General features: G+C 38.1%; 1 protein-coding gene and 1 pseudogene across 1 annotated transcript; both read left to right on the top strand.

Annotated features, from left to right (window-relative positions):
• Positions 1-3,026: 3,026 nt before the first annotated feature.
• LOC125247864 lies at positions 3,027-37,061 on the top strand (annotated as a pseudogene).
• Positions 37,062-46,894: 9,833 nt separating this feature from the next.
• Positions 46,895-54,715, top strand: trim44 (tripartite motif containing 44). The gene is made up of 6 exons (XM_048158853.1): positions 46,895-47,341; positions 49,522-50,032; positions 52,118-52,195; positions 52,535-52,846; positions 53,529-53,548; positions 54,005-54,715. Exons 2-6 carry the CDS (start codon positions 49,568-49,570, stop codon positions 54,078-54,080), a joined length of 951 nt encoding a protein of 316 aa, XP_048014810.1. The 5' UTR covers positions 46,895-47,341; positions 49,522-49,567; the 3' UTR covers positions 54,081-54,715.
• The last annotated feature ends 2,480 nt before the right edge of the window (positions 54,716-57,195 follow it).

A 57,195-nucleotide genomic window follows, 5' to 3' on the forward strand; every position in this document is an offset into this window, starting at 1 on the left:
GCAAGGCTGAATCCCAAATGGCACCTTAAACCCTAACGGTCTTCCTCTGAGTCTGCACTTTCATGACGTAATGCCGCTTTGACTGCCGGGTAAAAACCACTGTGTAGCTTGCAGACTTGCGGGCTCAGCTGAAGCATGGAGGGTGCATAGCTGCCACAAAGGGGGCGCTCGCGAGCACCCTTCTGAAACCGAAAATGATGAATGGAACACGCTACAGTCTCATGGACTTAAAGGGTTAGTTCACCCAAAAATGAAAATTCTGTCATTTATTTCTCACCCTCATGTCGTTCCACACCTGTAAGACCTTCATTAATCTTCAGAACACAAATTAAGATATTTTAGTTGAAATCCGATGGCTCCATGATGCCTGCATAGGGAGCAATGACATTTCCTCTCCCAAGATCCATAAAGGTACTAAAAACATATTTAAATCAGTTCATGTGAGTACAGTGGTTCAATATTAATATTATAAAGCCACAAGAATATTTTTGGAGCACCAAAAAAAAAACTAAATAACGACTTATATAGTGATGGCCAATTTCAAAACACTGCTTCAGGAAGCATTGGAGCACAATGAATCAGTGTATCGAATCTGCTGTTCGGAGCGCCAAAGTCACGTGATTTCAGCCGTTGGCAGTTTTACACGCGATCTGAATCATGATTCGATACACTGATTCATTTGTGCTCTGATGCTTCATGAAGCAGTGTAAGTCAGATAAGTCGTTTTTTGTTTTTTTGGCGCTCCAAAAATATTCTCGTTGCTTTATAATATTAATATTGAACCACTGTACTCACAAAGAACTGATTTAAATATATTTTTAGTACATTAATGGATCTTGAGAGAGGAAATGTCATTGCTGGCTATGCAGGCCTCACTGAGCCATCGGATTTCAACTAAAATATCTTAATTTGTGTTCTGAAGATGAACGAAGGTCTTACGGGTGTGGAACGACATGAGGGTGAGTAATTAATGACAGAATTTTCATTTTTGGGTGAACTAACCCTTTAACGGACACACGCACGCAGCAGCCATTGCAAGTCCAACAGACCGAAAGTGCATAGAAGTGTGCCATTTGGAATTCAACCCAAGTCTGAGAGTGCAAGTCTGCCAGACCCTTCTCACTGAGTCAGCTTGCTTGTAGAGCGTCTAATCCGCTGCAAGGCTCATTGACGGAGAGAAGAGGCGAGTAGAGAGGCTTCAGTCTACTTTGAAGCAGCAAGATGATCTTCACACTGAAGGAGAAAGATTCTGACAAAATCTGGCATTTCTATGTCCTATGCCAACCTCGCCCATTTTGGGGGGCTGAAATGCCATTCGTCTGTGTACATGCCAGGCAAGAAACCAATCAGGCTTCAGGATTCTGAGAAAACAGGAGTTTTCCCCATAAGCGTCAGCTGAAAACTGAAACAATGCAAGTGAACCTTATCGAAAGGGAACTTCTGGATTTCTGTATTTTTCTCACCTAAGATAAAAAAACCAAACCAAAACAAAACAAAACAAAAAAAACATTTGTTTACTTTCATTACGACTTATTTGTCAACATCTTATCAGATAAGAAATATTTTTAAAAAACATTGGCATTTATTGTCCTCGGACCCCAAGTTGAGTTATCTTTTTCAACACCCTTCGATGATTGTATATAAGCGTTCCAGAAACTTGAGAGATTTTTTGGTAGGTGCTTATTTTCAGAGTGTAGTTTCTCCTACATCTCAAACTTTATTGAGCCCTATACTATCGGTGTGGTAATTGTGCACAGTGTAATAATACATTCAAAACACCTGTTTTTAGTCACCCAAGAACAGGTCGGAAATATAAAATTAACTCTGTTATTACATATGCTTCAACCCATGTTGTGTACCTTATTCGATGTCTCTATGGTTTGTGTTATGTGGGCAAAACATCTCGACAATTGAAACAAAGGATCAGTGAACATAAGAGCTCCAGTGGTTGCACATTTTCTCTCTCTTAATCATGATGTGTCCTCCCTATGTTTCATGGGGATCGAAAAGGTGTCTGCTTCACTGCGAGTTGGTGATATTGAGACTGGTGTTATTACAACGTGAATTGTTTTGGATTGTAACCTTGCAAACCTTATCTCCATTGGGGTTAAATGATGAAGCATTGTTTAATGTAATGTTGAAGTGTGTTTTTATTGTATTTCTAAATATCTGTTTGATCATGAAGAGATGATAAAATTTATAGTTTATAATAATAAAATTCTATATCTAGCATGTACTGATAGTCTGCGGGTTTCCAGACATGAGTGATTCTGACCCCTGGAACTGGTCTATAATTTACATTATTAAACCACATGGATATTTTTACATGGATTATTAAACCACAATGTCCTGATGGCTTGTTCCCGTGTTTAATTTGCATTAATACAGTGCGTGTTCAGTTGTAATAAACAGCAAACAGCACAGCATACAGGAGTCTCTCATGAGAGTGATGATCTGCGCCACTAGAGGGCGCGTGATTGTTTTTCATATGAGTGCGTGGGGTTAAAAAAAAAAAGAAAGTAAAAGTGGAGGAAAGAGACGCCTTACTATTATATGTAAATTTGCTGAATGTTTAGACTACATCAATCTCTGAATATAATCAAATTACACCGTAACTACAAGCAGGCATTTCTGTCCACTATAAATATATTGTAAAAAACTGAGGAAGAAATAATAATAAAGAGACAAGTCTATGAGAATGCAATTTGTTTTTACCTGCTTTTTGGTCCATTGGAATTTCAAATTTAGCTAATTTGAGACATACATGGTTTTTAAGTACGTCATAATGAATTAGATATTTATTAGGCTATATAAAAATTACTTTAATGTAATATGAATTAATCAAACAAAAATCGAAAAATCAATCATAATTAGCTATAAGTATTATTGAGAACGATCACTCTCTTGTCATTTTTCGCTTTAAAGCCGCTGGCTAGGCGATAGGTACCTCTTACTTCTGGTTTTAAAAGAAAGCCTACGTCCGGTGTTGTGGGATATTCAGTTTTAGTTTCTAGCAAAACTGTCGGGTCCAGTGGCAGTTAACTTCCTGTTGCCAGCTGCAGATTTTTCGCTGAAACCCGTCTCTATTTCGAGGTTTAAACGTCTGAAGATTTAAACAGCCGCATATTGTGGTAAGTTCAGAAATTATTTTTTCAGGTAACCATGCAGTCATATAAAACTGATTTATGTTTTTGCTTCTCTGTTCATGGGATAGCTCTTTTTATTTCAACTGTTTAATGTGCTGACTATTTGATCAAAATGGCAGAAACGCTGAGTATAGCTATTAAAGTCAAAATAAATCACTATTAATACTTACGGATTTTTTTATTTATTTAATATTTGTTAAAATAAGTTAGTTTTTATAGGCTAAAATTAAATATTACAGACTGATAGTCATGCATACTTTTTGACTTTTTTGATTTTGTTTTTGCAACATTGTAGTTAAGCTATTGTCTTCCACCTGCGGTTAAAATTAAACGAAGAAACGGAAATAATGCCACCAGAAGCCTCGCAAGTTACAATCAGCCGTGCCCAGTCTTGTGTTAAAATAAGGCGGATATCCTGATGTTTTTTTTTTTATATATTACAAAATGCAGTGTATCACATTTATCACACTGATATTAAAGCTACTGCTTTTCTGCAACGTGCATTTCCACACATGTACTACAGCGTAGTGTATGAAACTGTCATACATTGAAACTTAATTTATTAATATTTATTATTAATATTTCTTAATATTTCTCTTGTGGCCATTAAAATGAGAAAAGAAGTATTTAGTGTTGAACAAGTTGTTTTTAAAATGAGAGTAAGCTAATCTAACTTTATCGTTGCAGCTCGTTGGGGTGATAAGAAACTGTGGGGCAAATAAATTGTAATATTAATTTAATAATAAAAGTAGCCTAATAATAATCATTAAGCTGAGCCCCCAGATATTATTCATTTAATCAGTTCCTTCAAAATGCTGATTCATTTAGGAACAAAGCAAAAGACTGTCCCTGCATGTGCATATTACTGTGCATTCTAAATAATATGTGAGATTAGAATAAGTGTGTCCCAAAGCAGTATGTTGAAAAGAGTATCCCAGACGTCCCCGGATGGCCTATTTCTGGTAGATTTTCGAAGTGTGGATCCATGCACACTATAACAGCTAATATTGCCCACAGCCCATTGTGCTTTGGACGGGGATTCAGTTCAGAACTACAAACATGAGTGAAAAGTGTTAAAAATCTACAAAACATGGCAGATGTGCAAGACCAACTGTTAAGTAGAGAGGTTTAGATTTAACCTTATAAGATATATTTATTTAATCTTATCTGTGTTATATTTCATCTGCAACAACAATGTAAAGTTTTATAAAGATCCATTTGGCCATTAACTTTTAAGTGCTTCATTATGCAAAAATATGAGGAGAGTTTTCGCATGAAAGACACACGACTGGCAGATCAAAGTGCTGCTTTTCTCACTAATATGGTACTGAATTAAATTAAATGGAATGTGGAGGATATTAACTGTGACAAAATGATTGACAGGCCAGTTTACAGTGACATGCTGCATGTATGCGGCAGAGAGCAACCATTTATGATGTGATAGTTTGGCCCAAAGTGCATACTATTAGGGTGTAGTATAAGTAGACAAATTGGGATGCAGCATGCCTATATTAATGGGTCATTGAATCATTCATTCAACTGATTCATTCAAAGACTCACATTCATTTAGTAACAAATCTACTGTGCTGTGCTTGGAGTTACACAGCGTTTTTGCTGTAACCTTTCATTGGCAGAACAAAAACCCATTGTATTGTTTCTAAAATGAAAGTTACTCCGCATTGCAGACATGCAGTTATGCTTCTTGAATTGTTATGCAGCACAGTATCATTGTATTATATAAAACTTCCCTTTATCTGTCTAACTTTATCCTTTTTCAAATTTGTTTCCACTAAAAAGGTCTGCAGTCACACTCTTTTTAGACACAAGAGAAGGTGGGCAGAGCCTCCAAAAGACACTATGTCTGAAACAAGTTCTTCTCCTGGATCAGACTGTACATCTATAAGTGATGGATCCATGCACAATCGGTCCACGGCAATCCATGACGCAAAAATGGCCTCTGGTAAAAAGTATGTAATTAGACACTTTTGCAACAGACTAGTGATTTTCAAACCAGTCCTGCAAGCATCCCAACACTGCACATTTTGTGTGTCTCCCACACCTGATTCAACTCATCAGCTCATTAGTAGAGGCAGCAAGACCTGAAATGGGTGTGTCAGATATAGGGGGACATACAAAATGTGCAGGACTGGGGGTGCTCGCAGGACTGATTTGAAAACCACTGGAACATTGATTTAATTATGTAAACATCTGTTATCTTGTCTCATTTAGGACAAAATGCCATTTTTTATGATGCCTTTTATATTTTTAATAAATAATTTAAACAGTTTGCAGATTCTAAAAGTATGTATGACCTCAACTGTAAATACATATTTACTGTTACAAAACACTACTCTGAGACAGAGTTAGAAGATCCAAGTGTTTATTAAACAATCCAGAATTATAATCCATAATAACAGACAACGGATCAGATGCACATGGCAGACAAATAATCCAAATATCAGGAAGAGTCCAAGAAACAGGTAAACAGGCAAGCAAGGCGATCCAGGTACAGGCTAGCAATCAAAATCAAAATATAAATGCTCAGAATTGCTGTGGATACACCAACAAGACTTGGCAAACTAAGAATGAGAACAAAGAGCTTATATAGTCAACACCAAATGAGTTAATGACACACAGGAAGAGGTAATCAGACATAAACCCCTTTTCCACCAAGGCGGTTTGAGTGCTGGTTCGGAGTCAGAGCCTAGTATCAAATCAGTTCTTTGTCTTTTGACACACAAAGCACCAGCTCCGAACCAGGAAAAGTGGTTTATAAGTAGCACCAAAACGTTGCTGGGCTAGAAGTAAGAACGGCTTGCGTCAGGGGCTGGGGGCGGGGTTACCGTGACCAACAAGACACCTGTGACCGCCATTTTTGAAATAGCAGCTAATCAAGCTAATAGCAGCTCGATCGTAATCTCCGTCTATGTACAAATTACGGCGAGCCGTGTTTGGATGCCGATGTAGGTTCGCAAAGCCATGAGCATCAACAGTAGTGAAACATCTGCGATTGTTGATAGAAGGCTTGTGCGAGATGCATCGGAGCAGCGCGGACCGATTCGGCGGGTGCCGCGGGTCCATGGGAGCGTTTGTAGAGCATACGACTCCTTGTGTTTTTGGATCGTTCTCGCGGAGCTTTGATGTCATGCGCCGATCGCTATGCAAGAAGCCGATGCATCTCAAACAAGTCTGGTGTGTTTGTGTTTGGCGCTAGCTTTGCTGTGAAATATGAGACGTATAAATGACGTAAGACCAGGCTCTGTGCTGCTCTCTAGCCTGTGGAAAGGCAAACTGGTTCTTAGAAGGCTCGTCAGTTGAACCAACTCCGAACTGGCACTAGCACTAGCTCTGAACTAGCACCTGGTTCGTGCTGGTGGAAAGGGGGTAATAATGAGTCTAGGTGTAACCCACCCGAGTGAAAACTCCAACTCCCGAGTGTGTTGGAATAAAGGTTCTTTACTGTGCTAAACACTGAAATTAGAAAACATGAACAGCAGATGAGATTGCGATGCTCACGCACGCACATGGCAAACATATTACAACAAATGCGCAGGCGCCTATCACCCAATGGGTTGACTTTAACATTTCCTACACTGCATTCATGTCTAAATGACACCACAAACTTCACAATATAGACATTTATCCTGAGTTTTCATCTTCAAGAGAGTGTATTGATATCAAAGACACACTAACGCATATAATGACAGATTGTTCTGATTAACACTATATCGAGTGATATAACATCAGCCTTAACAGCATATGTAACTTAAACTTCACCTCATACAATGGTTTGTGTATGTATTTGCAATTATCCCTTTCCTGAAATTACAAAACATAAACAGCACATGAGATTCCGATGCTCACGCACGCACATGGCAAACATATTACAACAAATGCACATGCGCCTATCACCCATGACCCTTAGCTGTTAATGTGCACATATCAGAACTTGTCTATGCATTATTATATATGCAATTAATTATTCCTTTACACCTATGACAATAACATTATATACAATAATAGACATGGGAAAACATGAAATGAAATAATAATTAACAATAAAAAAAGAAAGATTATTCTGGGTGTTGTCCACAGACTTACACAGGTGTACAGGTGTGTGTGTGGGGGGGGGTCTCATATTATGCACTATATTCTTTGCCATCAGTTTTTTTTTATGATTTGTGCATTGAATCAAAACATTCTGGGGTGGGCTGTGTATTGAGGAGTTTGATGAAGAGCTGTAGAATACACAAACAATAATAATAATAAAAAAAGAAAATCGGAGAGATATTGAGAGAGCAATAAGGATGAACCCGTCACTCAATCCTCAGCCAGATCGCCACGCGAGCCCCACGATCACATTGTAGGTACTACCCCTTTGAAATAAGCAAAGCGAACGCAAAGCATTTCAACTGTGAACATTCATAGTGCACGCACTTGCCCTGTTACAACGCAAGGGCAGCGTGCTTTTCCCCAAACAAACAAAACAATACTGTAGTGTGTCCGATTCGGATATGGAACGCGAACACGGATACACACACCGTTTGCTTTGTTCAACCATGACTTTCTCTCAAATATATAATATATAATATATGTGTGTTCACTTTTCACTTGTCAGACAGAGTTGAAAAAGGAACAAAGGGAGAGAAAGTTCTGCACACTGCCTGTCAAATCTAACTCCTAACGTAGTAATGAAGGAAGGGAAGAGTTTGAGCAGAGCTGCTTTACACACACACTTCACAGTATGGTCTCTGAAGACAAAACACCTGTTGATGCACCTGCGGCACATCTAATTATAGCTTCGCTTACGACGCATTCCAATGACATCACGCAAGGCTATAAATGTAGGTCAATTTCATTGATGTTGTTTTACACCTATATTCACAGCTGGTCACGACTAAAGACGTTCCCATAGCACTGATAAAGCACAGCTTGGAGTGTAGCCTTTGAAAGGGAACGATAACAATTCCGCATATGACTGCAACTGCAGGTTTCAAACAGAGATGGCGACAAAGAGGAAAAATGCTGGACTACAGCTTCAAGTTAAAATAAGTTAAACTTTTTTTTAAAAAAGAGAGATGTCTCTGTGTATGTGTGTACATACAAAGTTAAAGTCATAGATTTTATTAAAAAAAGGCATCATACAAATAAAAATAATGTCATTTTTGTCCTAAATGAGATAACATAACAGATTACATCACAACACACAGTATTAAAGGGCTAGTTCACCCTAAAATGAAAATCATTTACTCATTTCTTCATTTCAATCATTTAAATCATTTTCTTTTTTTTTTTCTTTTTTTTTAAGATGCAAAAGTACTACAGAATGATCCCATGCAACATGTGATGTATATTCCAAGTGTTCTGGGTGTTTATGATGAAAATAAACCTAAATTGAACATCTTAATTAATGAAAATCCTGACCTTGGCCATTGGTCTTCTGTGCTCAACTGTGTGTTTATGAGACTCTATTAGCACCACAGTTCACTCCAACTCAACCAGAAAAACACACAATTTGTGAGAAATTAAGACTAACAAAAACATGACACAAAATACAATCAGTGTGCCTTCTTCTTCTTGTTCATTGTAACAAGAAGTTATCTTGTCCACATCTGTCAACTGTCATTCTGACTGTCATCTGACAATCTGAGTTCCAGTTTGGAGATATTCAACTCATTGAAGAAAGTACACAGATATTGGGATTTCTAGGCATTGTATTTCATGTTGCATTTTTATTAACCTTGATTTCTCACAACTTGTGTGCTTTTTCTGGGCGAGTCAGAGTGAACTGCAGCGGTAGTTCACTCTCAAGAATGCAGTCAAGTGCGGAAGATTTTTTTTATCAAACCCTATTGTATACCCCCATAACACTTCTGAAAGATGTATGTAAACTAATGACCTCGACTGTGTGTATGTGTTTCACTTTCTTCTTTTCATCTCTAAAATATTCTCTATTCTTTAGGGGTGCAACGGTACATTTATTCGTCCTGAAATGTCACGGTACAGATGTCATGGTTCGGTTCATGCAGTTAGGCGACGAATACAATCAGTCACAGGCGATGTAATGCTTTTTAGCCTAACCACTTTTAACCAGCATTAACCACCAAAAATCTCAATAAGCTCAGTGTTTTGTTACTTTCGATAAGAAACAAAATGCAATCTTTCAAATTCTGTCCATTTTATCATGAAATTCAAACAATAAATACCGTTTTGACTCTTTTTGATGTGGCATGACAGATCACTGTATAAGTTCAAACGGCAGCGCAGAGCGGGAGTGAATGCGATCACCTCTTCCTCTTAATTACTACAGAATGAACATGAATGAACATGAAGGTATGTTGAAAGATACATACTGAACTTACTTTCTGAAACATATCATAGTGTTTCAACTGCGGAAAGATGTCAGTAAAACAGTTTGTAAACAAAGTATTTATTAATTATATTATACTTAACTTGTTAGTTAATGTATGGCCTAAATAAATCTGTAATGAAAACAAGTTATGACAGCCACTATGTAAATGATTATATTTCAACAACGAATTGGAGAAACATAAGTTAGTGTAAAAACTGCCTTGTGTAATTTACATGTTTACAATAAATACATTTTTTATTATTATTTGAGTGTTGATGATTATATCTAAAAAATAAATAGCAACTGCATTTAATAATTTGGGCTCTGTTGTTAATTGTAACCCTTATTATAGTAATGTGCAAGAAATTGCTCCCTACTAGTTTACAGCATTATCAGAGGTAGATTTTTTTTATCCTTAAATCTGCTGTCCGTAACTTTTTTTTTTTTTGTTCAAAATTTACAAAAATTATATAATGAGAATGTACAACATGAATCCATTTTCCAAACAGTGTTTTTGTCTTACCCTGAATCATTATGGTACACTTATAATAAGTGTTTATATTCAGACTATTTTAGACCGGAACGGTAGGACCCACCGCAAAGTATCACACTAACTGCGTGTCTCGCCATAGACATACACGGAGAAAATATACGGCTATAATGTTCTTCCGCAAGATGCGTGCAGTTCTGTTTATTAACCGCTAGAGGGCCAAAAATTGCGGACTGCAGCTTTAAGAAATTTTTAATTGAATACATTTAAAGACAGAGACTCAATTTGTTCAGTAAAACATTGTTTAACAAAAAAAGAAAAAAAAAAACTTGTTTCGCTTTCTCACCTTGCTGTACCAAACCCGTACTGAATCGTGACTTCAAAACCGAGGTACATACCGAACCGTCAATTTTGTGTACGGTTACACCCCTACTATTCTTATAACATTTCTTTAATGACTTTTCATGTCACTGATTCATTGTTGTATTCCTTATTTGTATATTAATATTAATTTAAATATACAGTGGATTCCAGCTATACTGTATGTTTGTATAAAATGTCATTGTGTTTGTCTTTTGTCATTATGACCAGGAGGAAGAGACGGAGATCAGAGTCTCCAGAACCAAGCAGTGTGTCTGTGAAGAGTAATAGATCCATGATTCGACCCCCTTCATTCAATGATTCCATATCCTCTGGCCCTTCGTTAGTATAAACATGTAGTAGCTAATTTACATAACATTTCAAAATACAGTACATTTCAAATAAATAATGATTTCAGAAACTCAATGAAACTCAATATATATAGATAACCTTGGAACTTGAAAAGTGGCATCAAAATGATGATAACCAGTTTATTTCAATATATTTCCAGTAACCATTATATTTCATATGGTCTACAATGGCCATTGTCTTTTTGACAGAACCTCTCCAACATACACAGCATCGCTGCAGACTGGAGACTTGCAGAAATCAGTGGATGATGTATTACAGAGAGTCAAAGACCAGCTCAAAACCAGCATGAAGAACAAGTTTGAGAGATTATTTGAGGGACTGAAACTCCAGGAGAATGAAACCCTCCTGAACAGGATCTACACACAGCTCTACATCATAGAAGGAGAGAGTGAAGGAGTGAATGAAGAACATGAGGTTTTACAGATGGAGAAAACAGCCAGAACACAACACTCACAAGACACTCCAATCTACTGCAATGACATCTTTAAAGCCTCACCTGAACCAGGATGTGAGGAGAAACACCAGATCAAGACTGTTCTTACTAAAGGCATCGCTGGAATCGGAAAAAACCGTCTCTGTGCAGAAGTTCATTCTGGACTGGGCCGAGGGGAAAGACAATCAGGATGTAGATTTCATGTTTGTGCTTCCATTTCGAGAGCTGAACTTGATCCGAGATCATCAGTACAGTCTTCACAGACTTCTGCTGGACTTTCATCCTGAACTTCAAGATCTGGACTCAAAGATTTATGAGGAGTGTAAAGTTGTGTTCATCTTTGATGGTCTGGATGAAAGCAGAATCACATTGATGTTTTCAGACGCTCAGAAAGTTTCTGATGTGACTGAGACTTCATCAGTGAGTGTGTTGATGTCAAATCTCATGACAGGAGAGCTGCTTCCCTCTGCTCTCATCTGGATCACCTCCAGACCAGCAGCAGCCAATCAGATCCCCTCCAAATACATCAACCGTCTGACAGAGATTCAGGGATTCAATGAGCCTCAGAAGGAGGAATATTTCAGAAAGAGAATCAGTGACGAGCATCAAGCCAGCAGAAATCATCTCACACATCAGAAGAGCAAGAAGCCTCCACATCATGTGCCACATACCCGTCTTCTGCTGGATCTCATCCACTGTGCTTCAGAAGCTCCTGAAAGAAGATCTGAGTGCAGAAATCCCTCAAACTCTGACTGAAATGTACATCCACTTCCTGCTGATTCAGATCAACAGGAGGAATCAGAAGTATGAAGAGAGAGATCCAGAGAAACTGCTGCAGTCCAACAGAGAAGTGATTGTGAAACTTGCTGAAGTGGCTTTCAAACAGCTGATGAAGGGCAATGTGATGTTCTATGAGGAGGACCTGAGAGAGAGCGGCATAGACGTCACTGACGCCTCAGTGTATTCTGGGATTTGCACTGAGATCTTTAAGGAGGAATCTGTGATTCATCAGAGGAAAGTCTACAGCTTCATTCATCTCAGCGTTCAGGAGTTTCTTGCAGCTTTCTATGTTTTTTACTACAATTTGTACACTATTATGGAGACACTAACCTTTTTTGCACTGCATAATATGTTCAAAGGAGCAGTAGATGCAGCCATTAAAAGTGAAAATGGACAGCTGGATCTGTTCTTGCGGTTCCTGCTGGGCATCTCACTGGAGTCCAGTCAGAGACTCTTACTGGATCTACTGACACACACAGTGAAAAGCTCAGAGAGCATCCAAGAAACCACTCAGTACATTAAAGAGAAGATCAAAGATGGACATGGACTCTCCGCTGAGAGGTCCATCAATCTGTTCCTCTGTCTGCTGGAAGTGAAAGATCAGACTCTATCCAGAGAGATTCAGGAGTTTGTGAAATCAAACAAACACTCAGAGAAGAAACTCTCTCCTGCTCACTGCACAACAATTGCCTACATGCTTCAGATGTCAGAGGAGGTACTGGATGAGATGGACTTCAAAAAATACAACACATCAGATGAGGGTAGAAGAAGACTGATACCAGCTCTGATCAACTGCAGAAAAGTTCTGTGAGTTTGTGCACAGTTAACAGACAAAAGTTTGTGTATATATATATATATATATATATATATATATATATATATATATATATATATATATATATATATATATATATATATATATATATTAGGGCTGTCTATAGATTACATTTTTTAATTGCAATTAATCGTACATTTATTGTGAAAATAAGCATCGACCATTTATCTTGTATAACATGTTCATTTTGTCATCATTTGCTATATCCAGCAAAGTAAATTTGCTGATTCTCACAAAACTGTATTTTCTGCAAGCTTTTTTTACTGTAAGGAAAGTTTAGGTGTCTTTCCCAAAAATACACTTGGAGACTCAAAGTAACCAAATGATATAAGGAGCTCATATAATTCACAAATTTATGTTAACGTGTTGATACCCCTAATATACAATAGTCAACATTTGAAGTGGATCAAAACCTTTAATCAAAGTTGTCCTAAAACCTTCTTCTTAGGACAACTTAGTTCTTAGAACAACTTTGATTAACTTTTTTGATCCACTTCAAATGTCGACTACTATATGTTAAGCTCATACAGTATATATATTCAGGGTTGGTGGAGTAACAGATTACATGTAACTTAGTTAAATTTTTAAAATACAAAATATGAACTGTAGTTCATTACAGTTACATTTTAAATGGGTGGTATTCAAATTACAATCCAAAAAGTATAGGTCCTGCACATTCTCAGGTTTTCTAGCATCTACTGCATATTTGAAACCTTTCCGACAATGGCTGTATGATTTTGAGATCCATTTTTTCACACTACGGGCAACTGAGTGACTCATATACAACTACTACAAAAGGTGAAAACATTTACCAATGTTCAAGAAGGAAATTATGCATTAAGAGTGGGGGGTGTAAACTTTGAACAGGATGATGATGTGTAAATTTTGTTTAATATTTTGCTTAAAGATCATATTTTTTCACTTACTACTGCCCTTCAGAAGATGTATGTATGGTCTAGAATTAGTTCTAGTTTTAGAAATACTTTAGAAAAACTGATCTATTTTGTCTAGCAAAATTATCAGTCTGGTTATTCTTATCAGCTCTTAAAAAGGAATTTTCCTCTGGCCATGAGGAAAATCTCTGATCTAAGTAGCCTACTTATAAAAGCATAAGCGAAATCAAAACGTTGAAGGGACTTGGTTTTATAAATGAGCAGCAAGAGAGACAATAAAAGTATAATTATAATGGATTTAATAGATACAAATTACGAATATATGACTAAAATATAACAAAGGAACGTACATAGAATAAAACGAAAGTAAAGTCAAGAAAACAGAGGTGATCAAAGAAATGGCATATTACAAACAGTTAAAACCTTTGAGATCCAGCAAGGAAACTCAAAACTTACACATGGAGCTTAAAACATGTCGAGAGAAATAGTTCTGTACTTGCATAAGTTTAGGTGCTGTGGTTACTTCGCCTTTCTGCAGGAGTTTCTGTGTGTGTGAGCTGGAGCGATTGATCCTTTTCCAGAGGAAGGGTTCTTCGGCGGGATTTTCAAACAAGGTTTTAACTTAAGAGTAAAATAGCCGGAAAATAAGAAAGGAAGAGTCCGTCTCGTAGGTAATGAAGAGTGAAGGCTTCGGGTGAGGGCGACGGATGAAGAAAACTCAACGGTGAGGATGGCTTGACAAAAGAATACTTGTAATCGAGAGACGTGTGTCGTTGTCTTTTAAGGACAAACAAGCCAAAACGCCTCCTTGTATGCACCAGCCAATGGCGGGGGTGCAATTTTGGTGGGCAAACTTCTTCTTTGTCTCCTTTTACGACCTAATTTGCATAGCATATGGAGTGTCATATTCTGAGTACATTTTCTTTGCAGTATTATTAAAAATAGAAAAATGCATTTTACAGTAACATAATATACATTGTTCATTAGAACATTCGGAGAGGTTTAAAACAAATCTATGATGCTATGTGGCAAAGACATTACGGGAGACATACAGTTTTATACTGGAATATAACGTTTAGAGTGAAACTAACATAACTACAGTCGTAACTAAGCATATATAATATGGATGCATGCACACTTGAATACAACAAAAAGTACACTTTGGCATAGTCATATTTTGAGGCTAAATATAAATACTGTCTCCATGCGTTTGTGTGTGTTTGTATGTGTGTGTGTGTGTCTGTGGGCCACATGGCCATTAGCCCAACATGGGGTGAACCAGGGTGACTCTTTGAAGTCCCTGGAGCGGGTGAGAATGTCTTCTGCTTAGCTTCAATGAGGTAACAAAGATGCCAATGGGGCAATCTGATCCAGACCTGCTGGGGCCTATTCATGATTTACATGCAAAGTTCAGGAAGCTAAAAGCATTCTGAAAATTCTAAAGTTGGTTGGCTAATCTGATCCTGTGCAGATGCTACACCACCCTTAATGCATTGTGTTGCATCCATATTTTTTTTAAAGGTTGTCTGCCTTCTTTTCCTTCAATACTGTAGAAAACTGATGTTGTCAAAAAATAATATGAGGAAAACCAAGTCCTATGTTTGGTGGACCCTTTGTGTTACATACCTTATTCGTATTCCAAAGTATTCCTAAGTATCTATATTAAGTTACAAAACTTGTAGTAATCTAACAAAATACTTACTTAATTACATAATTACAAATTACTTTTTAAAGCATGCATTTTGTAATCTGTAGTGAAATACTTTTTAAAAGTAACCTTCCCAACCCTGTATATATTGTAGTTCAACTGTAGAAATAACTCAGCTGGTTAGGACCTAGTGTAACAAATGTGACAGATTTATTTTACTCATTGTTTAATAAATACATTTTCAATATGGAAGACTGTTCATGAATCCATCTTATATGCTTGTATATGTACTAAGTTCAATTATTGATATTTTACAGCAGCAGTTGTTTTGGTTTAAAAAAAGACCATAATTGATTTATTAGCCTGTTGATGATGCCATGAAAATCTGTTGTGTTCTGCTCTGTTTCAGTCTTGCTGAATGTAATCTCACTCATCAGTCCTGTGAAATAATGTCATCAGCTCTACAATCCTCAAACTGTGTCCTGAGAGAGCTGGACCTGAGTAACAATGACCTGCAGGATTCAGGAGTAAAGCTGCTCTCAGATGGACTAAAGAGTCCAAATTGTCAGCTGGTGATCCTGAGGTGTGCAACATTTGATCTTCGATATCCTGGATCTTTGTAATTCAAGATTTGAATGTTTAATGTTAAAGTGATAGTTTACCAAAAAATGAAAATTTGATGTTTATCTGCTTACCCCCAGGGCATCCAATATGTAGGTGACTTTGTTTCTTCAATAGAACACAAATGATGATTTTTAACTCCAACCGTTGCAGTTGGTCAGTCGTATAATGCATGTAAATGGTAACAATCTATGAGAGTAAAAAAAAAAAAAAACATGCACAGACAAATCCAAATTAAACCCTGAAGCTTGTGACGACACATTTATTTGTTTATTTGTTTATTTGAAAAGGATCCCCATTAGCTGATGCCGAAACAACAGCTAGTCTTCCTGGGGTCCAAACAATACATACAACATCCAATAATTACAATCACAATTACTACAAATATATCATATAAAAAAATAAATAAAAAAAACACACAACATAGCACACAATCCAACCTTACTCAGCCAATCCAAACAATATTAAGATGTTGAAAACAAATACAATCTTAGTCTTTTTTTAAAACCAGTTTTTCCCCTGATTTCACGAACCTCAACTGGAAGATTATTCCACAACACAATTGACCTGTACATCACAGTTCTCTTCATAGAGTCAGATTTAGGTAAGGGTAAAAAAAATCTGTCCACTATTCACCCCTCTTGTATAATGTAAATGCATATCAGAATAATATATTATTTTGTCATAAAGAAATTTAGGAGTCCGAGTGTTAATGATTCTATGAAAGTATACTAACATATTGACAGATAGTCTATGCTTAATCATCAGCCAAGCAAGACGTTCATGCATCTCTACTACACTAGTTCTCAAAGAACACCTTAGAACAAGCCTTGCAGCCTTGTTTTGAGCCACTTGTAATTTTTTTAAATGACTACTAGATGCAGCAGACCATACAACAGAACAATAATCCAAATGACACAAAACCAATGTACAAACAACCCGACTAAACAACTGTGAATTTAAAAAATGTGCACATTTACGCGTTACTGCCACAGCTCTACCCATTTTAGCCACAACTTTATTAATGTGATCAGACCATGATAATGTAGAATCAAGCCAAAGACCAAGAAGCTTTACCTTTTTGACTTGCTGTACATTTTGACTATTTACTTGTAAATTAATTTTAGGATTATCAGATAATCTATACTTAGAACCAAATATTATACTCACAGTTTTTGAAATATTTAGAACAAGTTTATTTGTTTTGATCCAATTATACAATTTGCTAATCTCACAAGACAGAACATGATTAAGCTCTAAACATGTAGAGGCTGCATAATAAAGAGTAGAATCATCAGCAAACATAGTCAACTTAGCTTTACTGAGTATATATGGCATATCATTTATGAAAACTGAAAATAATAAAGGTCCAAGGCAACTACCTTGAGGAACACCACACTCCAGGGACTTGCTACCAGATAATGCACCATTAAAATAAACTCTTTGCGACCTCTCCGACAAATAGCTCTTAAACCACTTAATTGCCGAGGAAGCAAAGCCATAACTAATAAGTTTGGAAATCAAAATTTCATGGTCAATCACATCAAAGGCAGCACTGAAGTCTAATAATAGTGTACCACTAGCCTTGATTTATCAATCGATGCTTGCCAGCTATCCAACATTTGTGTCATAGCAGTGCAGGCTGAATGACCCTTCCTATATGCATGTTGAAACATCGTAGTCAATTCATTGTTAGAAAAGTAATCTTGCACTTGCTCAAATACAGTCTTTTCCAACAATTTACTTAGAACAGGCAAAATGCTAATAGGCCTGCTATTTAGACCACATAAAGTTGCTTTTGTGTCTTTGGGTAAAGGAATTATCTTACTCTCTTTCCAAAGTTTTGGACACTCACCACCTATCAAACATCTGTTAAAAATGTGACAGATTGGTTTAGAAATATGTCTAGCTGATAACTTCAACAGCCTACTATCTAAGTTGTCCAAACCAGCCGACCCGCCCACCGTCAAAGATCTCAGCAGCGTTTCCACCTGCACAACATTAACCCGCTGAAATTCAAATGTACACAGTTTATCTTTCATAATACACCTTTCAATTAGCTCATTCGAGTTAAAATCAACAGTATGTTTCATTGTCTCTCTAATGTTAGAAACTTTAGTAACAAAGAACATTAAAATAATTCGCAATCTGTATTGGCTTAGTCAAATAAACTCCATTCAATTCAACAAAAGAAGTACCCATAGATTTTTTCCCCATAATTTCATTGAATACATTCCACATTCTCTTACTATCTGTACCACAGTCTTCAATTCTCTTCTGAAAATATTTTTTTCTTTTTCACTCTTTTTCACTTTCACTTGTTCACCTTGGTCACCTGATTCCTTAAAATAAAATAAATTTTTCTGTCCTCAAGAGAATCTGAAAGAACCACAACCTTTTTAGCCTCATCCCTTTGAGCCATTAAGCTCCTTAACTCGTTATCCACCCAAGGAGCACCTTTGGCTTTAACTGTAAATTTCTTTAATGGGGCATGATTATTGACTACTCTCATAAAACAATCCATAAATAAATTGAGTGATGCATCCGCATCATTAATGTCACTTATCAAATTCCATTTAATATTATCCAATTCATTTAGAAAACTCTCCTCATTAAATCCCCTATAAGATCTTTTCATAATGATTTTAGGACAGGCTCTAGGTAGCTTAGTTCTCCTAGAGACAGCAATACAGTTGTGATCGCTAAAACCAATTGTTACAGAAACAGGAGTAGAGCACATATCAGGATTATTAGTGTAAATATGATCAATACATTTTGATGTTAAAAATCCTGTATTGTTACTAGAAATTCTTGTTGGTTGATCCATTAATTGAGATAAACCACAAGTGTCTGTCATAGTTTTAAGCTTATTCCTCAAAGGACAAGCATCAGACAGCCAATCAATATTTAAATCACCCATCCAGTATAGTTCTCTATTTTCCTCAGTCACCCTGTCTAACATATTACATAAACCATTTACATACTCTATCCTGGCACTAGGTGGCCTATAACAACAACCAAGAATAATCGGTTTTAAATTTGAAAGTTGTACCTGTAACCATAACACTTCAACAACATCAACCATTAAATCATGTCTCAATTTAACAGAGAAATGATCACGTATATAAATGGCAACACCACCTCCAAACCTATTTCGATCATTTCTATAAATTGAGAACCCCCCTATATCAACATCTGAGTCATCTATGAAATGATCCAGATGAGTTTCAGAAATCATAAGTATATCTATTTTGTTTGATTGCAAAAATAAAGACAAATCTTGAATTTTGTTTCTTATACTACATATTAGGGCTGCACGATTAATCGCATGCTATTCTCACGCGCATTTCGTCAGTAAAGCCGGTTCCCTGATTACCGCTAAATCGCCATCACCTGTTTTTAAACGCAGCGCCTTTTAATAGACGGAGCCGTAGTTCACGGACAAGCCACGCAATATCGCGTTCATTATCGCAGGCGATTCATCTGCGATATGAACGCGATATTGCGTGGCTTTTCAGTGACCTACGGCTCTGTCTATTAAATGCCGCTTCATTTGAAAGCAGGTGATGGCGATTTAGCGGTAATCAGGGAACCGGCTTTACTGACGAAATGCGCGTGAGAATAGCATGCGATTAATCGTGCAGCCCTACTACATATGTTAATATGTGCAAGTATTAAACCTTTAGGTAGTTTGTTTATACTGGTCATCATAATTAAAATTAATTATAATCTGGTTAAATATCTTATACACAGAGTTATTTTATCATCATCAAGTAAGCTACATACGTATAAGTCCTACACACAGCCACACATACATATAAACAAACATATATAAAATTATACTTTAAAACTCATTAGGGCAATAACTGACTTTGTCCAGCCCTTGGGGTGATAATCAGTTTATCATACTTCAAACTCGCTTTATCACCTCTTTCTCTGGCAGCTTTCACCTTCGGCCACAACTCTTTCCTCCTCAGTTGTACAGCTTCAGAAAAATCTTCATTAATGTAGATCCTGGTGCCCTTTAGTTTCTTAGCAGAAAAAAGAATCCGCTCTTTGTCTTTAATGCGAAGAAGCTTGACAACAATTTTCCTTGGCCTTCCGCTGTCCTGAAACTGACCAAGTCTCTGGGCATGCTCAATATCCATGTTTAATCCATCTAAGACCAAGTTTTTTGTAAACATTTCACGCACCTTTTTCTCTGATTCACACCAATTCTCTCCTTTCTCATCCACAATGCCATCAATTAAAATATTTGTTCTCCTATTCTGGTTTTCAATATAGTCCAGCTTGTTGAACATTTCATCCAATTCCCGCATGGAAGTAGTGATGTTGGTCTCAAATGTCCTTATCTTTGCCTCTATCTCAGTGCATCCCATCCTTTCCTCTTCAAACTTTGTTTGGGTAAATTCCAAGCTGGTCTTCAATTCCTGTACATCTCTAATAACACCATCCAATCTTTTATTAGTTCCGTCAGTAATCAGCTGAATGAAGCATTTAAAATTATCTTGCTGCTGCAATAACATATCTTTGTAGATCCCTCTCTGCTGCTCCATCAACTGGGAGAGTACACTCATTGTAACAACCGCATCCTCCTCACAAGGAGATGTTTTAGCATTTTTAGGAGGCATAATATATCTTACCAGGATGTACCCGAAGTTGATGAAAGTTGCAAATGTTGATGCTGACAGATCTGTTTTTCAAGGTCTTAGTAGGCCCAAAAGCCCCTCAACTTGGGCTACAGCACAAGCTCGACGTATAATGGAAATATTGTCCCAATACTGCAACTCAATTAAGTATAAATAGCAACTTGAGTCAAATAACAACTAAATTTGAGAATACCCAAAAGGATTCAGTAGATTTTTGTTAGATTCCAAAAGTCCAGGTTCTCAGAGAAAACTCACGGCAGCCATCTTGAAAGTGTGGTACTAAGGTAATTACACCCTGTCTGTGACGACACATTGATGTCTTAAGACACAAAACGATCGGTTTGTGCGAGAAACCGAATAGTATTTATATAATTTTTTACCTCTAATACACCACTATGTCCAACTGCATTGAGCGCACACACAACATCCGATGCATGACTTATTTTCTGAAAAACAGTAAAAAAAAAAAAAAAAAAAACTGTTTTTTGTACTGTATTCTCCAATGTGTCAAAAGCATACAGCTCAGATAATCATGTGTTATATGTCATTTGAAAGGCCTCAAAGAGTAGAATGCAAGAAGTATAATTGTTTTGGGTTTGACTAAACTTGAGTGAGTTTTTGTACGTGAAGCCCCGCAAGACCCATATGTAAATAATAAACCGATGCAGCAATTATCACGCTTCGGCTCGTAACATCAAGAAACATGCTCCGATTGTGGAAAATGATTATTTACATTAGAATCTCATGATTAAAATGAGTCCAACATCAGCATAATCCAATAAGCCGATCACAAGTTATTGCTCATGCAATTACGACACATAAAACCCCATAGGCGCACAAATGATAACTAAAACTAAAATGTAGCTATCACTTGGCATCTCTGCTTGTAACTTCATGAAACATGCATAGATTGTAGGAATGGCATAGCATTTCTTACAGTGGATTCTCCTGATTGAAATGAGTCCAAGATCAACATAATCCAATAAGTCGATCATGAGTTACTTCATGTGAAAGTACGATTTTAAAAATGCCCATCAGACAAAAAGGCTACCTTGGTTCCAAATGCTGTAACTTTTGATTTCTTAATGGGATCACCACGAAATTTGATCCAGATACAGGTTTCATATAGAGGAACATCACTAAAAATGAATTGTCCTCCTACTTTACTTCCTCTGAGTTATTGCATGTCAAATATGAAATATATGTAAAATTTCCCTTGAGCAAACTTTTATTTTTTGTCTTTATCAGCAGTTTCTCAGCATGAAAATGTCCAATTTATTTAAAAATGTAAAAAAATCTTCCAAACGATATCAACCTTTTGACTTTCCTTGCAAGAGATTTGAAGTTATGAGGCATTTTTTTTTTGTGTGCATGTCACTCAGAAAACAAAAAATAAAAATTAAAAACCACAAAATTTGATCCAGATACAGCTCACATATAGAGGAACATCACCAAAAAAAAAAAAAAAAAAAATGTAGTTGTTAATGTAATGTAATCATAACTAAAACAATTTAAATTTTCAGTTCTAATGTCAACAAAGGGACCAAAAGAAAATATAGCTGCGAGCAGCGATGGCGGGCCCAAGCCCGGTGGGCACCGCCACCCCGGTGGCTTCAGGGCATCTGTGCACAGTGGGCAATAGGCAGTTAAAACGGTTAAACATCGAAGGACTGTCAAATTCACTCTATATTTACTGCACTATAAGATGGCGCTATTGAGCCCCTCCTCCCTGCCCGTTTCTAAGGTTTTTGCCCATGTCTACTGGCTAACAATCCTGATGTATGTGTGGAGTTTCAAAAAATTTGAAGCATGCTAAGAGTCTCAAAAGCATACAAAACGAATATTTTATATAACTTATATAAAACGAATAAGTTTAAGATATCACAATTCTTTTCAAAGGTCTACATCTGCCATGTTTTGACATTATTCAAATGAAGTTTGAAGCAAATCGGGTAAAAATAAGAGGGTGATCTCAAAGCATGCTGAAAGTAACACATTTGCTGCTCCCAGTTGGTGGTGCTATAACTTTGACTCACAATAATCACATCCATGTGATCAGCCTTGTACAACGAACACACAGCCGAAGTTTCATCAAAATCAATTAATGTATGCAGAAGTTATAACACTTTGTTTCCCTTTTCTTGCTATAAATCCGTTGCCTCTCCACGGCCAAACCATTTAAGGTATCCAACATCTCTTTGCAATTAAACAACTTGTTCCCATGGCAACAATATTTAAAATATATCAAAAATCCTGTCAGAGCATGCGTTTTTCAAACAACCCGTAATAGCCGACTTCCTGTTGAGGTGGCGTTTAACTTAGAGCATGAAAGTTGTTCGGCCTGATGAGGTCTATATGTGTACGGAGTTTCATACTAATACGTGCAAGTGTGTTTAATATATGGACCAAGTTTTCTGACTTTTTTCAAGGGGGCGCTGTCAAGCCCCCCTGCCACGCCCGGGTACCAGCTTCTGCCCGGCCCTAATGGCTGCGGATTCCAATGTGTGTGCCAATTTTCAAGAGTTTTTGAGCATGTTAAGGCCCCCAAAAAGCCGGAAGATGGGAAAAAAATAAAAATAATAATAATAAATATAGCTGTGAGCAGCGATGGCGGGCCCAAGCCTGGTGGCACCGCCACCCCGGTGGCTTTAGGGCAACTGTGCACAGCGGGCAATAGGCATTTAAAACCATTAAACATTAAAGGACTGTATCAAATTCACTCCACATTTACTGCACTACAAGGTGGCGCTATAGAGCCCCTCCTCCCTGCCCGTTTTCAAAGGACTACATGTGCCATGTTGTAACATTTTTCTTATGAAATTTGAAGCAAATCAGGTAAAAATAAGAGGGTGATCTCAAAGCATGCTGAAAGTAACACATTTCCTGCTGCCAGTTGGTGGCGCTATAACTTTGAATCACAATAGTCACATCTATGTGATCAGCCTTGTACAACGAACACACAGCCGAAGATTTATCAAAATCAATTCATGTATGCAGAAGTTATAACACTTTGTTTTTCTTTTCTTGCCATAAATTTGTTGCCTTGCCACGGCAAAACCATTCGAGATATCCAAAATCCGTTTGCAATTAAACAACTTCAATGTATTAGCACCAAGTTAAAAAAGTTTGGTGTAAATTGTGTAAACCCTGTAGGAGTAGTAGTATAAAATTCATAGCCTGTTTTTTTCAAAAAATTAACATTCAAACCAAAATAGCTGACTTCCTGTTGGTCGGAGCTAATGGATGTAAATTAGAAAATTGTCCAGCTTGATGAGAACAATATGTGTACCGATTTTTGGTGGAAAACTAACCCCCCCCCCCCACACACTTTTGTCAAAAGGTGTCGCTACTGAGCTCCTCCACCATGCCCATTTCTATGGCTTTGTCCATGTCTACTGGTTGAAAATATGGATGTGTGTGTCGAGTTTCATACAATTTGAAGCATGTTAAGAGCCTCAAAAACACTCAAGAATATTATTAAAGTTTGACGTGTTGCCATGGCAACAATATTTAAAATATCAAAAATCCTGTCAGTTGTAACCCAAGATGTTCCCTTTCGAAGGGAATTCGCACTGCATCATAAGACACCTGGGGAATGAAAGGGAGAGGGGAGTGCATGCTGAAAAATGGCTTTGATTAAGCGCAATAATGGTAGTTCCAAATTAAACACCAAAACCACTTCCCCTTTTTCTGGTCACACACTAGGCTGTTAGTGACAGTATTTCCTATGGCCACTGCTCAAGCTACATGCCTAAATGAAAAAGTGCCTTCATAAAGTAACGGAAGGACTTGTCAAAGGCCGCTTAAGGGCTTGGAACCAGCATCTTCACTGGGAAGGGGTTCCTTTAAGGGAATATGCCAGGGCTGAAAGGATATTGTGTCAACCCTCAGAGCCACCAGGTAGGCTAACCCGGTCTGACTTGTAACCAACAACCTGTCTGTGTCCTTAAAAGAGTCTCTTACCATACTTGCCTCATGAGAGGCAACCAGCTGATCTACCGAGGGGGTTCACAAGAATCTCTTGCTCTGGGACTAGAATCAGGGTTACTACCGTGGAGCCTGCAACGTGAACTCAATCTGTGTACTGTGGGGAGGCAGGACACTCAAACAAGCTAGAAGGGCTAGGAATGTAGCTTAATCCAGAGGATCACCATCAAGGCTGCCCGAGGAGGGCCAGCTACTTGGAAACTAGTCTAACAGAGATAGCCACCAGGGGTGTGTAGGCTTGGAATACCCATTCACATTGCCACACAAGCGATGTACTCAGCATATCACTTTCTACCCTTTTAACAAGGGGAGTACAGAACTCATGCAACAAGACTGTAGAGGAGGACCTACTACTCGAGAATACCACAGGCATGGGCTCGGGGCTAATGCTTGAACTGTAAGGGAGTGTACTCAACACCATCCTGAATAGGAGGGAGTACTTAGTCGGTTCTACCTGAGTATCATTGGTGTTGAACACAGGAAGAGCACAGCTCTGGAAGCGAAGCACCCTTAGAGGACCCTGAATAAGGGGAGTTAATATCAGCTTGACCTGAGACAAAGGTCAAGGGTGGAAGCCTGAACAAATAATGACTCTCGCTCCAAGACAGGTTGCTGTCTGAGCTAATCTCTGGAGGAGTGGAGTGGAGGCCTCAACGGGATGAAGTTCCACAGAAGAGGCCTACGACGCTGAACTCCACAACTTGATGAATACAATCAAGGTGATTTCACAGGAGAGCCTGCTCTAAAAGGCCACAAGCTAGATAATGCTAATAACCAAAGCTCTAGAGAGCGGAGGCTCCAGCATAGTGCTTTTCACTCTCTAAATGAGAGGATGCCTAACAATGCTCATTCATTACCTTCCTGGAGTTCAGTGGAGTGGAGGTTTTGGCCTAACAACTCTCTAAGCAAGAGGAGGCTGGCTCACTCACTACAGGGGAACTGTCCACCTAGAGCTCTGTGAAGAGGTGGCTTCAGAATAATGACTCTCTAAATGAGAGGAAGCTTGGATGTCTTGCCTTTTTTTGCCCTCAACAGCCATCTCTTGCTCTTTCTGCATGATATCCAGCAAAGCACTGTCTGCTGATCCTGAAGATGCAAGAGAGAACGCATTCTCACTCAGCCAAACACTCTTGTCAGCCGCTGAAGCGTACTAAAGATTAATGTGTCTCAAACTCTTCAGCCAGCTCCCTCTGTGAGTCCTATGATCTCAGTCTCCTCTCCACCTCAGCACGAGCCTGTCCCTAATCCCTCAAGAAGAGAGACAAAATGAGAGTGGAGCTTCCTCAGTGGGAAATGCTCACAGTGCACGGCAGCAGCTCCCTCGGGAACTGTGCATACATATCTCTAACAAAGAACGCACAAGTCGTGTGTTATCGAGTGTCAAATATGACACGGATCATGCACACAGCTTGAAACTTTGTTTAAACAGACAATTTTAACATAGATTTGAAAAGTGTGCTTCAAAAATAAACAGTCCCTGAAGACGAATAAGAGGATGACATGTTCTCTAGACGCCCCTTTACTTTCTGATCGCACTAGTATGACATCATAGGCTGTCGTCGGCCAGTATAATTTCCAAGTTTTTACAGTTAATTCAGATACCAGTCATGCAGAGGCGTTCCCCCCAAGTGTCTCAGGATGCAGTGCGAGTTCCCTTCAAAAGGGAACCAGCTTTACCAGTTCCGTTTTGCCTGAGAAGAGCACAAATATGCTGGCCCACCAGCTAGACCGGGGTCCGTTCTTCGTACCTTGCTTAATACATCTGAGATGATTTGACAGATGCTAGATCTTCTAATCGTGATAACTGAACTCTAGCTAATTTGGTTCTTTAAATTAATTTGCGGATTGGATTAAAATATCTGGATTAAGTTGTCTGAGATTACTGTGCGTTCTCATGTTCCCTGAAAAGGGCAGATGTAACGATACTCGAAACCACGATGCAGCGATTGGCTGGAGTCAAGATGGCAATGTAATGACATGAAAATTACGAAAAACTTGACAAATTTCTAGACCAGGGGTATGCAAGTTCGGAGGCCAAGAGGGCCACATTTAAACCACATAAAATGCAAAGGGCCACACATTACATATTGGCTCACAAAACTTTTATTTGGGCTGAGTTAAGACAATATTTGTAGTATTTACAAGTACTTATTTGTCCTTGGTTGTCCTACTTATAGTGTCACTGAAGATGAAAAAAATGTCATTAAAAAAGGATTAGTTTGTCTTGCTGTATTCTTAACACTCTGAGGTCTGAGGTATCGCCGGCGATACACCGTGTTTTTTTTTCTTACCAGTGTGAGAGAGACTCAAAATACTCTGTCAATGTTGCACATACAATTAAGAGTTATACACCATTTTAATCTGTTGATCTTCTTTTATTTGTGTACACTCAGAGTAAAAACAAAATATTGTGCTTTTTGTAAAATAAAGAAAACTAACCTGAAGCGTGATCTCTCGTCTCCCTCTGAACGAAGTCCAATCTGATAGTTCTCAGAAAATTAACTGTAACTTAGTGAATACTAATGACACAAAAATGAGACTTATGTCTAAAAAAAACGTTGAAATATCAGGTTTAAATTGCGTAAGTCAAATCGAAAACAAATATTCTCTGTTTATGTAATCTGTATGAAAAGAGAGCCATGTCAGAAGTCCGTGATTCAGCTCATTATCCGCTAATGCGCCCACGGAGCCAGCGCTATTCAGACGCAAATTCAGTCAACACATGCATACATCGTCTCAATCGTATATTTATTGTCTTGAAAAGTGTTTTGAATAGCCATAGTTAGCGATCTCTGGCCTCTGTTAGTTCAGTTCCTGGAGAGTCACATGACCTGTTCTTCTTTAGATAAATTTGTGGACTAAAAATGTACAGAGCGCCCTCCGGCTACAAGTATGAATTGAAAGCACATTATCCAGTGCTCATAGTGATGACAATAAATATTGAATAAATATTACTCCTCTGTATAGAAAATTGACAAACATATGAGAATACATCAATATTTCTCCAAATGTTCATGCTTTTAAGCTAAAAGCCTATATGAAATGCCATAGAGGTAACATAATTGTTCAGACACTTTGCATCACAGAAATACATTATATTATAAAGAATATAATAGAATACCATTATTTTAAATTGTAATAATATTTCACAGTATTGCTGTTTTTTCTGTATATTTGATATACACCATATGATAAGCTTGAGACATGATCACAGAGGGTTTTTTCACAGCCTAACTGACTGAAAGAGCTCATTATTATGCAAGTCATTTCAGGTCATTATTATGTGATTATTTTGTCTTCTCAGGTGAGAATCACCCATTATTCATGATGATTCACGCCTCCACGCATACTGTTTTTCTTGACCAAAGATGTTTTAGAAAATTTAAATCTCTCTATTGTTTTATATGAACAAGCAGGCAGCATAATTTTTACATCATTCTGAAGCAAAAACTCTAGTCTACAATCTCTAATACCCAGAAGTCTTGTGAACACATATATAATATTATTTTTTTTGTCATTATTTCAGTGACTTAAGTTTTTTGTTTTTTCAATAACCACGCATAAACGTTATTCCTTCAAAAATACAAACATGTACATACATGTTTCTCACATATTATTGTAGCCTAGTTTGTGCTGAATACAGTATAATGACACTTTTTCCATTAATATGTTTATGAACAACTGAAAAAAGCACAAATATCAGGACATGTCAAAACTTCTCCAGGCCCCGAAAATCCTCAGACCCCAGAGGGTTAATGCAACAAAATGCAACAAAAATGCATTCATACTCTGAATATGAAAAAAAGGCCCAAATGCATAAGAAAAAACATTACTGAGCAAATAAACTTAAGAATTGATGAAAATAAGTCCTTTTTCCTAGTGAAAATATGCATTGTTATCACAAGTAATTTCAGGTCTGGCTGTTGCTAAATTTTTTGATACTTTTTATACTCCATTGCACCTTTTTAATACTTTTTATACTGCCTATTTACAATCTTTTTTGTTCAGAACAGTCTCGCGAATGAGAATAGGAGCGCTTGCTTTACATTGACGTTACGTTTTACATAACATTAGTTTTTCATGCTTATAAGAAGACCATCGGGCACTTACACACTGCAAAGATTCAGGAGTGTCAACCGCATTAAATGATGCAGAAATAAAGTTTTTTTTTTTTTTTTTTTTTATTATTATTTATACGAACACACACAGTCTCAAGCATTTGATAGCGTGCGCACAAACACAGGTGCTCAACACATGCGCACTAGAAAGATTAATTCTTGTCCAGTCTCTGTGCTTTTTCGCTCCAAAACATAAGATAAAATGTCTTTGTACTCATTAAAAATAGAGTTGCTGGTATCTTTAATTCCTTCACATGAGCACTCGTCAACACGGGTGGCTATTGTGTTTGTTGTAGTTCTGCTTTCTCAGTTTCTTTTCAGAATGTGAAACAATGGCCCGTTTCAGTGTTGACACCTTGTGGACAATTAAATTAGTGTACAAACTATTCAAAGCGCACATGCAAAATGCATTATGCGCAGTGTACGCGGAAGAACTGAAGTAATATTAACGGTCAGTTTGAATGCAAATTATAATAACAATACATTCATATTTAGCATGACGCGGGCCACAAATTGAATGCTGACGGGCCAGATGCACCCCGTGGGCCGCCTGTTGAGTACCCTTGTTCTAGACATTTATATGGAAACAGCCATGCGAATAAAATGACAGAACGACATAAATTATATAACAGAGAAATGAAATGTGATTTTTTTTTTTTCTTTACATGATTACCCAATGATTTAGGCTATATTCATGATTTCTAGTATTTTTTACAGGCACTTTTTATTTCAATGTTGTAATTAGCTACTAATTTACCTTTGAAGCAGATTTGACAGCATTAATTAAAGTTTCTTAAGGGTCAGGATCAGTGTGATAAAGTAGATATTTCCTGCTGGGCACGCGCACACACACACACACTTACACACCTAAATACATACCCCATTCACTCTCCATTTCCCGCTCCTTACCTGCTGTTTCTGCCGTCGGCAAAGCGGGTGCACACGCCGGGCCGATGGCTCATGGACATTCCTCCACATCACATTTCCCTTTAGCACAGTTACATGCCCGATCATTACACACACACACATTGTCCGTGTCTTGTGTCTCGTCTTCGTTCGATTGTCTGTTTGTCTGGATTTAGTCGGCCAAACAGAGCGCACGGAGGGCGCCTGCTTATGACGTAACGGATGGTCGCGCCGGCGCGGCACAACCGGAAGCCGGCTAAACCATTGTCTTGTGTGTGGTGGGGGAGTTTATGTGTAAAATATGTGTTGAAAGTTTACGTGTTTCTGTGTTATTGACGATGATGAAGATATATATTTGAATTACCTGGGAGAATTATTGTTTAAAGTTGATTCAATGAGTGTTGTGAAGGGTTAAAATATAAAATGTACAATACTTACCTCTTATTGGATTATGCCAAAAAGGGGCGGAGTCTGGCATATAAAAAGAGAGGCTAGACTCACATTCAGTGCTTGTTAACCAAGTCGGCGAGAGTGTTGTTGTGGAACCTCAAGCAAAACCCAAAACCATTGTATATTGTGGATACAGTTTTCGTCTTTATTTTTTTGTTTTATTGTTTTGGTACTTTTGGGTTTTTGTGTGCACCTGTACATATACTTCACTGTGGACTACTTTATTTCTGGCACTGTAAATAAAGTACACCCTGCACGGAAGTACTGTGCGAGTAAGCCATCATTTTTTTTCATTTTTCTTTTTTTTCACGGACTCCCGTTACTTTTCCCCTCCCCCAAAGCGGGTAGTGGCACTCGCTTCATTACAATCAGGTTATCTGCATCTTCTGCGCTTCATCAAGCCACTCCCATAATACAGTGGGTACGGAAAGTATTCAGACCCCCTTAAATTTTTCACTATTTGTTATATTGCAGCCATTTGCTAAAATCAAGTTCATTTTTTTCCTCATTAATGTACACACAGCACCCCATATTGACAGAAAAACACAGAATTGTTGACATTTTTGCAGATTTATTAAAAAAGAAAAACTGAAATATCACATGGTCCTAAGTATTCAGACCCTTTACTCAGTATTTAGTAGAAGCACCCTTTTGCCATGAGTCTTTTTGGGAAAGATGCAACAAGTTTTTCACACCTGGATTTGGGGATCCTCTCCCATTCCTCCTTGCAGATCCTCACCAGTTCTATCAGGTTGGATGGTAAACGTTGGTGGACAGCCATTTTTAGGTCTCTCCAGAGATGCTCAATTGGGTTTAAGTCAGGGCTCTGGCTGGGCCATTCAAAAATAGTCACGGAGTTGTTGTGAAGCCACTCCTTCGTTATTTTAGCTGTGTGCTTAGGGTCATTGTCTTGTTGGAAGGTAAACCTTTGGCCCAGTCTGAGGTCCTGAACACTCTGGAGAAGGTTTTCATCCAGGATATCCCTGTACTTGGCCGCATTCATCTTTCCCTCGATTGCAACCAGTCGTCCTGTCCCTGCAGCTGAAACACATCAACCACAGCATGATGCTGCCACCACCATGCTTCACTGTTGGGACTGTATTGGCCAGGTGATGAGCATTGCCTGGTTTTCTCCACACATACCACTTAGAATTAAGGCCAAAAAGTTTTATCTTGGTCTCATCAGACCAGAGAATCTTATTTCTCACCATCTTGGAGAACTTCAGGTGTTTTTTAGCAAACTCCATGCAGGCTTTCATGTGTCTTGCACTGAGGAGAGGCTTCTGTCGGCCCATTCTGCCATAAAGCCCTGACTGGTGGAGGGCTGCAGTGATGGTTGACTTTCTACAACTTTCTCCCATCTCCCGACTGCATCTCTGGAGCTCAGCCACAGTGATCTTTGGGTTCTTCTTTACCTCTCTCACCAAGGCTCTTCTCCCCTGATAGCTCAGTTTGGCCGGATGGCCAGCTTCAGGAAGGGTTCTGGTCGTCCCAAACGTCTTCCATTTAAGGATTATGGAGGCCACTGTGCTCTTAGGAACCTTAAGTGCAGCAGAATTTTTTTTTATAACCTTGGCCAGATCTGTGCCTTACCACAATTCTGTCTCTGAGCTCTTCAGCCAGTTCCTTTGACCTCATGATTCTCATTTGCTCTGACATGCACTGTGAGCTGTAAGGTCTTACATAGAGAGGTGTGTGGCTTTCCTAATCAAGTCCAATCAGTATAGTCAAACACAGCTGGACTCAAATGAAGGTGTAGAACCATCTCAATGATCAGAAGAAATGGACAGTACCTGAGTTAAATATATGAGTGTCACAGCAAAGGGTCTGAATACTTAGGACCATGTGATATTTGTGATATTTCAGTTTTTCTTTTTTATTAAATTTGTAAAAATGTCAACAATTCTGTGTTTTTCTGTCAATATGGGGTGCTGTGTGTACATTAATGAGGAAAAAAAATAACTTAAATGATTTTAGCAAATGGCTGCAGTATAACAAAGAGTGAAAAATTTAAGGGGGTCTGAAAACTTTCCGTACCCACTGTAGCTGTCGCGGTTCAAATTAATGCACGCACGGCATAGACTGTACATCATGTGTGTAAGACTCCAATAAAATTATTAGGTATTCCCTCACGAATGAATCTTTCAATGGGTAAAACTGGCTGTGTCTATATTATGATATACTACACGGCATTATAATATTATTTGCAAATGTATTTTATTGTCCCTAGTTTACATTAGGGTACTCTTCTGTGAAAGTAGCAGTGGCTGGGACAAACTTTGAGCATCACCTCCGCTTAAAAAGATACATTCTAATCATGTTTAGATGAAATAAGCCTGCTCCCAAGCAGGTTTAAGCTTACGGACATGTTGCTATGACAGCAAGTCCAGGATGAGCGTTGAAGAGCCGAACAATCTAAGATAATGTCAAATCATCACCAATCAGATCCAGATAACTGAGTTAGCAATGTATGAAGAACGGGCCCCAGCACTATACCAGCATAAACCAGCCTGGACCAGAATGGAATCCATGCTGGTTTATGCTGGATTTTTCAGAAGGGTATCTGACTGCTTTATGTGTCTGTAGGTTGTCTGGCTGTATGGTGACAGAGGAAGGCTGTGCTTATGTGTCTTCAGCTCTGAGTTCAAACCACTCACATCTGAGAGAGCTGGATCTGAGCTACAATCACCCAGGACAATCAGGAGTGCAGCTGCTCTTGGACAAACTGAACGATCCAAACTGCTCACTGCAGATACTCAAGTATGTGGGGCGATATCAGGGTTTTACACAAGATCATTATTACTGCTAATCTCAGTTGAGATTAAATAAGTGAAACTGAGTGAAGTAAATTACATAAAAAGTCTGTATAAATACACATACAGTAGTGTGTAAACGTTTTAGGCATTTTCTGTGAAGACGTTTTCAAAAACAAGTATTTATTTATTATTTAACATGAAAATCTAAAATAAAAGTACTGTACACCCACAAACACACACACACACACACACACACACACACACACACACACACACACACACACACACTGGTACTCCTATCCTTTGTGGACATCCCATTGGTGTAATGGTTTTTATACTGAGCTAATGACATTTTCTAACCCCTAAACATACCCATCACAGAAAACTTGCTGCATTTTTGAATTTTAATTATGATGACATCCGCATGTCCTCATAATGTAGGGGGCATGGTCTGAAACCTGAATACACACTACAATATTAGAACTTTGGGTCCTCATAATGTAGGTCAAATCAGTACACACACACACACACACACACACACACACACAAACAGGTATGTATATAAATTATGCTTTCATTATGTGCTACATGAGCACACACAAAAGGATCATAAGGTAGCAATACTACAAATAGACATATAAAGTCAAATCAACAAAAATAATTACAGGTCTCCTTCAAAACAGTTTGTAAAATAAATTGAAAAGTGTTCAAAGGGGCAATCTATACTGATTATATTTTGCATAAAAAGAAAAAGCAGATTTACCAAATTTTGAGTGTATCCTTGACACTGTGCCTACACCGGACGCAAGTGGCGCAATGCTTTGATGCTTTAATAACAAATATAAGAACATCCCAGCATAAACACTCTCAATAAAATATTTGTAATTAAAGCATCACCATTCACAAACCAGTTAGTTTTAACAGAAAAGCAAGCTGCTGGTTTGGTATGGCGTGAATGCGTGCAAAGAGCACTCCCTTCATAATGACTGAAAAGCTGACATCTCAGTTCATCGCAATCTCACAAAGCTCTGTTATAACACAATGAATATATGAACAATGAATCTTTCATAATGTCTACACTTCGTGTGTTATAATACGCAAATTTTAGCACTGCATAAAAACTCCAGTGCTTTGAGGGGTGAGAGGATTCTAAACACCTCTGATTGGCAATTGTGTCTCAGAAATCAATATGTATGTCTAATTGACTACATTGCTCAACAATGCAAACACGTTATATATACACTGAACAAAATTATAAACTCAACACTTTTGTTTTTGCCCCCATTTTTCATGAGCTGAACTCAAAGATCTAAGACTTTTTCTATGTACACAAAAGGCCTATTTCTCTCAAATATTGTTCACAAATCTGTCTAAATCTGTGTTAATGAGCACTTCTGCTTTGCTGAGAAAATCCATCCACCTCACAGGTGAAGCCCAAAGTGGGTGGAGCTGGACGATCCTGGATAAAAGAAAATGGGCAAAGAGGTGGGACATGGGTGGATCTGAAGTGCCTGGTTGCTGAAACCATGTCCGCCTAGCTCGACGTTATCAAGTTAGCTCAGGCTAAGGAGCTATCTATCTGTAATATTAATAAAGATAACAAATTATACATCATTTGAAAGTTCTAAGAGTTTACTGTCAATATACGGTGTCTGTTTTATGATATAGATGCTCCAGCAACAGTAATATTGTGAATTGTGTCGGGTGTGCAAATGACAACATGCAAAATCAAATCAGGATTTCGTACCTTTGTAATGAAATAGCAATTGCGAGATGAATCTAGTCTGTTGAACTTGGGTAAAACGTCCATGATTAGCGTCCATTGAAAAACATCTAACAGCACTTTTTGTCCACAAAAGTGTTAAATCCATGAAATATTGTTATATTTTCCATTGTTTGTGTCATTATGTACCTCCATAATTATGCACTGCCAATGGAAATTTGTGATGAAGAGTACAGAAATGCAGAAACATTTGCAAGTGAATTGGAATATGAAAAAGAAATTGCAGAAGGGGGGCAGGTGACATCATTAGATGAAGCAGATGATGTCAGGCCAGAAGCAACTCACCTGCCACTGAGAAATTATATTTTAAGACAAATACATCCACCCACAACACTGATGTATGATACATTAGGCAAACCCTCTATTACACAGTTTTTATTTTATTTTTTTATTTCATAGTTGCTATGTGAGATTGTAAAAACAGTTCAGAAAGTTCATAATTAAGAGAAATTAAGTAGATCATTAAAAGAAAGTTCATGAGATTGTTTTATTTAATACACAAAGTTCCAGTAATCAGACAGTGACACATAGATTGCTAAAATATAATGATACAGTAAAAACTTGTATGTGGTCCTGTTTATAGAGCATAAACTATGTCTAAGTTTCCTTTCACCATTTGATGTGTGGCCCGTCACATGACGGAGCGATCTTTCAGACATCATGTGGCCAGCGGTGTCTACTTCAGCAGATGGCATGAAGTGGGAGATAGATGTCATGCAAAGACAGTTGTGAGACAAATTAGCATCAAGTATAGAGACTGACTCCCTTAGTTAGTTTTTGTTATGGTTGTGAATGCACATAGAGTTTTTGTGTGCTGCGAATAAATGTAAGCAGTGAACAACATTAAACAAACCAATTAAATTAAGCAAGCCTGGAACTTCATTCATTTCAGCATGCAACACTAACAACTTGACTTCCCTATGTGTTTGAGTTTATTGCGTGGCTCAGTTCCTTGAGCTACACCGATGACGTCAGTGCGGCATGAGTTCTATACCATACTGTTTCGTCCCATTTTTGGTGTGTTTTGCTTCCCATACATTCCCCTTGAAGCATGCACAGGTCAAGAAATTAACATTCTGCAGTGAGTCTAGCTCCACCCTTGTGGTACTGGACTACTGTGCTAGGTACCCCAACGAAAGGGCCCCAAAAAAGTGGTACGGTACGGCTCGGAATTTTGGTACCATTCACAACTTTTGACAATCAAAAACGGAAATAATTGCATACCGTAGTGTACTGTACCATACCGCTAGGTAGAAACAAGCAATTGGACTGCTATTCATTAGCATTGCATAGCATATGCTATTATTCTGCATTTGGCTCCTGTTTTCCATTTCTGAATGCCTCATTTTGAGAAATACTTATTTAAGTCCTGACTAATATTTTATTGGTCTCTTTCTAGTTTGGATCATGGAGAACATTCCAGAATTCAACAAGGACTGAGAAAATGTAGGAATTTTCTCTCTTTCTCTTGTACACACACACACACACACACACACACACACACACACACACACACACACACAAAGGTACAATATATGTAAAACTCAGCAAAAAAACGCCTCTCCACAGATTCTGAAAAACAACAAAAGAAAGATGCCCAGGGTCCCTGATCACCTGTGGGAGCATAAACCTGTTTAGTTTATGATTCAGTTGTTAAATATTTTATTCTCATACAAATATTTACACATAAGAAATCTGTTGGGGGAAAAAAGCAGTTAAATTTGGCAGGACATTTTTTTTTTTTTTTTTGCTGAGTACACACACGCACACCTCTAAAACTATCAACTTCACATATACTTCTAATCTTCTTCTTGTGTTTCTTGTGTTCAGATGCCTGCGATCTCTCACTGGATCCAAACACAGCACATGTTAAACTCTCTCTGTCTGAGGAGAAGAGAAAAGTGACACACGTCAAAGACCCGGAGTCATATCCCGATCATCCAGAGAGATTTGAAAACTATGAACAGGTTCTGTGTGGAGAGAGTCTGACTGAACGCTGTTACTGGGAGGCTGAATGGAGTGGGAAGGGGGCTGGTATAGCTGTGACGTATAAAGGAATTAGCAGGAAAGGAGGGAATGACTGTTGGTTTGGATACAGTGACAAATCCTGGAGTCTGTACTGCACTGCAAATGGATTTACTGTCTGGCACAATAATATGAGCAATAACTTTTCTGCCTCTTCACCAGCATCTAACAGAGTAGGAGTGTATCTGGACTGGTCGTCTGGCACTCTGTCCTTCTACAGCATCTCTGACACACACACACTCACACATATACACACATTCAACACCTCATTCACTGAACCTCTCTATGCTGGATTTAGGGTTTATGATGCCTCAGTGTCTCTGTGTCAGATTTAACAATCTGCGGTTGATCTGTGTGCTTTCATTTGACCAGGGACAGATCCTGGCACAGAGTGGACCATCACACCATAACACGCTTGCTTATAATGCACAGAGCAACTTTTTACATCACTTACTAACATAAAAATTAGGTCAATCGATTAAAAAATTTAACCTAATTAATTACATACTCTGTGATTAATTAATCTAAATTAATCACATACATAATTTTTGCTGTGGAAGTATTAAATATTTTAATTCAAATGAATCAATGCAGGGTTTTTCCTGGGTCAAAAATGGTCTTCGGTGGTGACAGACATGGTCATCCACACAAACAGTAAAAAGTGCCTACCCACGTGATCTGTGAGCCCGATACTGACAATAAAGTACCCGTCACTCTCACTGTAATTATTTCTTGCCCTCTTTGCAAAAAAAAAAAAAAAAAAAAAAAAAAAGTGATTTTATAGTTTTGTAAGAGAAGATGCTTTTTTGCTAAACCTGAAAAGTATTAAAAAGTAGCATTTAGAAGTTACATTAACTAATAATATAATTTTCTACCATATTCAACTGAATGCACCTAGCTAACAACAACTTGCTTTGTTCTGGTTTCACCTCACTCCAGTCTAAACTAACTGATTTTATAGGTATGCCTAATTTACTACACATTGTCATTTAAATAACCTGAAAATATTGTGGATTATTAAGGCTAATTTTACTGACCACTCTTGCTAAATGGGGTAAGCACACTTATGTTCTCATTTCAGAGTTGTTCGAGTAAATGATTCATTATAGACCGTGTGGACAGATCAGTTGTTTCTCATGATTCATTTAAATGAATCTGTTCAAATGAGTCATTAGGTCGAGAATTGGACATTAGCGGACGTTGACGCGTTGCGTGCGAATCGCGACTGTTATTAGGACATCGCAAAAGATTTGTCAACACAGAAAACACTTCACCACTGGATAGGATTTTCTTTTTGTTTACTGAAAGTGTGGTTTATGTCAGCTGCACGTGCAGGGCGCCTGTCAGAGAAGATGAGGTGACGTTCTTTTGAGCACTATCACACCCAGTGGTTATTCAGGAAAAACATTCTCTGAATGCGCCTCGTGAAACATGGATTCGGTCTTATGAACTATGAGCACAATTTCAATAGCATAGACAAAACTATTTTTAATTACTTTTTTTTTTTTTTTTTTTAAATACATATTATGGGCCAAAAAAGAGGTTTAACCCACACTGAAAAGTCATGAAATGCCCATGAGAAGGATGCAATACTTGAGAAAGTATGACCATTGGACAAGAAATACTGATTGAGTCAGCAGGGTCCAGCCAATCCCTCATTAACAATTAAATATTACTTGCTTATATATTGATTATATACAAAATGAATAGTAGTTAATAAGATAGACGTGGTTTGTCATTGGTAAAATGAGACTGGAAATTTAATCAGGATATTGTCTCAAATTATGCATGTGCTGTATAATATATAGTATTATTGTAGCAAAACTGAGCACCTGTGACAGTGGAATTTGTAGAGAATATTTCAGTAAAGTCACTGAGAAAATGTATTAGGATTTTCAAACTTGTAGTTTGCTTTTCTCTCTCACAAACACAACAGTTAAATTTGTACTAATATTATTCTACGAATTCAAATTATTAAACTCATAGGCTCAAATTTTTTGCTGATCATTCAAATAAATGACCTGTAATGAAAAAATCCTATCATCCATAAAAATGACTCCTATCCCTCTCTAACATAGTCTTAAATATTAATTGTAAAATAGTAGCATTTATAATAAATAACTGGCTACTTTTCATTTCTTGCCAAAACCATAATTCTACAGTGCAAGGCAATTTCGGGGTGGTGCTGTGTTGATTACTGATTGATTAATAACGACAAGAACATGTTTATCACTGCATAGAGCACGTGTTTGAGTGGGATGTCACATACTGATATGTCATATGTGAGATCTCGCATATCAGTTCACAAATAAAATCTGTCCATGACTTCACACTTTTGATACAGGTGTACTGCAACTGTAGAATAAAGGTGTGATCACACTACGCTTTTCATTCCACTGACCTCCATTCATATGCAGACAAATGTGGGAGACCATAAACGCAAGCTCATGTAAAAGATTTGGTTTGGAACTCTGAACTGCGAATTCGCATCACACGACTATGTGTAAAGAGTACAAAATCGCTACACAAAGGTGTGACCTCTTGGCTAAATTTAAAAAAAAAAAAATGTAGTAAAGTCGAGTAGACTGTATATTTTTGTATTTTGAATATACTATTTGTTAAATGTTGAATTCATGTTTATAAAAAGACTCTGCAGACGTCATAAATGTAATCAAAGTAATGTGTCCGCAGCTTAAATGTGAGCATATGAATATCTTAATTTCTGTTTCGTAGAACAGGACTTGTGCACCACCAGAAAATAATTTGAAAAGGTTTAACTGTTGTGTTGTTTGTAAGAGAGAAAGAGAGAGAAAAGTTTGCAACTTCTAAAAAACATTGTGTGATTATTCTTTACAACTAGAAATCCAGTCTATCTCCGGAAATCTCAGTATATAGTCACAGGTGTTCAGTTTTGCTATAGTAATACCCTCTCAGAACATGGTAGTAATCAGCCATCCGTGCAAAAGCAGAGGTCGGTGTGGTGTACTGTTGGTACATCTGTCCAGGCCAAGATCTGATCAAGAGACCCTGCAATAAAAATAGTAGAGTTCAAAATCCATTGTGCATGTAATGTACCAATACATTATTAAAATCTTGTTAACATTAGGTAATGCACTGTGAACTAACATGAACAAACAATGAACAGCTGTATTTTCATTAACTAACACTAACGAAGATTAGTAAATACAGCAACAAATGTATTGATCATGGTTAGTTCATGTTAGTTAATACATTAACTAATGTTTAACTAATGAAACTTATTGTAAAGTTTTACCAAATATTTAGTAAAACATATTTAAGAATGTATCAGTAAAAAATACATACAAATAAATAACTCAAAAAAGACCTAGATAAAATATATTAATGACCATAACATCCTGTTATCATATAGTTTATCATAAATACAAACAATATAACATTATTTGTCACCTCATCTCATTTCTCTGATTATTTTACCCTTAAAGCTTTTCACAGACACTCTCACTGAAACAACCAGGGGTTAAAGGGTTAGTTCACCCAAAAATGAAAATAATGTCATTAATTACTCACCCTCATGCCGTTCCACACCCGTAAGACCTTCGTTAATCTTCAGGACACAAATTAAGATATTTTTTGATGAAATCCGATAGCCAGCAATGACATTTCCTCTCTCAAGATCCATTAATGCACCAAAAACATATTTAAATCAGTTCATGTGAGTACAGTGGTTCAATATTAATATTATAAAGAGACGAGAATATTTTTGGTGTGCCAAAAAAACAACAACAAAATAACGTGATAGCTGATTTCAAAACACTGCTTCAGGAAGCATCGGAGCATTATGAATCAGCGTATCGAATCAGCAGTTCAGAGCACCAAAGTCACTTGATTTCAGCAGTTTGGTTGTTTGACGTGTGATCCGAATCATGATTCGATATGCTCATATTCATAACGCTCTGAAGCTTCCTGAAGCAGTGTTTTGAAATCGGCCATCACTATGTAAGTCGTTATTTTGTTTTTTTGGCGCACCAAAAATATTCTCGTGGCTTTATAATATTAATATTGAACCACTGTACTCACATGAACTGATTTAGATGTGTTTTTAGTACCCTTATGGATCTTGAGAGAGGAAATGTCATTGCTGGCTATGGAGGCCTCACTGAGCCATCGGATTTCAACCAAAATATCTTAATTTGTGTTACGATGATCAACAAAGGTCTTACGGGTGTGTAACGGCATGAGGGTAAGTAAATGACAGAATTTTCATTTTTGGGTGAACTAACCCTTTAATGATTTTAAAATGTGATTTTCTTTTTCTTTTTTTTCTTTTTTTTTTCTTTTTCAAAAAACAAAAAAAAAAATCTTACAGACCCCAAACTTTTGAACAGTAGTGTATGTTTGAGGATTTGCTTACTGGTTATATGGTTTTTAGTCTGAGATTTTCTTCAACAGGAGTGCAGGTCATCAGCATGGAAGAATCTAGGAACATAACAAACAGTTTATCACAAAGCCTATATAATGTCAGGTTTATTAGAATCAAGCCAGCTACAGCAGAGGTGAAATGCAGGTAAGAGAAAGTAGAATATATAGAATAATTTGTTTTAGGCTTACTTCATTTTATATTGCTCTGTGTTACTTACGTTTGGATGTCAGAACCTTACAAACTGTAATATTAAAAAATAATTTTGCAAAAGAAAATAACATGCATGGTGATATAGGTAAAATATTTTGTGGGGTAACACTTTGGTATGGGAAACATATTTACTAATAACTTTTGCCTCAAACTTTTAATATACTGCTTATTAATAGACAGTAAGGTAGTTATAGAGTTTAAGGGTGGATATCAGGTAGGATTTAGGGATGAATAAGGCATTAATATCTGCTTTCATTTAAGTAATAATAATACTTTATTTAAGTAATAATAAACAGCCAATATGCAAGCTAATAAGCAACTAGTTTAAAGTGAGAATTGTTCCCCATACTAAAGTGTTACCCCTTTGTGGAAAAAATGCTTATGAAGTTATTTAATGAGCTTTCTCAGTTCACCTGAGTTTCCTAAAGTTACTCCTCTGTCAGCAGCTCCGGTGTTGTAGATTTATTTTTTCACTCCTGAAATCACAGAACATTTTTTCTTCAATGTGATTGGTATTAAATTATTAAACATTAAATGTAATCGAGGTAATTTGTTTACCATTAAAGATCATTTCATTTTGTTTCATTCGATGTTCGCGCTTCCTGTAAGTGATGTCAGTGCAGTTTAAATAAATTAGCTCACTTCCAATTACCCATTGACAGATTACCAACAAAACTATCAAAGCCTCTCTTCTGAACATAAAGATGTGATTAAAAATGCAGACTTTCATAAGAGCTCAGTATATTAGCCAAACAGTTCTGAAAACGGTTATGCTAATGGACTTTTTCGAAGAAAATAAACAATATTTCAATAAATTAAATATTCGACAGAAGCGTGTCAATTACAGGTAAGAAATGTATTCAGAACAGTTTTATATTATTTATGTGATTTTAGGGACTAAACTCACCCGAAAGCAGAGAAAACAACAGCGAGAGACGGTTTTGCAGATTTTGCAGCTTGTCCGTTACTGCGGTGCCGCCCGTTACCATGGTAACTTCTCCAGTGTTTGAATTTTCAAAGCACGCGCCCATTAAAACACGTCAAAGTCACGCAGCGTTTACATAAATAAACATCTACCATTACCAGTTTATGACCTGATCCTTTTATTTTGCGGAGGACGAGATATGTTCAGATAATTTGTCTACTTACAAAAACCTTTCTGAACTAAACAAGCTGGGCTGACCTAGCATTCCGCTGCTCATCTGCCCTTCGCCTCCGAGAAATTGTGATTACAAACTGCCTGTAGTAAACCGAGTGCCTTAGTAACTTTTAAGTGTCACAGAATTATAAAAAGATTTTTCTAATTTACTTAAAGTGAAAACTTACCTGAAAACGTACTCGGTTACTAACATAACCTTCGGTTCCCTGAGATACGGAACGAGTACTGCGTATGGGGGAAAAGTCTCCCTTTTTCCCCCGCTACTGAAGCCTTTTCAATAACGCAGTGTAACTGCATCGTCATTGGTTCACTCATAGACAAGTTGTTGAACCAATGACGGCGCGGCATAGCTGCACGGCCTATGGCGACAAAGCGCACTAACTTTCCCGCCGAAAGGTGCGGGGTAATGGGCTATATAAGTGAGCATTTCGCCATAGGCCATCAGGCCATATCGACTGAAGCGACGACACTGAGCCGCAGCCTTGTGGCACGGCAAGTAACACAGTACTCGTTCCGTATCTCAGGGAACCGAGGTTACGTTAGTAACCGAGTATGTTCCCTTTCGATACTTCACTCGTACTGCGTATGGGGGAACGAATTCAACCGCGCTGTGCTACGGCTGGGGAACGACAGGACTTGACCGGACGCCATAAGGGGGACCAAAGGACAAGTAAGAAGGCCGAAGCCGCCGTTATCCTTGTTACACTACGAGAGGAGAGAACTCCTGGGTTGTGCAAAAAGCGTAACTCCATGGAGGCCGTGAATTCACACTGAAAGGACCCGAGCTTGTAAGGTTGGAACGTCCAACTGATAGAACCTGACAAAAGTGGACGGCGAAGACCAGCCGGCCGCCTCACAGATATCTTTAATTGAGACTCCACTGGACCAGGCCCAAGACGAAGCCATGCCTCTAGTGGAATGGGCTCTAACTCCGATGGGGCAAGTCATGCCCAAAGAGGAGTAGCAGAGAGCTATAGCTTCGACAATCCAACGTGAGAGACGCTGCTTTGAGACCAAAGACCCTTTGGTGCGACCACCAAAACAGACAAAGAGCTGATCAGACTGCCGGAAAGGCTGTGATCGCTCGACATAGACGCGTAATGCCCTGACGGGGCATAATAACTCCAGCTCTTGCTCGTCCGTCGAAGGGGGGAGCGCAGAGAGCGAAATGACCTGTGCTCTGAACGGAGTTGAGAGCACTTTGGGAACGTAGCCAAGTCTAGGTTTCAGAACGACCATAGAGTCGCCTGGCCTGAATTCAAGGCATGCAGGGCTCACGGAGAGGGCCTGCAAGTCGCCAACATGCTTAACCGATGCCAACGCAAGTAGCAAAGCAGTTTTAAGCATCAAGGGCCTGAGGTCTGCTAGACGCAGTGGCTCAAAAGGAGGACCCTTAAGAGCTCTGAGGACCAAGGAAAGGTCCCAGGGGGGAACGGTGAGGGGCTGAGGAGGATGCAATCGCTTGGAACCCCTCAAAAACTTTATAACAAGATCGTTCCGTCCCACTGACTGACCAGCGATGAGTGAGTGAAACGCTGCAATGGCTGCTACGTAAACCTTGAGCGTGGAGGGGCTTGCCCCGAATCCAAACGCTCTTGGAGGAAGGACAGTATAGAAGATACGTCACACTCCTCTGGGTCTATGTTACGTGTAGAACACCAGCTAACAAAGACCGACCACTTCTGGGCGTAGAGGCGTCTCGTGGACGGGGCTCTCTCCTGGGAAATGGTATCTAGCATATTCCTTGGGAGGTCAGATGGCTCCCGTCGTGGGGCCACAGATGTAGAGCCCAAAGCTCCGGCTGTGGGTGCCAGATCCGTTCTGTTCTGTTCGCCTGAGAGAGAAGGTCTCGTTTCGTGGAAAGCCTGAACAACTCCGAGGTCCAAATCTGGCTCCTTCAGAGTGGGGCCACTAACCCGAGTTGGATGCGTCTGTCGAAAGCACCATTCTTCTTGACACCGCCTGTAGGGGTACTCCAAGAGTGAACCAAGTGGGGTTCATCCAGGGTTTCAGGGCTGCTAAACAGGTGGGAGGTTTTTTAAATTTGAATGAAATGAAAACTAAAAGACTTTCATATCACGAGCCAATATTTTATTCACAATAGAACATAGATAACATAAATGTTTAAACTGAGAAATTTTACACTTTTATCCACTAAATGAGCTAATTTCAAATTTGATGCCTGCTACAGGACATTTGTTGCCCCTGGGCACATCTAGCAAGTTAATTAATATCAGGTCTGTAACATGATTAGCTATAAAAGTGATGTCTTAGAGAGGCAGAGTCTCTCAGAAGTAAAGATGGGCAGAGCTGTGAAAGAGTGCATAAAAAGATTGTGGAATACTTTAAATACAATGTTAAATTGCGAAGACTTTGCAAATCTCATCATCTTAAGTGCATAACATCATCAAAAGATTCAGAGAAACTGAAGAAATCTCTGTACATAAGGTATGAGACTGAAGACCTTTATTGGATGCCCATAGTCTTCGGGCCCTCAGACGACACTGCATCACTCATCGGCATGATTGTGTCAATGACATTACTAAATGGGCCAAGGAATACTTCCAGAAACCACTGTCGGTAAACACAATCCGCCGTGCCATCTGCAACTAAATCTCTATCATGCAAAAAGGAAACCATGTGTGAACATGGTCCAGAAGCACCGTCATGTCCTGTGGGCCAAGGCTCATTTAAAATAGACTGTTTCAAAGTGGAAAAGTGTTCTATGGTCAGACGAGTCCAAATTTGACATTCTTGTTGGAAATCACAGACGCCGTGTCCTCCGGGCTAAAGAGGAGGGAGACCTTCCAGCATGTTATCAGCGTTCAGCTCAAAAGCCAGCATCTATGATTGTATGGGGGTGCATAAGTACATACGGTATGGGCAGCTTGCATGTTTTGGAAAGGCACTATGAATGCTGAAAGGTGTATATAAAGGTTTTAGAGCAACATACTCCCATCTAGACGACGTCTATTTCAGGAAAGGCCTTGTGTATTTCAGCATGACAATGCAAAACCACATACTGCAGCTATTATCATTCCTCCTTTAGCAATATTTTAAAAATGCATACACACAAGTGTTGCAAAGAAACGGAAATACTTTATCTAATGCACTTACAAAATTGTCATCAGAAACTAACAAATGTATAAAATAATAAATAATAATCTGGGCGTGGTCTGTGAGACACGACATGAAAACTTCCCTCTGATACATTAGAACAGTGACAGGGGAAACAACAAAGTCCAATAATGATACAAACATTCACAAATAATGTGGAGAGCCTTTAAATCTGCTCCATGGAAAATTTTCTGTGACAAATCTGGCACCGTCCAACATCTGCTGGAAAGTCAGGTAAAACTATCTGCGTGTATGCGCATGTCCCCAGTTAACATGATGTCCGTAACACAAGGCAATCTAAAAATGGGAACAGTATTTAAAATACATTCTGTGAAGTAAAGACCTTCCTAGCACAGCAAACCACATATCAACTTTGCATTTCTCCTTAAGGTGAAATGGGTGCTTCTTAAACGACGTTTAAATAAGTCAAGAGCAGCACAGTCCTGAATGAAATGCTCCCATCTGACTAACAGAGAACCGTATGGGAACATTCTGTTAACGTCCCAAATGTCCTCTTGGTAAAGTTCTTATGGGACCATAGAATTAGCAAAATGGAACGTCCCCCTAGGGCAATGATTTCCACGATGCGGAAAATACAACAAAATCATGTAATCTCATCAATAAATGGAATTTTCAGTATAACAAGAATCACTTCACCAGCAAGTGAAGTCACTTCACTGTTTCATTTGAGAAACACTGTGTGTGTGTGTTCAAGGTGTGTGTGTGCACCTGGATGGGTGAAATGCAGAGCACAAATTCTGAGTATGGGACATCATACTTGGCCACATGTCAAGTCACTTATAGTGTCCTAAAAAACACTTAAGTGTCCTCAAAACTATCATCAGAAACACAGAAATGTTATTTGATTAAAGTTTTTAATAACTTTTGATATATATATATATATATATATATATATATATATATATATATAGCGTGTCATCAGCATTCAGTTCAAAAGCCTGCTGCACTCATGGTACGGCAGCAAAGTTCCTTGATTATTATGCCAGAATGAGAGTATAGTTCCTAGCCATATTGCCCTAGAAAATCGCAACTTTTCATTTTCTGTCTGTCTTAGTATGTGATTTAACTACAGAAGAGTCCAGTTTTAAATAGGAAAAATATCGAAACTCTTTGGTCATTTTTGTGCAAGATGCTATTGGTCTCATCAAATTCAATGAACTACGCTAAGCTATGCTAAAAGTGGTACCGCCAGACCCGGAGATCAGCTGAATGGATTTGAAAACGGTAAAACTCAACTGTTTAACTCTAGGGGAGTTGGAAAATGAGCCTATTTTAAAAAAAAAATGGAGTGTTCCTTTAAGCACAAGTTGAAGCCACTGGCGGCTCACGCTCACAATGCTCCGCCTACCTTCAGCAGTCACACAGGGAGAGAGAGAGCGAGAGAGAGAGAGAGAGAGAGAGAGAGAGAACCAACCAACCATTTTGGAATTAAAACAACATTAATCCAACATTAAATCAACTAAACAATTAGAAGCATTTAGAGAGCCGAGTATCCTTCCATGGTTTCTGTCTATCCTACTGTCTGCTGTAGCTGGTTTCTGTCTTTCAGCTTGTTTTGGAGGAACAGGAAGTAGTGAAAAAAAAAAAAAAAACTCCCAGAGCAAAACAAGGAAGTGCAGGCAGTGTGAGCAGCAGCAGAAGTCTGAGATCATCATGTTTTGTGCTACAGCTCTGTGACAACAGGCCAGTCAGAAAGAACAGAAGTAAAATTAACAAAAGCAAAGGGTGGAAGAAACTAAAGCAGGAACAACAACAACAACAGCACACAGTGAGACATACGTCTGCAGCAGAGACAAAGGAAACAGAGTGACCACTTCAGAAAGAGGAGGTAAGACTGAGGAGAGAGAGAGAGAGAGAGACAGAGAGAGAGAGAGAGAGAGAGAGAGGAAGATAAATGAAGAAAACAAATGCTTTGAGTGTGAAACGTTAGCTTTCTTTCTCATGCGGTGAGCTGGAGAGGAAAACCGCTGAAGCGAAACTTCAGGAGGTGGAACCCTTTGTGTAATTATCTGAGTATCCGGAAGGTGGTTGAATGGTTGTGAACTTCCTCATTGTGTGTTTCAGCTAAACATATACTTTCCTCAGGTTGATATAGGGGTATGAGAAGTTGCTTTGGATATTAGCATTTGCTAAATGACCACTTAGCCTACTAGGACTGGGAGGTGATCCAGGGTCTACATTACCTTGTTTACAAAGTTCTAAGAGTGAGTTTGCTGAATAAAAGTATTAGTTTCTTCATTAAAAAGTCTTACTGACCTCAAGCGTTTGAGCAGTAGCATATGCTACATGGCTAACCTGCGTTGTAGGTTTTTTCTGAAGCCTGTCTGACAAAGAGTTGCAGAGTTGGTTTCGAGTTGACAAAACCAAACAGATCCAAGCAACTAGCCATACAACATTCTCACAACACTTGCAGTGAACAATCTGTGTCAATTTAGGGTTTGATCCTGAGTGTATGATTACCTCAGAAACTGTGACGTTTACAGCCAAACGTGTGAATATGAGATGGACTGCATGAAACACTTCTCTGCAGGAGTTTATGCAAGTGAATTTAAATAGTTTTATAGGTCCACAACAAGCCTAAAGAAAACATACATTTTGTAATTTTAAAGGCTTTTATTATAATATTTATTTGTAAGCTTATATATATTTTTATACAGTATATTATTAATAATAATATAATTAATAATATACCAACATAATTAATTAATTAAAAATATAAATATTAATTCATATTTTGATATTAATGAAAAATTAATAAAGATTAGGGTAAGGGTAGACTTAAATCTTCATTTGCATAAAAACTTTTTGGTCACAGCACACTGACACGTTTTCAGCATTACCAACTACTTACAAAGAAACACAATTTTAGCAATAACACAATTTTAACATGTGCCTTAAAATACAGACAAATTATATAATGTAAAAATATGTAATTAGCTAAAAAATAGAATATATATTAGGGCTTGGACAATACATCGACGCATCACAAATCGAGAAATGATTCTGGATTGATTCTGATATCTTCCGTATGTATTGCGATTCTCTCTCGAATCGGTTCTGAGCTTAGTTTTCAACAGCAGATGGCACTGTGTGCTTTAGAAACAGCCGTACTCTGCTTCCTTCCAATTCCTTACACAAACCACTTGAACCTTCTATAAAATAATCCCTCAGAAAGTTTGAAAAGGTTGAATTGAATTACAAGGGTGTTTGCAGTGGGCTGTTTACATTAATCTCACGTCATAAAAGCATTCTGAGGCGTAAATACATTGTCAGACTCACCCGAGCGCACGAGTGCTCTTCTTCATGAGCATTTGAGCATGCGGTTAAAAATAGCCTAGACCGCCATCTGCTGTTAAAATCTAAGCTCAGAATCGATTTGTACGGAGCCTCGGACAATCAATATAATTAGCCTTAATCAATATAAAAAAATATAAAATTAAAGAAAGGCAATTTGATCTCAAATGCATTTTCCTGTGAAGCATGCATCTTTGAAGCTTTCTATCTGCTGATGTGTATCTGATAAAGGCGTAAATATGCATTTCCTTCAGCCTGAGACTTATTCATTCCACTTTTGGTGTGAAAGGGCTGTTACATTTGCCAAAAATAGATTTTTTTGTTGTTATTAAAAACAAACAAGCAAGCCCAGCCCAGGTGAGACAAAAGTAACGCAAAAGTAATGTAACGCATTGCTTTGCATGCAAAGTAACTATGTAACACAATTAGTTACTTTTTTAGGGAGTAATGCAATATTGTAATGCATTACTTTTCAAAAGTAACTTTCCTCAACACTGCTCTTTACTGTACATAACTTTGGGAGCTCATGGAAACCCGCTAAAACCCACTACAAATGGGAAAACTCCATATCAAACAGCTGCCAGAAGAAAACCGATGGGGAAATATCCCAAAATTTATGTTAGCCATTTTGGTTGCTTGACTGGCCATTGGCTACACAGTCGACTGAACCATACACACATTTACTGCCAATTATTTAGTTGGATTGTCTTTTAGGTTCCACCCAGATACTCACTGTCATCCCGTGACGTTCTTCCCCACCATGGATGCATCAGGAGGATGCTGGGACAGCTGCCTGAACGAGGAGGACTTGCCGCAGATGGACGGCACATGCGATGCGTGTGAACCGGACGAGCCTCAGCCGGCTGCGTGGGTCTGCGCACGCTGTCGCTTCGCCTTCTGCAGCAGCCACGCAGACAAACATTCACAAAGCACCGGTCACCAACTCCAGCCGTACCACACGCCCGAGCCTCACCCGGAGAACGAGCACCTGCCGTCCGAAAACGCAGCAGAGGGAGCCACCGGACAGGATGAGCATCAAGTCCAGACGGGAGCAGGGAAAAGAGAGACTGTGACAGTGGAGAGGCTGAAGTGTAAGGAGCACGATCAGGAGGGATCGCTCTACTGTAAACACGACCAGCGGATCATCTGTGTGGTGTGTGCTGTGCAGGGAGAGCACCGAGAACACGAGATCATCACTCTCAGAGAGGCCTACCTGTGGCAGAAGGTCAGTGAAAACGCACACACAAAGACCAGCACTGGTTGATAGGCTTTCATTTAGGCCACATTTAGGGATAGTTCACCTAAAAATGCAAAAAAAAAAAAAAAAGTGTTTTTTTCTTTCTTTTTTTTTAAGTCTATCCTAAATATACTGCGAGTGATGCAGGTATTGGTCAGTGAAGTGTCTTTTGGCATATACCTCATGTATGCTGTAGTTTAAAAATGAATAATTTACATCTTGGAAAATTAATTTATTTATTTATTTACATTTCTCTGTAAACATTTTTCATAATATTGCAGCTTTGGTCCTCTGAAATTAATGAACACACCAAACAACCAGAGCAGAAGGGTGCAGGGAATGAGGCAGTGCTGAGAGCAGACCAGCAGAGGGAGACCGATGCCATCGGGGGGAAAGTGGGAAGGGAATTCCGAGAAAGAAGTGCAGGGGAGTGAGCAGCTTAGCAAACACAGCAGCAGCCAGACCAGGGACAAATGGGACCAGATCCAAGACTGGTTAGTTGGAAGTAGGTTTCAAAATGGACTGGATCAGGAACTACCCTAGACAGAATGATTGGGACCGGAGCATAAAAACATGCAACTGACCATGAAAGCTTGCACCTCAGAGCACAAATTATTATTATTATTATTATTATTATTATTATTATTATTATTTTTTTTGTTTTTTTTTTTTAAATAATGTAAGACATTGGACATTCAGATGTAGAATTTGCACTTTGCTGCTTCTTCATAGAGAGCTTTTCTGCCCAACCAGGGTTGTGCACAAACATTTGAGGGCCAGTGACTTGAACTGATGGAAATATCTACTGTATGTATGCATGTATATTTCTGCTATTAGCTACTAGCAATTTGTTGTAAAAGCCTCACTGCTTCAAAAGCCTCGTTCGGCACTTACTAGCCTTTACCAATCATTTTTTACTATTACAGCTCTCAAGGTTAACTAAAAGTCGTGGCATGAAAGGTTGCAGTGATGAGCATGTAGTTGATCATGTTGTTGAGCTCATGAAAGTAGTCAATTTCTGCACACTAACGAATGCTTTCATTATAACTAACAGTGCAAACACACTGTAAATAAGAGATTGATTTTTACAGGAGTTTTGGCATGAGTCCAGAACTCAGTCACTGAAAAACTTCGCGCTGTTTGATTGACAGCTCCTGCGATTGTAAAGGGAGCGTTCTTTGAAACTGTTCTTTGATCACAGTTTAAATAACAGATTATTTTCATCCTACTAAGAGAAACAAGGTGAATTTGAGCGTTTAGTCACTGGTTTGATTTACTGACACACAGACAAAGATCATCTGACTGTACATGAATCATTAATATCAGATCAGGCATTAGAATGAACACATTTACTGACATGTTGTTGCATTACTGTCGAGTTCATATCGTAAAAGTCTGTTTGCAAAGCCTTCACCGAAATTGCAACTGAGTTATCAAAGAATCCACAGTATAATGTGCCAAATACAAATAAATAATGCTCAACTGAGACATTCACATTGTTAAAAATAAATAAAATAACCACATACCTTGCATTAGGATCCTATGGAAGGTGTTATTTTTAGTCAGTGGGCGGGGCCAAAGTTGCAATGGTGAAGCATTTGTTGATTTTCTTCTGCAGAGGCCGTCTTTTAATAGTCACATTCCAGGACGAGTCGTTCGCTGGGCTTGGTAACATTAAAAGCTGTTTTTGGACTAACAAGGAAGTTTTCAATTCTGAAACTTGCAGGATATTCTTATAGTATGATGACCTCTTATATGTCAAAAACTCAAGGAAATTAGATTTCCCGGTTCATCACCCCTTTAAAAGGAGCAAGACTACTGTTTGTAACATCTGAGACGTCACCCTAAAAAAAAAAAAAAAATCAATCCAAAAGAGTGCCAAGGTTCCTGCTCTGCTCCAGAGGTCTCCTGAGTTTTATAATAATATTTCCATTTTCTAACTCTAACATTCTAGACCATTTTTTGCATATAGAGTACTATTAAATCAACATTAAATAAGTGTGAAAATGTTATGTTTTCTAACACTTTAACAATATTTCAGACTCACTCTTTCTGAATGTGTTTGTGTTTCAGAGCAAAGAAGGCATCGATCTGCTGGAGCGCACACATGAAATATCAGAAAAGATCAAGGCCAAATGGATCAGCCCAGATGTGAGTCACACTTATCACATTATTGCCTAAACACGGTTTATAATCACCATTCTGCACTTAAACTTCCACATATGTTGTTATCGGAATAAGGGAATATTAGGCAAATATAGATGTGTTATGAAATGCAACTTTTTGTGCTTTAAATCAAATTTCACATCAAATTGTTATAAATGGAGCAAAACCTTAAAGATTTCATAATTCTCCATATCACTACATAATGAATTACTGACTCTGTCTCACAACTTCTATAAATATAGCTTTATCTGCATACGTAAAGTATACTCGCTCACATAAATCAAGATATATACTATAAAGCAAAGCTCCACTGGTTGTTGATAGATGAGTGTGGATGAGCTGGAGGAGTATGTGAACCAGCAGTTCGACGAGCTGCACCGGCTGGTTCGTCTGGAGGAGTGGCGCGTCCTGCACCTGGTGGATCTGAAGGAGGCCTTCCTCACTGCCCAGGCCGCCGAGAAGATTTCTGAGATTAGTGTCCACACGGAAAAACTTCAGGAGGAAATGGATTCCATCACACAGCAGCTGAGCGACCTGGATCAGATGGAGCAGGATGGAGTCGCCCCCATGTCCCTCGCCCCGCTGTTGGCCCTCAGACCAGCACCCCTACCTGAACAAGTGGAGCCCATCCCAATGGTTAGTCAAGTCAGTGTTACTGTCATTTTTGTATAATTGGAGCAACGCTGTAAAGATGAGTGGGTCAAAATACGTCCAGAATCACGTGAGAGACTGATGAAGAACATCATACAGGAAATGATTACTACAGGTTTTTGCTGCTAAAAGTGAATCATTGGTTGTCCTTAGTTTTTCACCCATGGCTTTACCATTTAGGCCTGGTTTTTGTTAAATAAATAATGGCACTGTGTGATATGTCATGTTTTGTTGTTCATCTGAGGTTTTATTTTCAAAATCCCAAAGGCCAGAAGATTTTTATTATTTCCTGATACGGAAAACCATGGAATTCAATAGGGTGTCCTAACATTTTCACATGACTATATATATATATATATATATATATATATATATATATATATATATATATATATATACATATATATACAAAATGCAGCTGGTTAGCTAAGCTAGGTACATTTATGATTACATAGTCTGGAAACTGTCAACGTGTCATCATGATTGCAGAACCGACATATATATTTTGAATATTGAAGTCAGGGAAAGGCAGCTCTACAAGTCTGTAAATATGAGTTTGAAATGCCATTGTCAGTCATGTCATGCAGGTCCTTATATGCAGTGCATTATATAGCAGTAGAACAGTGATTTCAAATGAATAACTTCTTTTCCTTGCTCTTTTTTTCAGATTCCTGATTTGAGACTAAGGTAAGGGATCTGAAATGATCTGTTTCAGTAACTTCCAGGTACTCTTAAAGATTACTATTTTAAATATAGACAGACAGCCTTTATAATTCACTCTTCCACTTCTTTTGAATCAGTTTCTGCTTGAAAAACATATGGCTGAATTAAACCAGTATTTCCAGCATTTACTACAGTAAAGTTTAGCTAGTGGATCTCTGAGTGCGACTGAGTGGAGACAGGGCTAATTTGCATATTCATTAATCTGGACATACTAAATTAAGCAATGGTTTAGAGTTGCATTCAATATATTTTAAGGCATGAAAAAAATTCACAGAAAAAAAAAAAACATTTAAATGTGTCATTTTGGTGATCAAAGATGAGTTTTAAGGGATTATTTATGACTACAGGCGGACTGGTTTCTGTACTTTGTTAATGTTTGAATATAAATGTATAATATGTGAGTCTTCCTTCTGTCTACAGAGCCAATCAAAGGAGGGAGGAAGATCCTTCAGAAGATGAAGAGAGAGGAGACGCATATATTGGACATACACCCTGAAACTAATGGCCATTCTGACGCATCTGTCTTTCTCCTTGCTTATCTCACTTATTGGGATTAAAAACTATGACTATAGCTGAATGTTACTGTTCTGATCGTATTGCTTAATTTTAACCAGTTATTTAAACATTGCAGATAATTGTTTTATCACAAACCAATTAATTTGGTAATGCCCGGAAGGCAGGAAGAACACTGAAACACTAAACTTTAAAAGACTTTGTCTTTTGTCATTTGTATTGTTTTAAAAAAAAAAAAAAAAAAAAATCATGTTTTTATGGTTTTAAACCATGTCTTTTTTTTGTAACTGGTTTAATTGTTTGATTCATGAAATATGGTCTCATATCCTGCAAACATCATCATGCTATACTTTGATTCCATTCAGCTTAAACATTATTATGGATTATATATTTGGCATAGCTGTTCATTGTTTGATGCATTGTTTATATTCCATTTGTTTGCTTCTTTTTCTTTATCAGAAAGAACTGTACTGATGCCAGTATACCAAATATATTTCAACCTTGATTGTAACCTGATGCTAAACCATTTCTTGCGTTTGAATATCAGCATGCTGGGCCTGGAATCGGCTTGTGTACATTTTCCTCACCATTTTTAAATATATATTTTTGTTTCTTACAGTTCTCTCAGCATTCTCTCTTTGATAACTAAACAATGCTTTGCTTTGGGAAAACATGGCATTATATATTTGATATGGTCAGTGTTTGGGAAGGCTACTTTAAAAAGTAATGAATTACAATACTGCGTTACTCCCTAAAAGTAACTAATTGTGTTATAGTTACCTTTTATGGAAAGCAATGTGTTATGTTACTTTTGCATTACTATTTCTCACCTGGGCTGGGCTTGCATGTTTATTTAATAACAAAAAAATATATATTTTTCAATTTGACAAAGTCTCTGCACTTATGATTTCTCTCAACATAAGAACATGAGAGAACTGTCAGTCAATACATGGGAAAACGAAGTAACTTGCATTACTTATTTGATTAAAAAGTAACTGTAAAGTAATGCATTACCCCCAACATTAGATATGATCTTTGATAGTAGGAGTGCACTGACCTCTGCACAGTAAAATGAAAATACCAAACTTCTGCTTTTGTTCTGATTTTTTTTTTCTGTAAACAAATAATTAAAGAAGTTTATTTTGAAGTTTGAAGGCTAACGAGTGATTTTACCAATTTTTACCACTTTTACACATGATTTACCACTCATGGAGTCCATAAATTTGAGTTGGATTGAAATATTAAGTCTGCTAGTGTGCAAACACTCAAAGCACCTGCTTTAAAAAAATTAAGTAAATAAAAAAATCAGAGCCTGTGCACGGGGTTTAGAAAATGAAAAGGGGAAGCAGGGCCATACAAAAACATTTTGAAGAACAGTGGCTCAAACTGAGAAAAAGGACATTAACCGCAGGTCAAGCACCATAGGTTTGCACAAAAACTAATTTTTGTCAGGCATTGATTCTAGGAATGCTCCAAACAATCAGATACTGATCAGATCCAGTGACTGGATCCCGGCACATTCCATGTTTTTAAATTGGTGGAGAAAAAAAAAAAAAAAAATGTTCATAATGCTCTCAAATGCCTCTGAATCAATTCCAAACAAATATTGCTGCTTAAAGGGGACCTATATGCCCCTTTCACAAGATGTAATATCAGTCTCTGGTGTCTCCAGAATGTCAGTGAAGTTTCAGCTCAAAATACCCCACAGATCATTTATTATAGCTTGACAAATTTGCCCTATTTGGGTGTGAGCAAAAACACGCCGTTTTTGTGTGTGTCCCTTTAAATGCAAATGAGCTGCTGCTCCCGCCCCATTTCCAGAAGAGGGCGGAGCTTTAACAGCTCAACAACAACAAAGCTGGAGAATCTCACGCGGTCAAAATAAGGATTGTCAGTAACGGTGTTCAGCCTTACATTGTTCAAACCGGAGTCGACACTGATGGAGAGACTCAGGAAGAAGTTACAACTTTTAGACGTTTCTGAATGGTTAGTGGATAAATGATGTAGTTGCTGTGGAGTTGATTCAACTCATCCACTATCATGTGCCGTCAAGTTCATCTTTTGTGTTGAATTGACCCTCGTTTTGTGAAGCAGTTCGGCGTAAAATGACGGCATGACAACAACACTCTACTACAAAAACTCTTCCTCTTCTCTAAAACAGCTCAACATGGCCCCGCCCCCTTTGTTGTGTAATCTCGGGGTGGGGTTTATGTAAATTTTAGGGTTAGTGATGTCACCAACCCGGGAAGAAGCTCATTGTAGTCCCTTCGTTGTAGTCCTTAAACAGAGATTTCCTTAAAAGAAAAATCACTTTGTATAATAATACTATTTATTATTTAATACTAATTTTCTGCAAATCAGACAGCTTGAAAAAGTCTCTAGCCTACAATCATTTAACGGATTGAATTACAGAAATGTGATAGTGTGTTATGTGTATGTCAGGTTAAAGAGAAAGGTTTTTAGTCTAGATTTAAACTGACAGAACGTGTCTGACACCTGAACAATGCTAGGAAGACAGTTCCAGAGTTTGGGAGCTAAATAGGAAATTGATCTACTACCCACAAGTCAGTTTGGTTTGTATCAAGTGTTTGATAATCAAGTTTGATCATTTTGTCATATATGTTGGAAAAGAATGGAAGATTGATAAATGAGGCTTGTGATATTTGACACACACACTAAAATGCTATTGGTTTGTAGAGGACAGTAATGCAATTTCCTGGATTATCCCAATACAATATCTGATAATTATGGATATCAGTGTTTCCTAACCCTATCCCTAGAGGCACACCAAAAGTAGCCTACACATTTTGTCTCCCCATCCATTTCAGGTTTTGGAGTCTTTACTAATGAGCTGTTGAGTTGAATCATGTGTTTGATTATGAAGAGTTTGAAACTGTGGTAGTATTATTGTACTCGAGACTGGTCTTGGTCTCAAGACCATTTTTTTGAAGGTCTCAGTCTTGTCTCGGTCTCGACCGCATTTGGATTCGGTCTTGGTCTCAGACTAAGAGGACACAGGATTTTTTTCACAAGATCACAACTGCAGTGATATCACTAAATTGCTGGTGCATTGTCTGATTTATTTGTTAACATCATTA

Source organism: Megalobrama amblycephala, linkage group LG15 (genome assembly GCF_018812025.1).
Source record: "Megalobrama amblycephala isolate DHTTF-2021 linkage group LG15, ASM1881202v1, whole genome shotgun sequence".
Classification (NCBI taxonomy): Eukaryota; Metazoa; Chordata; class Actinopteri; order Cypriniformes; family Xenocyprididae; genus Megalobrama; species Megalobrama amblycephala.

Coding starts and splice junctions, on each gene's coding strand:
- trim44 (XM_048158853.1), top strand. CDS start 49,568: ATGGATGCATCAGGAGGATGCTGGGACAGCTGCCTGAACGAGGAGGAC. Junction 50,033..52,117: donor AGGCCTACCTGTGGCAGAAG/GTCAGTGAAAAC, acceptor TTTGTGTTTCAG/AGCAAAGAAGGCATCGATCT. Junction 52,196..52,534: donor CCAAATGGATCAGCCCAGAT/GTGAGTCACACT, acceptor GGTTGTTGATAG/ATGAGTGTGGATGAGCTGGA.